Source organism: Lynx canadensis, chromosome A1, assembly GCF_007474595.2.
Source record: "Lynx canadensis isolate LIC74 chromosome A1, mLynCan4.pri.v2, whole genome shotgun sequence".
Classification (NCBI taxonomy): domain Eukaryota; kingdom Metazoa; phylum Chordata; class Mammalia; order Carnivora; family Felidae; genus Lynx; species Lynx canadensis.
The window spans coordinates 60230402-60302490 of record NC_044303.2 but is presented as its reverse complement, the minus strand read 5'-3'; the positions used below and the strand labels follow the sequence as shown (position 1 = coordinate 60302490).

Sequence of the window (72089 nt, the reverse complement as noted above, 5' to 3'; positions counted from 1 at the left end):
TGGTTAGACTTACTAGATTCAAACCAAAGGATCATCATTTATTACCTTACTGATTTTGAGGTAAGTTTCCTTATCTGTGAAAGAAATGTATTAATAGAATCAAATTAGAAATGAATATAAAGTACTTGATATGTATGCAATGCATAGGACTCCTAAGCGTAAAGCTAGTGCTCAGCTAAAGGGGCTAATACTAGTCAAGTTCTTATTATGAAAGAAATTTCCATTTGCTTAAGACTATTGAGACATATAATCCCTTTCTCAATGTTTCCTCTATTGGCTAAGAAACCACATTGTAGCACCAGAATATTGAAGTTCTCTTGCTCCAGTGCTAAGAATTTACCTTTGGAGAAATCTGGGGTTACCATCTCCACCAGCATCACCACCACCACTATTGTGCCTCAAACCCCTTATCTCTCCAGTAGCCCCTTATTACTTAAGGTGTTGTCTGCAGACTGTCAGCTTGAGTATCACCTGGAGTTAGTTAGAATTCAGAATGTAGGCCCTTTCCTGGATCTACTATTCAGAATCTGCATTTTAAGAAGACCTCAAGTTTATTCATATGCTTATCAATATGTAAGAACTGTTACACATTGATTGGAGGACTGCAACTCCCAGCAAAAGACTGGCCAAAGGAAAAGATGAGAGTATAAAATAGGATCTTCAGAATCTACTAGTAAATCCAGGTGTGCTGGTTGGAGTCAAAAGCAAGTGATACACTCTGGAATTTAAAGGTTTTCATCTATTTTTTTCTGTACACAGTTGGATATACACAAGGGAATGCAGAAGGGATTAATGGTCCAGTGTTTGGGCTAGAAACAGAATATATCAATTGACCTCCAGCTCCAGATACAGGAAGAGGATTTGAACTGAAACCAATTAGATGGGAAATAGAAAGAAAGGACATTGGAAAGTACTGTTTGTATTTTTTTTTAAATCCTTGGATACATTTCTCACAACAAATGAAACATTTAAAAAAAATAACTGGAAGGGAGCCTGAAACACAGGAGATAACAAATAAATATACGTTGAAATCAGCTAAAAAGTGAAAATAGAGTGGAAAATTACAAAGAACAAGATGGTCTTGCTGGCTTTAGGAGCTCTGTTTGGTGGCAATGACAATTACATCAGGATGCCATGAGCGCAGTGCCGTGAGTGTGGGACTAGAAGTTGCACAGGGCACAGGAGAACTCTTAGAGGCGCCTCATCCAACTTTCATGCATATGTGACAGGGATTTTTGTAAGCAGCAGCTCACCTGAATTTCAAAGGAACAATTGGTGTTTCTGGGGATGGAAGGGAAAGTAATGACATTCCAGAAAAATCAATGTAGCCTTTCCTGTGAGTCACATATGATCAGGAAGCTGCAGGAGATGCCCTTGTAGAAGTAGAGTCTACAGCACAGAGGTTCCTGCATGCTATCCTGAAGAGCGTTTGTATAATGCGGTGGGAGGAGAGGTAGTTTTAAATGAGGCTTTGAAAGGGAAACATGTGGATGCATTTTTGTTTTGGATAATAATGATAATAAGAACATCTAACAACTGTATTGTGTACTGCCAGTGTATCAAGTATGAGATATGTGTGTTTGTGTGTATTTTTGTATTGTCTTTTTTATTTTAATAAAATAAAACCCTATGTATTAGGAGTTATAATTATTCTCATTTCAGAGGTGAGAAAGTATGAGCTTAGGAAAGTTATATATATATATGTTGTTTTAAAAAAATGGGGCTTTAGCAGGGTCAGAACACTGGGAAAGACCACAGATCGGATCATTTTTTTCATCCTTTTCATGGTTGAAAAACACATCATCAATGAAAATGAATTTCTTTATAATTTTTGCCTCCGACTTCACCATGGCTTACCTTCAGTTCTCAGGAGAAGGAAAAAGCAAATAAAATAAGTGATAAAATAAGTGTGTGTGTGATCTTCTGTGTGATAAAATAAGTGACCTCCAGAAATGTAAGGCAGTAGGTGTAAAGAGAGAGATTGAGACTTTATTAATGCATAGTCAACACAAGCAAAGTGCAAAAACATATCCTGGCCTTGCTGAACAGAATATTTGGTCTTCAGGATATGATGTAATAGTAGTGAAGATCTTCAACAGTATTCAAACCAACCATTTCTGTGTCACAAAACTTGTCCAGTCTGAATTCTCCATTGTCCTCCATATCTGGGGCAAAGAATTCAGCCTGGGTTCTCAATTTACCATCCTCAGGGGAATTTTACCCACTTTTCTGTTATTCTTGATCTGTTTTCCTTATGCCAATTCTTTCTTGGTTTACTGTCTTACTTGAAGAACACATCTTCTGAAAATATTTAAAATTGCTCCTTGGGAGAAAAATTTACTGAGATCTTCCATGTCTGAAAATATTCTTATTCTATCCTCATATATCATTTTCTGGGTATAATATTTTGGAGTTGGAAATCACTTTCCATCAAAGTATTTTAGCTATCGCTCCACTGACTTCTTGCTTCCAGTTACTATTGAGAAATCTCAAGTCATTCTGAGCTGATCCTTCTATGTGACCTTTAGCACTTTTCTCAGGAAGCTTCTCAAATCTTCTCGTGCATAGTGCTCTGATATTCCACAGTCTTGTGCTTTCTGCAGTGAAATCTGTTGGTTTACTTTCATCAACTTTGGTTATCACTTAGGAATAGCTTTCAATCTGACAGTGTGTGCATTCTTTGGGGAAATTTGTTTACGAATTTCTCTATTCTATTTTCCATGTAATCCGTTTATGGAGGTGCTAAAACCTGGATGCAGGATTATCTGGTCGAATCCTCTAATATAATTTTTTAATCTCATACTCTTCATCTCTTTGTTCAATTTTCTTTAATATTTCAACTTTATTATTAACGCTGCTTTTTTTTTCATTTCTATTACTGTGTTTTAAATCCCAAAAGTTTGTTTTCTTATTTCTTGAAATATTTCTTATATTATGATATCTGGGTTGCACTCTCTTTTCTTACATTTCTGAAGATATTTACAACATATTTTAAATTCCTGCATAATTTCTGTGTCCCCCAATAGGCTTCCTTTCTGTTGATTTTCTCTTTTTCTGTCAGGTTAGAGGTTTTCCTCAGATATCCAATAGTTCTTAATTTCAGCTTTTATTTAGGAATAAAATTCTGAACACAGGTTGAAGTGTGATAAGCTTGGAATTTACTGTCGGCTGATCTGAGTGGAGTGTTTAATGGGTCATTTCTCATTCTAGCATATTTGAGTCTTTCTTCTCGACTGATCGATGTTTGCGTAAAAGAGTGTTCCCAACTCTTGTTCGGAGAGTGATGTATAGCTTCCAGTATTCTGAAAGAACAGAGACGTAGAAGAATCAGAAGTTTCAGCATTCAGCATTCAAGTTTTTTACTCTATAGTGGTACCCAATGTTCAGTTATTCCAGGAATCATCAGTTTCAGAACAATCTGTGTTACTCTTTGGAGGAGAATTGAGTGGTAAAGCAGTAGTGGAGGTCGGCTTTTAAATGCTTCTCACACTTTTTCCCCCACCCATTTCTTATTTTAGTCACATCCCTTCACCATGAGGTGAGGCTAGGATGTGCTATTTCACTTTCTAGAACAAGACCTCTCAACATCAAATCTGTTACTGTGCATAATAGAAGCTAATATGTTCTTTCGGGGTTGATGTTTACTAGAAAAATTGTTTGGTTGACAGGAATACATTCATAATTATGCATATGGATTTAAATCTGTAACAATTTCACATGTATACTACCTAACTTTCTCTTTTTTACTTTAGAGAAATCTAATAAAGTTTCTATTTTATAGAAAATGAATACACAAATGGCAGTATATTTGTAAAGCTATGGAAACGATAGCAATCTAGAGACATGCTGATTTTTTTATGAATTAGTGTAATTAGAACTATGAAAGACACTAAGAAGTATAATATTGACTAAAGTGTGAAAATGATACTTGGTTAATACCAAAGTCGTCTCTGTCATTAATATCGAGAATTGTGAAAGTGAAATTGTGGAGACGTTTAAAGTTCAAGTGTACTAACAAATAGTCAATATTACAACGGTGCAATTATAGAACCTAGCATGATTCAGAGTTTTTAATTTATAAAACAAACTATAAATAAAACAGGGTGTAAGGGAGTATTTAAAGAAACAAAGAAAATGCTGTTTTACACTAAATTTTAAGTGACACAGATTGCTGATTAAACAGAAGACCCTGAAAGTTATCATTAGAGGTGGCAGACAATGTTCTCCTATAAGCAATCGTTGTGACATTGTGCAACGGGGCAGATGAATAGGGAGTGAAATTAAATGAGATTGCACATCTCTCTGTATGTTTCAGAGAGATAGGCATTTTAAACTGGATCATGAAATGGATTGGGAGCTAAAAGGAAATCGGAGATAAATGAGAAGGCAAGCATGAGATTTAGTGTAATACGGATTCGAACAAAAGGCTCCTGCACAATTTAGAAAACGGGAAGTTGAGATCTGTCCATGTTACTTCAGAGCAAACAAAATGTGAATTTAAAAGGAGTCAAAGTTAAGGAAAAAAAGCATACTTTTCAGAGTACTGGGAAAAATGGCCACAGGCACATTTAGAGATATAAAATGCGTGGAGGTAAACTGAGCTTTCTAAATGAAAATGATCAGGAAAAGTTGATGGTGATCAAAGGGATGTAAATGAGATTAGAAGCCGGAGCTTGAAAATGTTACAGATCAAGAAGAAATTGTGATTTTGAAGTCTCTAAATTATTTTAATGAGCCTTTAGGTCATCCTAAAATGTGCAGGGAATATGGAATCAATCAGACATGATTTATCACAATCAATTTGTGCATTTTGGAACAATAAGCTAGACACATCATGACTGATGGCTGGAGCCACTGTGAAAAACATAACAACAAAGCCATAAAGCTTCCCTGCTCTCTACAGAATGAGTCAGAAATATTGGGGGGGTATGGTTGTCAGAAACACCAATTAAATTGTGGTGAGTAGAAAGTGGAGATTTAGGGGCACCTGGGTGGCTCAGTCAGTTAAGCGTCTTCACTCAGGTCATGATCTCGTGGTTCCTGAGTTCTAGCCCTGCGTCAAGCTCTGTGCTGACAGCTCAGAGCCTGGAGCCTGCTTTGGAATCTATGACTCCCACTCTCTCTGTCCTCTCCCCCACTCATGCTCTGATTCTTTCTCTCAAAAATAAATAAACATTAAAAAATATATGAACCCATCAAATGATTCTTTCCACATGTTCAGATATTCCAAAGTTTAATCAAATAATTTTAAAATTAAATGATATTTCAGGATGTCTGGGTGGCTCAGTCGGTTATGCTCTGACTTCAGCTCAGATCATGATCTCATGGTTCGTGAGTTCGAGCCCCAACATCAGGCTCTGTGCTGACAGTTCAGAGCCTGGAACCTGCTTCAGATTCTGCGTCTCCCTCTGTCTCTGCCCCTCCCCCCCATTCATGCTCTGTCTCTCTCTCTCTCTTTAAACTAAATAAACATTTAACAAATTAAAAAAAAGAAAGTGGGGATTTATGTTTCATATAAGTGATTTTGAAAAGAGGTTGAATTAGACTAGGGCAAGTTTTCACCCAGACATTACAAACATATTATTGGGGAACTGTACCTCTCTTTTCTTCTCTCAAAACCTCAGCTTGTTTCTGTCTTTGTGTTGCTTTCATTTCCTGTGAGGTTCTCTCCATACGGTGGGAATGTACACCTACCTTTACCATCAAGCCTTATCTTCCAACCAAGTGACAAATGCCACCATATGAATTATTAATTAAGGACGAGAAATTCCCTGTTCTATTTTCTTCAGCTAACTCAGTTCTGTCACTTTTACCACTGGAGAGTGGTGGGAGAAGTTGGTGGGATAAACCACTCTCCACAAATGGGATATACTGCTATCCACCATACCCTGCTATAAGTACATCAGTGCAAAAAGAAACAAAGATTTCTGTTCTCATGGAGCAAAAGAAATCAGAATATAAATAATATACATAAAAATGAGTACATTATGTAATGTTTTAGGAAGAGAGACGTACTTTGCAAAAATGATAGGGGTTAGAGTAGAAGAAAAGAGCTTGATGCTACTGGGATCTGGGATATAGCAAAGTTGGTACTTTAAATAAGGTGCCTAGGGCAGGATTCCCTGAGAAACTGAAGCTACAGCAAGCCTTGCATGGAGTGTGGAAGTTAGCAGTGAAGATATCTAGGAGAGTAGCTCTCCTTCCGGGTCTAAGACAGGGACCTCTCTGACATGTTAGATGAATAGCATGCAGGCTAGTGTGGTTATAACCAGAGAGTGAGAAGATGAGGTCAGAAATTGTACATCATTTTTGACCTTGACTTTTATTTTAAGTGAAATGTGCAGCCTTTGGGAGATTTTGAGCAGAGGAGTGACATAATCTAAATTATATTTTAAAAAGATCACTCTGACTACTCTGTGGAGACTAAACTGCAGATGGGCAGAGAAGCACAGAGATCAGTTAGTAGGACACTGAGTGATCCAGCAGAGAACTGATGGTGTCTTGGACCAAGATACTTCGTGAGCCTTCTGGTCCTTAAAGAGACACGGGGCAGGCAGAGAACACGTATCTACTGAAAGAATTTGGATTCCAATTTGTGTTTGATTTGGTGAAAGCTTAATGGAGAGAAAAATGCAGCATTTTATCCCAAACAATTACAAAATTTAATTATGATACCTAGTTATTAATAATGTAGATAATCACAGCTTTATAATAGCATTCTATACAATTATGCAGGTCTCTCCTGTCATTTATTTATTAAAATTTATCCTTCCATTATTCCGATCTTGGTCAGCATTCCCCCATTTCTTCTTTCTTTCTTTCCCCCTTCTGGAGTTTAGAACATAGGATAGGGGACTTTTGTTTTGTGTCCTCCAACTCTCTCGCCCTTTGCTTTTTGTCTTAGTTCTAACCATTTAACCTCGGGTATTAAGGAAAGTGAGTTCTATATTTTCCATTGAACACAGTGGATACGGGGGCCATGTTGTTTCACAAAGAGTGAAAACATTAAGAAACCAAGAGAACCGAAACCAAGAGCCTGGACCTTGGTGTGACTGTTAAAAAGACAAGTAACTTCTCCTGGGTACTTAATGGAACCAGAAAACATGGAATTCCCACCATTAGTAGGTTAGGATTTGAATCTGTCTCATGTGAATGTGAGAGGACAGGCTACCCCTTCAGATCACAGAACTGAGCTCTCTGTGGGAGCAGCCATTAGTCATTGTGCCATGGATCCAGCACAATCTAGCCTGTATCATGAGGGAACAGCACCCATTTTCTCACCTTATTACCATGAGGTAAGAAGAGCATCAGTCCAAAAAGCCTGAACTCCCAGAGAATTTCAGAGTTTTGTCACTGAAAGCAACCAGGGAGATTTAAAAACAAAAGCAAAGCAAACAAGCAACAGAAACACACTAGTTAAATCAGCATCTCTGAGGAAGGAGGTAAGCTTATATGATTTTTAAAGGCTTTTTAAGTGATTTCAATGTAGTTAAAGTTGAGAACCATTGTTTTGGATGGCATAAGGGACTTTGACGTATCCCCGTAACACTTTGTGTGTATTGTTTCCATAGCAGTCAATGACATGTATGAAATACATATTATTTTTCTCCTTATTTTAATAAATTGAAGGCACCATAAGAACAGGGACTTTTGTTTTTAGTATCTGTTATATCCTTAGTACCTAGCACGTTGCCTGGCATAAACTAGGTTCTTAGAAATACTTATTTTATGAATATTCATGGTTGAATACATGATTGTACAATTCTATAACTTGTTTTTTGTTCCCACTTGCATTAGCTCCAACATCTACTAGTAGGCTATGTTTTCTCATTTTTTGCCCAAGACTGGTTCCTTTCTCTGTTATACACAGGCTCTGTAAGTTGCTATAGTAACATTAATAAAACAGCTCTCTAGAGGGTCTCTTGTAAGGCTGCCCTTCAAAGCAACCCACACCAGGTGTATTAGTTTCCTAGGGCTGCTATAACAAAGGACAGCAAATTGGAAGACTTAAAACAACAGAAATTTGTGCTATTACAAGTCCAGAGGCAAGAAATTGGAAATCAAGTGTTACACCATACTCCTCTGAAGTCTCTAAGGAAGCATCCTTCCCAGCCCTGCCATGTTCTGTTGGCCCAGGCATCCCTTGGCTTGTGGCAGCATAACTTAATCCCTGCCCTCCATCGCTACCTAGCCTTCTCCCCCTCTGTGTAGCTCTGTGCCCTCCCCTTCTTTTTTTTTTTAATTTTTTTTTAACGTTTATTTATTTTTGAGGACAGAGAGAGACAGAGCATGAACAGGGGAGGGTCAGAGAGAGGGAGACAAAGAATCTGAAACAGGCTCCAGGCTCAGAGCCATCAGGACAGAGCCCCGACGCGGGGCTCGAACTCACGGACCGCGATGATCGTGACTGAGCCTAAGGTCGGGCGCTTAACCGAGCTGAGCCACCCAGGCCGCCCCTGTGCCCTCCCCTTCTTATAAGGATACGGGGCATGGGATTCGGGGCTCCCTCTAAATTCAAGACGATTGAATCTCGAGATTCTTAACTAATACATATGCAAGCCTCCAATTTCAAAAAAGATCACATTCTGAGGTCATGACCATGAATTCAGGGGTGATACTATTCAACTCACTATACTAGGGTAGTTTAAGAATTAATTAGAATTGTCCCTGTTGAAGTGTTAAGGTTGGGTTAGTCCTGTGAACAAATATCTAATAGGACAACTTTAAAAAACAATCAGGAATTCCACCTTGAGTCATAAACTGAATGTGCTGCATTGCAAGAGCCAATCAAGAATGGAAAAGTGTACCATTCTTTGTCTTGTTTCTGAAATTCTGTTTCCTTCAGGGGAAAATTAGAATTGTTTGTTAAAAAATTATCACTGGTAGTATTACATATGCAGATGTAAATGTTGTTTCTGTGTATAAGAACTTATTAGACAGATTCTAGATTCCTCCTAATGACTCATAATACAACTGTAGCTGTATAAAATCATTTTTACTATGTCAAGGCAAGCTTATTCTTATTATAGAGAAAATGCTTTTGAAACAGATTGGGAACTCAATATCAGGAACTTTCAGGTTTGTAGACTATGTTTTGTTTACTACTAAAGATGTATGCTTTACATGAATGATTCTGTAAGATTCTCCTAGATGTGGGGCGTCAAATTATAACTAGTATTATACAAAAACTCACTGTCTTTTATCTTGTAACTATATCTGTGAATGAAGAGTAACTGGAAAGCCAAGAAACAGATGCTTTGTTATTGATAGCATGTGTTTTGTGTTCCAATACAAAGTTTTGGGGACTTTTTAGGTCAAGAAATTTCCTCCATAATTTATTCTATAGTATCTGTAAAAAAAAAATGAGGATATTGACTCTGAATTGGGAAATACATTTCCTTTCACAGTTTTTTTTTCTTATGAAAATATTAGTAAAATCAATAGCTCTCTTAGCATGTATAAAAGTGGGTGCTTTGGCTAAACTATTACATGAATAGCTTTTAGATATTTCTATTATCATCAACAGCAATCATGCATAACAATAATAACAGTAAAGAATTAATATTATCATGGGTTTTTTGAAATTAATATTATACTAAAATCAAGCATATTTCAAATAGCTATGTTTCTTATGTGTAACCTTAAAATATAACATTTATGTTCAAGTTTCAATCCAAGTATATTACATTTATAGATATACATTGACAAGTTTAATATGTAGGTGATTTAACTAAATCAAATTGTTACGGCTGAGCAGAACTTCCCTCTGACACATGACTTTAGGTTAAGTTTACTCCTTGATGTCTAACAAGTGAAAAGAAATAATGGATGGATTGTAAAGCAAAAGCAATAAGCTTTAACATTTGCCTAAGAGCATTTTGATTAGGAAGAACAAGGAATCGTGTTTCTAACTCTCACAGCCTAAAGGTTGCTAGAAATACGCAGACAGACTTCATTTAGAGAAACTAACAAAATCAAATGGTGACTTTGTGGGGAATCAAACACATTGTGAGAATTGTATAGCTAGCAATTTATAAGATAATGTAGGACATACTTAACTTGCCCTGCAGCCTGAAATAATTCCTAGAAAGTGTTCAATAGTATCTTTATTAATGATCAGTCGGAAGAGATAAGTAGCACATGAAGCATAAGAATGCTACAATTTTTCAAAAACGAAACAAAACCAGGAAAGGCAGCATATTGAGCAAGTTGCATCCGAAAAAAATAAAGGTGTAGGAAAGTTTAAGTAAAGGATAATACTGAACTTTAAATTAAAAACTGGAGTGAAATGAACCTGCAAGATTGTTCATCACCAGTTTCAAGTCAACATGAAAATCAAATCTTATAACTTCATAAAGTTTATTTCTTTTTAAAAATTTTTTAGCATTTATTTATTTTTGAGCGAGAGAGAGAGAGAGAGAGAGAGAGACAGTGCAAGTCGGAGAGGGGCAGAGAGAGAGGGAGACCTAGAATCCCAAGCAGGCTCCAGGCCCTGAGTTGTCAGCACAGACCTGATGCGGGGCTCATACCCACCAACCGCAAGATCATGACGACATGAACCGAAGTTGGACAGATAGCCACATGAGCCACCCAGGTGCCCCCATAATGTTTATTTAATGACAAAGAAGAAACAATTGAGTAAGGACAGTTTCTGTCTTTTTAATTTAAAAATTTTAGCTAAAGCCATTTTCTGATTTCTTAGATTTATTTACTTTTCCTTCTCTTTCTCTGCTTCATCTATACACATTCCCATTTCAGTCTGCCTTTATGATTTGACTTTGATTCTAGATTCTTACTTCTGTTTTCCTACCCTGGTGGGATAAACCAAATAATTTTCATCCTCCTTTTTAGATCTGTTCCCAGAAATAAGAATTGCCTGATGAAATTATAAAGGAATATAATAGAAAGACTATCTATTGTCCTATAGCAAAAGTCAAGCAAAATCTGTATGAGTGCATGCTACACAGTGGGTGTTTGTTAAATGTAGATTATAGACTATTTCAAACTTACATATGGAAGAACTCTAAGTGTAGCTCTGTTATACATATGTCCATCTTTCTCTCTATTCTTAAGGTCTCAAAACCCAAATGTTAGGTTTACATGTAATTTTCTTTAGTTCAAAACATTTTAACTCACATCTAACTCACATATGAGTACATACATACACAAATATATATATGTAAATATATTTTAAAACCCATTGTGATTAAGAATTTCTGCTTCTCGGGGCGCCTGGGTGGCGCAGTCGGTTAAGCGTCCGACTTCAGCCAGGTCACGATCTCGCGGTCCGTGAGTTCGAGCCCCGCGTCAGGCTCTGGGCTGATGGCTCAGAGCCTGGAGCCTGTTTCCGATTCTGTGTCTCCCTCTCTCTGCCCCTCCCCCGTTCATGCTCTGTCTCTCTCTGTCCCAAAAAAAATAAATAAACGTTGAAAAAAAAATTAAAAAAAAAATAAAATAAAATAAAAAGAATTTCTGCTTCTCTACAGAATGAAATAGTTTGCATGTGCATTCCAGCCAAAGAAAATTTAAAAAGCTGGTTAAAATAGGGAATTATCTCTTTAAAAGTATCAGAAATTTTCAGTGTCAGTGAGATTTGGGCGGTGGGGGGGAGTGGTGGTGGCTAAAACCCTAAGGATGAAAGAACCTCTGAGAGATGAATTGACAGGTGCAGCCACTTTTATTCTAGAAGACTTCACTGTTTCTAAGCAGGAACAGATGTCCGAGAACTGAACCTTTGTGTTGGCAGAAAGCTATTGGGTGTGGACAGAGAGCTTTTGGTAGGAACTTGGGCTCCAGCATGCAGGGCGTGCCAGTCTGGGTTTTTACAGGGAAGGAACCTAAAAATCTAAACTGAGTTTTAAACTCAGGCAGCATTTTCTCAGTCTTGTGAGAAAATTCTAGAATCAGGTATCGATCAAGGGAGGGGCCCTCATAGACACTAGGCTCAGAGTTTAAAATCCTAGGTGATCGATCAAAGGGTGCCTAAGTGGCTCAGTCAGTTAAATGTCTGACTTCAGCTCAGGTCATGATCTCATGGTTCGTGAGTTCAAGCCCTGCATGGGCTTGGTGCTGACAGCTCAGAACTTGGAGCCTGCTTCCAATTCTCTTCTCTCTCTCTCTCCTCTCTCTGTCCCTCCCCCTCTCACTCTCTCTCTCTCAAAAATAAACATTAAAATAAATAAATAAAATGAAATCCTAGATGATCAACTATGCACCAAATGTAGACAACTGTCCTGGTTTCCAGTGCAGATTGAACACAATCCCTCTTTGGGTTAAGATGGTCAGCCTCTGCTCCATCTGCCCAGCAGAGGGAAGGCTTAATCATCTGTCAAGGAAGCTCATCATGTGGCGACTTTTAAAACACAACATTTATCTGACCCAACCGTATGACCAGAGTGAAAAACAAAAGCATAGTAAACTCTAATCTTCAGTGATCCATGTATTGGAATTACTGACAAAAACTTTAAAATAACTTTGATAAATATGTTAAAGAAAATAAAGGGAAAAAATAAGGAATTTCACCAGAACAGTGGCATCTATGAAAAAGAAACAATTAGAAAGAAACAGGTAAGCTAACAGAAAAATAGGCAAAAGTCTTGCACAGGCATTTCATAAAACAGGGTTTTGGAACGATCAATAAATATATGAAAACTTTCAACTTCATTCTCATCAAGGAAATGCAAATCATGAGATGCTATCACTAGACACCCACAATGATGACTATGAAGAAAAAGTCAAAAAATGGCAAGTTTTGTTAAACATGTGGAAAAACTGGCATAAATTGGTGTGATCACTTGCAATTATTAGGCAGCATCTTATAAAAATAGAATATACAGATTCAGTGTGATCCAGACATTCTACCCCTTCGTGTCTCTCTAACATATATTTAACAAAAGACATACAAGACATTCAGCACAGCTGTATACATAATACTCAAAAGTTGAAACAACACAAAATGCCTGTTTACCGTAGAAGTGGTTTCATGTATAACCTAGTGCACGAGCAATGAGAACAAAGACTACAGGAATTGACAGAGAAGAATGTCTCGAAGATAATTTGAACAAAGTAAGCCAGATACTACAGTGTGCATACTTCAGATTACATTCACATTAAGTTAAAATGAATGTAAAATTGATCTATAGTGTATGAATTCAAGATGGGTGTTTTAAGATTGAAATGGTGCACAAGAAACAACTTTGGGATATTAATAATGTTCTATTTCTCGATTTGGATGTTAGTTATACAATTGTGTAACTTTGACAATTCATTGGACAATGCACACTAATTCCTTTGTTATATTTCAATAAAGAGTTTACATTAAAATAAAACTGATTTTTATTTTAAAGTCATGAAAAATTTTGGGGCACCTGGTAGGTTCCGTCGGTTAAGTGTGACTTTGGCTCAGGTCATGATCTCGTGGTCTGTGGGTTCCAGCCCCGTATTGGGATCTGTGCTGACTGCTCAGAGCCTGGAGCCTGCTTCGGTTTTGTCTCTCTCTCTCTGTCTCCCTGACCCTCTCCCACTCATGCTCTACGTCTCTCTCTCTCTCTCAAAAATAAACAAACATTAATTTTTTTTAAAGTCATGAAAATGTTATGAATTTCAAGGGAACGTATATAACCAAGGTAATGTTTTTACCTTAAAAGTACTCATATTTGAACTTACATTGTATTTTATCTCTAGTGATGAAGCTAAGACTACATAATTTATTGCCTAAACTTTAGAATTGTGTTTAATACTTTGTGTAAATTATTTTTGAAAATTTGGATTATTACTGTATTTTAATCTTTTTGCCGATATTCAATTATTAAAAAATTAAAAAGTAATAAATGCTGAAAATTTCATATTATATTCCTATAACAGTAAGTAATAAGAGAAAACAATGTTCTAGAAAAGTAGAAACTTAGAAAAAGTGTTTAAAACACTGTGCTATTGACAATGACTAGTTTGTTTTCCAGAGAGCATTGGGATACTTATAAATCTAAAACAAAAGCAACGTGGGTTATTCTGATGACATTCCCAAGGAAAAGTAAGAATGAAATAAGTGATTTTACTTGTGTGGCTTGTCCAAGGGCCTTGCTATGACAATCCTGTTGATAAAAATTTAACCTAGTCAGCAAGATCCTTTATTTACTACAATAGTTGGTTTAGTCAGACATTACCCCCACAGGTATCATAATTATGACATTTTAAGAAGCTTTTTATAAATTAAGTCAACAGGCCAGTTTTTAGCCAAACATAAGTACAAAATCCACAGTGAATAGGCTCACTATTGAATTCTCTTATCTACTGAAAATTATATTTAAAGGAGAGCACATAGGAACTGATGGATGGTGAAGGCGCATGTTTTTGGTAGCATGCTGAAGGTAGGTATCTGATACCTTTGTTCAGGTCATGCGTTCAAAATTAAAGAACAAATATAAAGCCGTGAAATAGCTGATTACTTTTGTCTGTCATTGTTCTTGGAATCTCCACCACATGCATCATTGGGTGTTTTAAGTTTTACTTATTATTCAACTTGGGCAAGAGACCTGGATTTTTCATAAAAGGCATTTTCAACTTGCATTTCACCATATTCATCAGGCTGCTTTAGAATTATCCTCTTAGATATTAGGTTGAATTACAATTGGATGTGAATTTCCTCAAGGATCTAGTGGTCAGGAGTTTGATGGTTTCCCAGCAGGAAAACTCTTTTATATGCAGAGGTTTTTTTGTTGTTGTTGTTGTTTGTTTTGTTTCCCCCACCTTTGTTTTCGGTGAAGCTGCTGTCTTGGGGGCCAAGAGTTTATTTGGAAGGTCCTCCCTGTAAGACCTTATGGTTGAGTCTGGCCGACATTTGGGTACTGATGACCAAGGAATGAGGAAAGCCAGTTGTGCGGCTGGGATTGTGCTAGTTTTGATCCACAGCGACAAAGGGATTCTGTGTTGTGTGTTCACACATGGCCCCCTATTTTCAACATGCACACCAACAGTATTACTGGTGGGCAGTGGCCCTTGGACAATTTGTCCACTATGTATTTTCCCTGAGGCTGTTGAGATTTTCACACAAGAGGAGTGTTTGGTGGCCTTTGTGTACTTTCTTTCATTCTGGTGGGCTCAGTGTGTTGTGATGTTACTTGTTGTGCTGGCACCTGTTCGTGCTTTCCCAACTAAAGAAAAGTTCTATTTGTTATTTTCAGCAGATTTAGGGTCGTGGTAAATGGTATAAGTGCCTTGAGAGAAGTGAATTTAAAAAGGTCAATTTTCAATACTATAATCCAAAATTAGATAAATAATTGACTTTGAGACAAACAGAGGGTCTCAGTTCAAGTTCTTGCTTCGTCAATTTCTAACTGTAAAATTGAACAAGGTATCAGGCTCTGAAGTTCCATTCTTATCTGTAAAATGTAATAATCATACTATCAATTTCTTAGGTTTGTTGTGGAGATGGAAGTTGATTAATGCACAGCAGTAGAAGAGTGCTTGGCAGGTACTACACAAATAGTAGGTTAGTTATTATTATTAAAAAGTATTCTTAAACTACTTCTAATACATAACTTGCTACTTTAGAATTTAAAGGGTTAATACCTAATTTTACTGTACTTTCTGTGATTCAAAACTGGGTAACATAATTTGTTTTGTTTGTAATAAAAATAACGCAGGCAAAGGAAATAAATACTTTTGAATTCCGTAGCTAATAGTTCATTTCAACAAACATTCAGCTGTTAAATATTTACTTCAACACCAGAAGAGTTACAAAATGTAGGATATAATCCTGGTCTTCAATGGACTTAAAGTCCAATAGTGTTACATTCTAGTAAAGAAAAGTAGGAAGACTGAGAAAAGAGAAACAGAGAGAGAGAGAAAGGGAGGGTGGTAGGGAGAGAGATAGTGAAGGGGGGAGAGAGAGGGAGAGAACAAAGTGTACATTTAGTTGGTTAAGAACTGTAGCTGTGGCACATAACTCCAGTTAACCAAATTGATTTATGTATTTATTTACTTAGTGTTTTGATTATTCATTCATTATTTTATGCATTCTTTTAAATGGCATTAATTAATTTCCTTATTATTTATAATAGATAAATACTAATTTTCATAAAAGTAAATATAAATACACTATATGCCTTCGAGGATAGTACAATTTTTTGGTCTTAAGCCAAAAAAAAAAAAAACTAAATTAGAAAAAGAGAGATTCTAGGTATCCTGGGATATGGAAAAAAAGCACATTGTCTCAAACAAATGAGTTTCCTTAAATAATGTCAGTAGAGACTAAAGGTTATTTATATAGTCAAAGAAATTTGCACAGACGGAGTTAAACAGACAAGGAAGACTTTATTCAAGACTATTGTAATAGGGGTCAAGATTATTACAAATTGGGAAAGAAAATAAATGCAACTACACCAACACAGAGGGAGGAGAGTTTCTAAGAACTGGGGTGAGCTGGTGGAATAGTACTGGAGGAGGTGATCAATGTGATTGGGTCAACCGATGATCCCTGTAAGAGGTGATGGAAGTTGGGCTCCTAACCCCCCACAGAAACTGGGAGACATAGGTGCTATTATTCCTGAAGATTATGTTCAAAGACATAGTTCTCTGATCCATAGGACAGGTGTTCTAGGGTTGTAAAACTAGCAAGAAATTAGGAGAAGATTATATCTCATTCAAAAAATGAATTTATACTTGGACATTTTCTAAATTAAGTTTTCTAGAAAACCTTTTTCTAGAAGGGGCCTACAGTCAGGAAGAGTCTTGCTAAAGTATAATCAAACTGAGGGTTGCAGTAAGACGGTCTTGGTCAATGTCCAGCTTCAAAATACATATTTACAGTAATTTTTTAGACCAGCAAACAAAACAGAAAGTGAAAATAAAAAGCCATTAACAAAAACCAAAATGAAGAGTTCCATAATAAATACATACCCAAATATGTGAGAGGAAAGTTCCAATATGTGACCATGCTGCTAATTTAGTATTGCTATTTAATGTTTAACAAGACTCACAAATAGCGATACTGAGACATCACAAAAGACCAGATAGATAAGCATGTAACATAGACCAGCAGTTGTAAAGAAAATTGCCTATATGCCAGTTTTTGCATCTTCAACTTGAACTTAAACCTAGTGCTGTGTGAATGAACAGCATAATGATTCAAAGGCTGCCCCTATTTTCCAGATTATATTTCATTCAATATGAACAGATGGTCTCCCATTTAGACAAATTGTACCTCAAAACTTAAGATTCAATTCTCTGCTTATAGAAGATACATATTCTGCCAGGTATTTTTCTAAGTAAGCATGATATTAGATAAATAAGAAAAACAGTTGTAATTATAGTGAAGTTACCTGTCAGCACTGGTGATTTCCTGTGGAGCACATTTTTATTTCTAGTCTTGTAAGCAGAATATATTTTAAATTCTATCTCATGGATGAAACACATTTTTAATGCCAGTGACACTGACATTTCAAATTTTAAATGATTATTGCTGAATTACAGAGACTTGCAATTAAATTATAAAAGGGACCAGAGAACTATATAAAAGCTGTACTCATTAACTTCCTAAATAGCTCTAAAATATTTAAAAATACAATTCTCGTTAATTTTTAAACAGTTGCTGGTAATTACTTAGTGGAGGTGAAGGACGTGAAGGACAAGATTCCCTCAAGAGGTAGAAAATAAGGGTTTGACACAGATTATATGTTGTTTTTTAACTTAAATGAGAGAAACTACCATCTCAGTATGTGAACAATTACATAATCACAGTCATCACATTACCATCACCGTCACCACCATTATAATCATCATCACTATCCTATCTCCCTCATCACATACTAACCTGGGAGGGGAAAAAAACTAAAAACCACTTCCCTCAGCTCCAAATACTCCTCCAACTACTAAGCTGTTTGTTTCTCATGATCAGCTTAAGAGCTCCCTACCTCTGCTTCTCCTCTGTCCATCCACCTTTGCTGCAATCCTCCACAGAAACTGCTTTTGTTAACAGCCTGGAACAAACAGTGCGTTTCCAGAAGAGATGTTTGCTACTTTTCTCAACCATTCAACACGAGCGACTTTAATATCATCATTTGTCCCACCCTCTTTGTAAATGATACCACGATCCCAGCCAAAACACTGAGATTACGCTTGGTTCCATGCTCTCCATTTCTCTACGCACAATCCCTAGGGAAGTTGTGTAATGTGTGATGGTATCTATCCGCTTCTCCAAATGTCCACACCATTAAACTTGTATAAGTCAGTCAGTATTGTTTTGATTACTGCAGTCTCCCCTAATTTGTCATCCTTTTTCTCCTGTACTCTCCAATCCAATTGCTACATGATACTCAGAATTACCAAAAAAAAAAAAAAAAAAAAAAAAAAAAAAAAAAAAAAAAAGAACACTGCATCACTCCACTTAAAAGTTTTTAGTTACTTTTCAGTGTACGTTGATTAAAACTAAAACTTATTTAAATGACCCTTTCTGTAAGAGCCTACAATTTTATCATTCTTCTTGCCCATTTAGTTCTAGATGGCCTGGTCGCTTTCCATTTTCTCACACATAAACCTTGCTGTCTTAAGGCCTTCACACCTGAGATTGTTCCTTCCTGGCTGTTTTCTATCCTTGTGTTTGCTTATGTCCAAACTCATGACATGGAATACATTAGATATGCACAGTACATTTATGTCAATTATATGTTCCTAAAGATGTTAAAATTAAAGAATTGGTCTTAAAGTTATTTTTCCAGGATTACTTTATCTCATCTCTCAGTCTTAATTTTCTTCAATTGTTCCCCATCTCTTTACCCCATTCATTTACGTATATCCCATATTTTAATTTGCAATTGAATATTTGCTTTCTTACTTTTTTGTTGTAATCATAGTGACATTACCTATCAGGTCTGGTGATTTCCTAGGGGATACATGTCTATTTAAATGAGTGAGTCAGAAGATAGTTTTTTTAAAAAAATTTTTTTTAACGTTTATTTATTTTTGAGACAGAGAGAGACAGAGCATGAGCAGGGGAGGGGCAGAGAGAGAGGGAGACACAGAATCCGAAGCAGGCTCCAGGCTCTGAGCAGTCAGCACAGAGCCCGACGCGGGGCGCGAACTCACGGACCGCGAGATCATGACCTGAGCCGAAGTCAGACGCTTAACTGACCGAGCCACCCAGGCGCCCCAGAAGATAGTTTTTTAAATTCTATTTCATAAATGAGACTCAACTTATGCTCACTAGTGTAATGCTGACCAGAGAATGTGTCCTGGATGGCAGGAATCATGTATATACTGTTTATTGCTTTATATTCACTGGCCCATAAGGCTGTAAGTTATATATAAACACATAACTTTTAAATAAATTAATGAAGTAGGGTTACTCTTTCTCCACTAAGAAAATTTTCTAAATTCCCATTTTAACCACAGTCTAGACTTTCTTTTATGTTTTTATTACTACGAAAACAAGAAAATATTCTAAACCAGAGTCTGCATTTCATTAAGCCATGTATAATAGAAACCCAAATGTAGAAATCCATATTGGGGCACCATGGTGGCTCAATCAGTTAAGCCTCCAACTCTTGGTTTTGGCTCAGGTTATGATCTCACAGTTTGTGGGTTTGAGCCCAGCGTCAGTCTCTGAACTGACGGTGTGGAGCCTGCTTGGGATTCTCTGTCTCCTTCTTTTTCTGTCCCTTGCGTGTGCCCTCTTTCTTTCTCTCAAAAATAGACAAATAAGCATTTAAAAAAAGAAATCCATTATCAACTTTTATTATATAAAACACTATTTTCTGACGGTGACTTTTTTTTTTTTTTTTTTGACAAACCTGTTCCTTGGTGGAATAGGTATTTAGCCTAATCTACCAAGGAGAAAATTTAAATTACAAAAATCAAATGAAAAGCTCCTGTGCATTATATCTGAGGTTGCTGCTTTGATTTCATAGATGCTAAATTGTCCTCTAGGTTTGGAAGGAACATGATATAACTGAATACTATTGATGAAAATTTCTGAATATCATCAGTTAGATGTTATCAAGAGAAAAATACTTTATAGCAACTGCCCGTATCCTCTTTTCCTTTGAGGAAAGAAATAATAAATAAATAAAGAACTTTGAAAAGAGGTTTGTACTGGGAGTCCTCATCTGAAAGAGCAGGAACATCTACTGCACTATACTTGAGCACAGCTGGGGGCCTTAATGAATAAGAACATTGAGTTCTCCTTCAAGCAAGGTTAATTTAGAGCTTTTCTGCCTTCAGAATCATCCATAAATTAATTTCTACAACCTATAACATTTTTATTAGTTCTTTCAGGAGAAAATTTGAATGTAATGTGCATAAAAATCCTATAATCTCATATTTCCTGCCTAAGAATGAGAAGAAACACCAAATAGAAATGTTTAGTGCTGTACCTTACGCTCGTCAATTAGCAGTGTTATCAAAATACACGTATTTTAGGAATGTACAAAAAACTAAACTGTGTGCTGATTAGAAATTTCTTTTCTGCTCTGATAATTTTTCCAATGTATCTTCCGGTGCTTATTTTTAATATAAGGTTGTTTTCTTGCTTACCAATTTTGCTATAATCCATTGTTGAATTGCTACTTGTCAAGAAATTGATTTTTTTCACTCCCTGTTTTCTAGTGCCTGATTATATGAACTTTATCATTTATTTAACCACTTTTCCTAAATTAACCAGGTTTCCTAAGCAACAAAATGGGTTTTGGGCTAAAAATAATTGCTGACAGACCATCTATCATTAACAAATTAGGATTGGCCTACTTTATTATTAAATAACTTATGACTAGCCTTTTCTAACCTTATCCAATTACACAGTGGTATTTAGTCAAAAAGGCATTCCTTTTATGGAACTGGTTAATAATACACTCCAAGTTGCTTAAGTTGTTTGACTAGTGACAGTGTGGAATCCTGCAATTTCTAAATTGTTAAAGCTTGTGAAATTACTATACATCATAGTGCCTCTAAGTTGATAACTCTGAATGGTATACTTAATATTTACTAAGAAGGCAGATCTCAAATCAAGTATTCTTACCATACACATTCAAATAATAATAAAAGGGGTGAGGAGATACTTTGCAAGGTGATGGATGTGTTTATTACCTTGATAGTGGTGATGATTTCATGGGTGTGTACTGATCCCCAAACTCATTGAGTTGTATACATTAAATATGCACAGTTTTTTATACATCAATCATACTTCAATAAAATGGTTTAAAAATAAATTACTTCCAAAAAGAGTCAAATGTCATGCTATATCAACTCATACTCATACTATATTCAAGGAATTAAGATAGGAACTTAAACAATTGTGCTTTTAGGCGTGCCTGAGTGGCTCAGTTGGGTAAGTGCTTGACTTTGACTCAAGTCATGATCTCACGGTTGGTGAGTCTGAGCCCCCCATCTGGCTCTGTGCTGACAGGTCTGAGTCTGGATCCTGCTTTGGATTCTGTGTCTCCTTCTCTCACTGCCTCTCCCCTGCTCACGCTCTGTGTTTCTCTCTCTCAAAAATAAATAAACATTGAAAAAAACATAATTGTGCTTTTAAGTTTTCTTTTATGATATATTTAAATATAACACACACATAAAATTTGTATATACATATACACACACTATTCTATCATTATCTAATACATACATATATATACATGTATGAATGTTAGTAAAAAATATTGAACTGTTTATTGAATGACTAAAATATTGAATTAAGAAATAAAATATTAGAAGTAATTTAGAAACTTTCTTTCCAACAAGACCAACATTTCCCTCTGTCCTTTCCAGAATCAAACTTTCTCTTGAATTTTATGTGAAAAATTTTACTGCTTTTTCCTTCCTATATATATATATATATATATATATATATATATATATCTCCCTAAACAATATATCATCTTGTATTTAGCATTATGATGTAGAGAATCATTCATGGTGAAGCCTTTGCTTATAATATTCTTGATTTTTACCGCATAGTAATCTATTGCAGTATCACAACACAATATATTTATCCTTTGTGCTATGGATGTATCCAATACTTAAGTTACACAAATATAATGCTATGAATATTATTGTGCAAGTCTCCTGGATACATATAGAAGTGTTTTCAGGGGGTGTTACCTTGAACAGGCATCTCTGGGTCATAGAGTTTGTCCATCTTCAAATCTGCTATAGAAGACTAAACACTTTAAAAATGGCTCATGAATCAATGTACCCTTGTACAGAAAATGACAACATTTTAATTCAAAATTTGATATTGCACATGTATTTTTCCCAATAATATAGAATATTATTATTTTAATGTACATTTTTAAATTTGGCATTTTCCCCTATATTCACAAGACGCTTGTATTTTCTCTTCTGTAAGATGTTTGGCAGATTTTGATTATGTTTTTACTTGGCTGTTTCTCCTTTCTCTTAAATGATTGTTAGGAGCTCTTTATATATTTCAGGGTTTAATTCTTCAGCAAACAATTATGTTGAAATACTATTTCCTAATTTGTGCCCCTCCCTTTTTTTCCTCTCACACTTTTTCATGTGTGTTATTAGGAGCACACTTCCTAAATTTAATAATATAGCTCTATTTTTTATTTTAGTCAATTTTCTTTAAGTCTTATTAAATAATCATTTTCCTTACAGAGAAACAGGAATATCTAAAGGGTAATTTGTATTATCACCAATATTTATTCTAAAGGATACTTCAAATTCTATACGATACATATTATTTATCAAATCATATTCATTAATTTCTGTTAATCTATATTATTTCACTTGAGAGTTAAATCACTTTGACTATGATATGTGATAAGAATTCCATTTCCTTTCATTCTCATAGAAAAGGCTAGTCTTTCCAGAGTCATTTCTTAAATCGTCCATCCTCTCCCCACTGACCGTCAGTGTCCGCTCTGCTTTATATCACGTTTCAGTAGGTGTGAGTGCATTTCAGGCTTTATGTTCTGCCCCCTCACATGGACGCCTTCCTGCCCACGTTTGGACTCTGACACCCCATGCCCGAGGGGATGATATCCCATGCCTCACTCATGCCAGAGCATGCAGAAGTCCTTCTCACTTGGCCTGGCTCTGATAGGGCCCCACACAGCATCTGTCTCAGTACCTGGGCATCCTCTTTATTCTTTGGATCTGACAATGCAGACCTCTATGCATAACCTTCTCACACTGATTGGGCTCCCACATTTCACACCAGGCTCTCCTTCAGCCTGTTTGGGCTCTTCTACCTTGACCAGACCTTCTCCCAACTTGGAACCTTCCATACCCAATTAAGCCCTGACATCCACACTATGTTAGCCCCATGTGTGAATGCTCTCCTTATTTTGCTTATGGTCTGACCCCCAAGCTGGGACATTTGTCTCCATGACTGTGCTCAGCTATCTCTTCAGAATGAACACAACAGTAAAACTGCTGCTCAGCTAAAAGGGTGGGGTTCAAAGAACAGAGTAAAAACAGCAGGGCCCAAAAGTGTCCTTCTGTACTCCAGCAAATAGTTACTGCATTAAGGACTACTTCCCAACTTTTAAGCAGAGGAAAAACAAACAAACGAAAACTATACATATATTCCGGAATCTAGTGGATAAATTACTGTTAAGTAATTTTTGTGAATAACTGAGTGAATACTTTTTAATGAATGATTAAATGAATAAATGATTAAGTAAAATATTAAAAATATTAGAAAACATCATAAATTGTAGCTATAACACTGAGTGAAATTTAGTCTATTTCCATGATGGTAATTTAGTTTGTGTTTAATTTAATGATCTCACTTAGGATTTCTTACAGATGGATACATTCTTCAGATACATATTTACTTTTTTGGCATCTCTACTCTTCTGTTAGGGAATAGATAATCCTAAGAGAACAAGTCTTAATAGAAACTAGGAGCCTAAGACAGGTAGGAAAGTGGTTTGGCTAAGTACAAAAGAATATTTAAATAATGTGGGGGGGAAGAGTAGGAAAAAATTGTTAAAGATGGGCCTCAGTAAGAAAAATGGCCTCTTTGAATAGAGTTTTAGTTGGTAAGTAATAAAAGCACAAAGTGAGAATGGGTACAAGATTTGGAAGGTGGAAAACCTGAGGAGGAACGCAGATTTAATCTTCTATGAAGTAGGGAGTATTCACTTGAGCAAGAAGATGGTACACTAAGGAGTAACATGAAGGGCACACCAAACCAGAGTAAACATCACATAGACAAACTTTGGGAGAGAGTCAGATAACTAGGCACAAGATATTCGCAACATATTATGGTGGCAGAAGAATAGAACGAGGGTTGACAAATAGTTCTATGTAAATTTAAGATTCTAATTGTTTTACAAAGTCCTCAGATATTCAAGAGTATTACCAAATTACAATGTAGTAAAATTGGTTGTTTTTTTCTTCTTCTTCTTCTTTGGGATCTTCTCATTCTTCCAAAGTTACCCGCCGGGGGATAAGTAATGTATGCTGAGATGTCTGTTTAATGTGAATTTGAAGTTCAAAATGAGATTTCAGAAGCTCAAAAATAAAATTAGCAAGTAAAATAAGTGCATTTCTAATGGAACTCTGGAGACCTAATACTCCATAATGGAATATGATGATAATTGGTTTTTTGAATAATTTTATGCTTTTATGTCTATTTTGAGTGTTCTATTGGAATCATACAATTTTATTTTCATGTTATCAGGCTACTTCTGCTTAATAGTATAACAATATGAATACATTCTATTATTTTATTAGTCTGGTCAAAAAGTACAATTAGACCACTTTCTCGAATGTGCTGAACTGCTTTCATTACTTTATCTCTATATATCTTCTATCACTTATTTTTCAAAATAATATAAATTCTCAATCATTAGTTCATGCTTAAACAAGTTAGTGAAAAAGACTTATGCAAATTTGTAGATTTTATCTGTCACATTTCATCTAATTCTCAGTGCTGTTAAGATAAAAATAACACTAATAATGTTAAAAATAAAACCCATTGCTTATATATGATCTCAAAACCCTTATGTAAAAATCTCTCCTATCTACTGCACATTTATGATGACAACAGCATTTAAGTGACAACGGCAACATTTCATCTTCACATTTGGATTAAGAATGGACAACTCAGTGTATGCATGAACCTAAAAGATTTGAGAACACAAATGTGATAAAACACAGAAGTCTAGTTGATAAATGACTTTTCTTGATCACAGGATAGATATTTGTTACTTATTTGTAGCAGATCTTCCAGGTATCATGTTGATTTAACGTGTTACAATATCATAATAACTTGGCAGAATTATTAAAATTTTCAGTTATATATTAGAAATATTAATAATATACACTGTGATAGAGTGTATTTTACAATCTAAATACACAAAACATTAAACAAACATAAATATGTGTATGTATGTATATAAAAATAATTGTCAAAATTTTTTTCGATATTAATCAGGTCATGTTTGTCAATTTCGAGTAGCTATTTATACTCTACCACAATCCTGTAAGGTGGATATTTTAATATATAATTTGATTCAGGTTACATATCTTAGATATTCTAGCGCTATCAATTGGAGGAGGTGATATTCAAATGCAAATCTGGATGTTATAAATTTTGATGTGAAAATCATCATAAATAAATTTATTATTATATATTTATTATAATTAAATACTATTTTATTGTGTAAACAACTTGTCTAAAACACTTTTGTTCAATATTAATTTATTCATTTTAGCTATATCTCAATTCCAATAGAAATCTTAACGTGTTTTAATGAAGCTTCCTTAATAATCATTTTTTTAATGTTTATTTATTTTTGAGACAGAGAGAGACAGAACATGAACGGGGGGAGGGTCAGAGAGAGAGGGAGACACAGAATCCGAAGCAGGCTCCAGGCCCCCAGCTGTCAGTACAGAGCCCCACGCGGGGCTCGAACTCACGGACTGTGAGATCATGACCTGAGCCGAAGTCGGACGCTTAACCGACTGAGCCACCCAGGTGCCCCAACTTCCTTAATAATCAAACAATATTGAAAGTATCCTCCCCTCAGCATTCTTTATTCCCTACACTCCTTTTTTTCCACCCTAGCATTTGTTATTATCTGAAGTAGGATGCTGGTGTGAATGGTAACACTTAATGGCAACTGCTAGTAGTTTGACAGCTGCCATTTATGCAGGGCTTACCACATGCCAGGCACTGTTCTTAGTGTTTTCTGTATAATTAATTACTCATTTAATCTGCAAGACAATCCAGTGAGGTAAAAAGTAAAATTATTCCCAACTTACAGAGGGGGAAAGTGGAATGCAGAAAGGTGAAGCAAGATCTTGCCCAGATTCACACACTACTGAAAAAGCATAGCCTGAATTTAGCCCTTAACTAAGTCCTAGAATTCTATTCTATACTCACTATTCTATACTGACTCTCAAGATATTATTTTAAATTAAACAGCAGTGATGTGCTTCTACAAATATATATAATGTTTTAATTATGTATGTATATACTTATAGGTATATATAATGTTTTAATTATATATATGTATATGTATAAAAATCATTTAATTATCAGTTACTTTTTGTTCATTCACAGTTTAACATAAATGAAATTTCTGAAGTCATTTCTCCCTCTGAAATATTTAACATTCAGTGGAATGTAAAGAACAGATAGCACATTTCCCCCTTTCTCTTGAAAGTATTATTTGAAATAATGCATCCTTAACAAATGACTTGGCAACTTTTTAATAAGTCTTTTTATTTCCTACTGAAAAGGAATTTATTTCTTGATAGAAAATTTGAAAATTGCAGTTGGATCATCTATTGAAGTCATTTTATAGTTGAATGTAATTAGAAAAATATTTTTATTTTTTTTTTAATTTTTTTTTTCAACGTTTATTTATTTTTGGGACAGAGAGAGACAGAGCATGAACGGGGGAGGGGCAGAGAGAGAGGGAGACACAGAATCGGAAACAGGCTCCAGGCTCCGAGCCATCAGCCCAGAGCCTGACGCGGGGCTCGAACTCACGGACCGCGAGATCGTGACCTGGCTGAAGTCGGACGCTTAACCGACTGCGCCACCCAGGCGCCCCAGAAAAATATTTTTAAAGAGAACTTTTTGAAAGTAATTTTAATATATGTGTTGCATTCTCATTGTAATATCTAACATAGAAGATATTTAAAGTAACATATATTATTAAGGATGAATTTATAAAGAATTGGAAATAGACTTAGTTCATTGTTTCACTTTACACAATTTGATTTTGAGCCAAGAGGCATCTTGTCAGTTAAATATTTTTTGAGATGTAGGAAGTTGACCTTAAAAATAGAAATTTAACTAAAAAATGTATAATAGTGTATTATGTATCTCAGTGATATATATATATATGTGAATTCAATACTTTTTTGTAAGTTGTTATACCAGGAGATACAACTCCTTGTCTGTATGAGCCATGTTATAAATAATGTTAAGATTCTCAGAAAACACAAAAGAGTATTGTTTTCATGCATTAAACAATGTATTCATTCATTCAACTAGCATTTATTGAGAAGTTACTCTGTTCCAAGGAATTCCTCCAAAAGCTGTCAAAACAATGGGGAACGAAGCAAAGAAGATTTCTGTCCTGTGTTTATCTTTTCATTGTAGGAGACAGAGAAGAAATCTAATTAATGTATACATAGATTTAAAAGTCCAGAAAATGAAAATAGATACAATGACAGTTAAAATGATAACACTTTACTAAGAAGTGTTATTTGGGCTGAGGCCTGACTGATAAGAAAGAATCATACATGCACCCTATTTATCTGGGAAACAGAACATTATAGATAGAACAGATAATGAGGCACAGGACAGGGTGTGGAAAGGAAAGCCTTTAATGTAATCACAAGTGTTTTTACAAGAGGGAGGAAGAATGAGATTTGATTAGAGATGATGATAAGGCAGTATGACAATACAAAGATTGGAGTGATGTGGGAGGAGGAGGAGGAAGAAAAGGAGGAGGTGGAGGAGGGGGAGGTGGCCACAAACCAAGGAATACAGGCAGTCACGAGAAGCTAAAAAATGTAAGGAAATGGATTTTTCTCTCACTGCCTCTGCAAGGAAATGACCCTGCCAATAACTTGCTTTTGTCTTGGTGAAACTGATTTCAGATTTCTGACCTTTAGAACTCTAATACTTTAAAGTTGTGTTGTTCTAATTGAAAGAAAGAAAGAAAGAAAGAAAGAAAGAAAGAAAGAAAGAAAGGGAAAAAAATGCTGCGGCTAACTTAATGGGGTGTTGGAGAGTGCAAGTTCAAATCAAAAGATTTGTTTCTTGCATACTATGAGTACAAGTTTGAATTGTATTCTAATTACAATGACAAACTTTGGAGAATTTTAAAGTAGGGAAGGGATATAATGAGATTTATATTAAAAGGCGAGAGAGTGAGAAACACATCAACCAAGATGCAGTGAGACATATTATTCAAGTGCAATTCTATACTTTATTGCATTCAAACAAGCCAATGAAATAAGCCAACTAAATAGTGTAAGCCAATTGGAATAGTGTAAGCCAATTGGGTATTTGATGGCTTAATTAAAAGGAGGAACATTGGGGCGCCTGGGTGGCGCAGTCGGTTAAGCCTCCGACTTCAGCCAGGTCACGATCTCGCGGTCCGTGAGTTCGAGCCCCGCGTCAGGCTCTGGGCTGATGGCTCGGAGCCTGGAGCCTGTTTCCGATTCTGTGTCTCCCTCTCTCTCTGCCCCTCCCCCGTTCATGCTCTGTCTCTCTCTGTCCCAAAAATAAATAAACGTTGAAAAAAAAAATTTAAAAAAAAAAAGGAGGAACATTATTTTTTTTTTAACATGCTAGAGGTTTTGCAGTTTAATTTTCAATGAGTTGTTATTTTTAGTGATGTATGTTGAAATAAAATGGTGTAGTGACTGTTACTTTCATACTGTGGGAAGAAGCTAAGTGAAAACTAAATTTAATAAAATGTTCATAAATTTGTATGTTTGGAAGTTGGTTTATGAGTATGTGATGATTCAGCTCATCTAGGAAGGGTCATCTCTCTCTCGAGTATTAGTTACTCTAGTACTTTGCTACCACAGTTCTCCCAGGTCCTCAAAAGTATGAGGTACACAACTTACCTCTTTTTATTTTGGTACAAGGAGGATTGATGGCATAGTTTTACCTATTCTATCCTATGTGGATAAGGGCAAATCCTATGCAAAACTTTTCATTCTTCTTTTTTCTAATGTATAATTTCTAGGGATGTCAGAGACTCTGGATGACCTCACCTACATAGGGATATATTTTCAGGAGGTTTATAATTCCAGGAGATTTAGAAGTACTGTGCCATCTATTTGCTGCTGGAACACTGAGTGATATGGCATTTTTAGTGGAGAGATCATATGAAGCTAGCCCTCAAAAGAAGAATCCAAGACTGAGTTTTTTCATAGATTTAAGGAGTACAGATTTATAAATCCAAGATTTCATTGATCAACAAACACCCCCTCTTGTCTGAAGGTAGCTAGAAATGATCACTACTCATTGCCCTAACAATCAATTACCATATACATTTGTTCTCCTAATGCCTTTCATTGCCTCTTTGCTACTTCCTATGCCAAAGTAGTGATAATCTGACCTACTACGATACTACTAAATGCAATGGATCACCCATTTCTCATTTTTCTCTGTCAAGGAAGTTATCCCAGGGATCTTTAATATGCAAGCAGTCCAATGTCAGATTCCTACTTTGTGGGTCTATTTTCCATAAACTTTCCCAGTACCTATTAATACGTCAGCCAATGATTAATTAGAGAACAGATAGAACTCTCAAATTAGGGTAATTCCAGTAGAATTTAAAGGAGCACAGATCTTCAGTAGAGGGCAATGCCACAAGAAGGAAACCATAGGAATAAATATTTCAAATTTACATTTATCCCTTTCATCTGTTTTATGCTGGGGCTCCTCTTTGGAAACAAAAAGGGCCAGAGCATTCATTGATTTAGGACATAGTTGTCAGCCTTTTGGCTATCGGATTCATAAACCAATCACTAGTGATTATAATATAATGTATTCATTTTAAAGAAGCCTGGTCAACTTGAGGTACATGAATCATTTGCAGGCTTAAATAATGAGAAGTAGAGAACAAGATCTTTGATTGTAATAATTTCACTGAGAAATTATCTATCCATCCATCCATCCATCTCCCCTTGAAAATATCAATTCCTTTTTGCATCCCAATATACTAACTATACAGATTTTGTTTTATTAATTTTCTCCCCCAGCTTTTTAACAATAATCAGATGAACATTAGGATAATATGAAAGAGTAAACAGATTCTTTTTTTCATCTGTCCCCTATGCCAAATATGGAAGGAAGCTTCATGTGGCAAAAACCAAACAACCAAATCCAAATACAAGCAACAACCCAAACACTCAATATATAAAACAAAAATCTATGTAGCTTGTCATTTATTATTTGATGCATGTCTTCTGCTAGTAGTGAAATAAGCCTTCACATGGGTATAATTCAGGGGGGGCGGGGAATTACACTTCTTAACCATTCTTTTCTTCCACACATAGATGTTGGTCCTTGAAATGGATTTAGTTCAAGAGTATTAAAGTTAATCATATTGGAACATAACATTGATGTATCAAATTCTATTTAAACATAATTTTAAGGAAAATTTTTAAAGAAATCTAACCACTTAATTTGATGAAGATGTATAATTTGATTTGAAATCAAATTTGTAAAAGTTGTTTTAGTCTTTATGAATTTAAAGTAGTATTTAAGAAATCGGTGTATGAATACTTCATCTCATGAATTGTAATAAATTTCAGTAGGGTTTAAATTCACATTTACAGAATATGTGAATTAACTGAATGATTTTGGATACATGAAAACATCAATTAAATGCTTTTAATGACTACATAATTTCTAACAATGTAATTTATTTGTATTATAGATGTTTTAGTAATATACAAATAAAGCAATTGTTCAGCACCATTCTTTTGTGACTACATCCCAACCTCTTGTCTTATATGGATGAGGTAAGCTACCTGAGCATCTCAGTTTCATTCAAAATTATTTCTCCTCTTCTCCACTCTTGATGACAAGTTGTGTAGAATCAATCATCTGCATAATTCACATTACTCCTCTTTTGCACCACCAATTCCACTAAGCTTTCTTCAGTCCCTCCTATATAGTGATCAATTCCTACCTTGTTCCATTGCATCCAGTTTTTATCCACAAATGTATCACTTACTTTGTCACAAGATATAGTTCCCCAATTCACAATTCCGATGATTTTCTTCCCTTACAAAAGACTGAAATTTTCCCTCATGCCAATAGAACAATATTATTTACCATGGATCTTCAGGTGCTCCAAAACCTAGCTGCAAAAACATATTATTTAACTTCTTCTTATGTGCAATTTACCTCCAACCTTACTGGAATGTAATGTCAGCCACTATTTCTAATTCCTCTGCCTTTGAATCTCCAAGCTTTACACTAATTAGAGGCAACAGAATTTCCCTATCAGAAACATCAGAATTTCCCTATCAGAAATCCCTATCAGAATTTCCCTATCAGGTCTAAGATCTGGAAGTAAAGGGAATAGCATAGATTTAAAGTGGAGTTTTCAGGGATGTCTGGGTGACTCGGTTGAGCTTCAAGTCAGGTCAAGATCTCATAGTTCGTGAGTTTGAGCCCCCACATCGGGTTCGACGCTGCCGCAGAGTCTGCTTCCGATCGTCTGTTCCCCCTCTTTCTGCCCCTCCCCCTCTCAAAAATAAACAAATATTTAAAAAATAAATAAATAAAGTGGAGTTTTCAGCATTGGCACATGGCTTTTCAGATAAGCAAAATAACAATGTTTTAGAGCATACTTCTGTTCACAATGTATATAAGAAGGAGAAAATATCAGTGCTGTATATCAAAAAAAATATGGTAGGTGTTAGGAGGGGGGATGCTAATGCCCTCCAAATTACCAGTTGTGCTTACATGAGTACTTCCAATGCAGGGATGATCCGTCTCCCTGGAAGGTTTTTTTTCTGCTCAGGCTCCTCAGTCCATCCTAATTGAAACAGGAAGTCTCAACTCAGTGCTATCACCTAATGTGCCTTATTTCAACTTAGGCTTTAAGAAGAAAACTTATTTATTTAATATATCATTTGAATATATTTTAGGTATGAGATCTAAATGCAACCAGTGCAAAATTTAGATAGGGTATAAATGAGACTATTGTGTTGATGGACCCTTTCACATGAAGTAAGTTAGAACTTATTTCCATAAGAAATAAAACAATTTCTATTCAGATAAAAAATTTTTGCAGATGGAAGTTATAACAGTATCTAATATTTCCAAAAATGAACACTGTAAGCCAATTCTAAAAATAATTCTACCACAGTCTCCATCTGTTACAATGCTCTGTTAAATTGTAGGATCCATACTTCTGTATCATAAATAAGCTATGGTAAGTACATTTTTCCTATGTAATTTTACTGTGGTCCACAAACTTAAGCTAACAATTTTCATATAATCCTAATGATGCTATAACTTAAATAAATAACCATGATTTTAAATAACAAATAAATTAATTCATTAAAATGATAATAATGTATTTTCCATCACATTATATTCTTTAAAGGAAATATTATACCCCCACAAAAGAGATAAATAAAGATAGTGGAACATAACAAAATAAATAATTAAGAGTTTAATCCAGGAGTTCTTAGGCATTATCCTAGTTTCACAATTGACTATATTACACTTCATGGAGAAAAAAATCTTCTTTAGGTTAAATAATAATAATTCTGTGTAACAAACCACCCCAAACATCAGTGGTTTCTATTGCAAACATTTCCCCCCCTCCTTGTTCACTGTGTACAGCGGTTTCCTTGGAGAAGCTCTGCTCCAGACTGTGATCTAGTTGGTTTGGCTGGGCTGCTCAGGGTTTGGTGCCAGTTAACCTGACTTTGCATAGGAGTCAAGTCCTTTTCAAGTGTGCTTAGGCAGAAGGGGTCAAAGCCACATGGAACATGCAAGTTTTATGGTAGATCAGAGGAGCAAAAGATATCAGCCCAAACTGCAAACTTCATTTATAATTTCTGCTCATATCACTTCTATATGTACATGAATGTTCAAATCAAATTACCTGGCTAAATGGAAAATAATACTCTCGGGAAAACGGATTCTTCTGGAAGAGGGAGGGGAATGGACAATTGTAGAAAGGAAATTCACTCTGCTACAGTCTAACCTCTTGTTCATAACATCTGATTTCCTTGTGTATGCAAAATTTATAGGCATCTGCCCATGACACACTAAAAGGCTCATCTATTTACATCAGTGGGCTGGACTTCCAGGATCTGTGGTCATTAACAATGTTAATTTAGCTTTTTCTTTTCTTTTCTTTTCTTTTCTTTTCTTTTCTTTTCTTTTCTTTTTCTTTTCTTTTTTCTTTTCTCTTCTCTTCTTTTGTACAGACACCTATGAATTAAAAATACACTAAACAATAGAGACAAGAAGAGGGGTGGAATAAATGGAAGATTGTAACAGGTGAAAATAGAAAGAGCTGAGCCTCACAGAACTCAGTGGTCTCTAGCAACTATGAAACGTTGCTGGGTGGATGTTTCCAGTTCCTTCTACCCTGTGTTTAGAGACTGTACTAGCTTAGGTTTCTTTTTTCATGTTTAAAAGCAGTTGGCTAGTTCAATAATATTTAGTCTTTGGCTCCACTTTCTAGGAGCCACTTCCTTTTCCAAGATCTTCTTTAGCCATGACTGAGGAGGAAATTGGGGAACTGAGTAACTAATGAAGTGGGGATAATGAATTGATATGAATGTTGAAGTACTGGCTTTCTTTTCATGCATTGTGAGTCCAGTTAAATGATTGAGTGATAATAATCTTGTCCTTTTTTGTACTCTTGCATCTCATTCCAAGGGAAGTATATTCTCCTGATGTGTTTTTTTTTTATATTTGGGTAAGTGATTTGATGATTTCCTAACTAGATATTGGCCCAAATAATGCATGTTATTTAATTTAAGTGGTTGGTTGATACAACAAAAATATTTGAATATAATTTTTGTAAAATTATTTACTGGATTTTCATAAAGGAATTTTGAATATATATGAAACATTTCATGGTTTTCTTATTGTAAAATAACTTTTGTAAATACACCTTTTAATAGCAATACAACTTTGTAACGTTGTTATGTTTTATAAGTTTAATATGCAGTCATATAAAATGCATACATGTGATGTTGCATAGTAAATGACATCGTGTAATATTATTTTTCTAAATATCTCATTAAATTGGAAGGACCATTATACATTGCTAATGTTTCCTTTCTTATCCAATTCAAGAAAATGTTGAACATTTGCCAAATATATGCTTGCAATTATTATCAAGGACTCCTGCACCACAGTCAAATGTCCACAGTAGAAGCTTAAAATAATTTCACAAAAATTTGTTAATATGATTAATGTCATGTGATTAATATGCAAATAGAATAAAATTTATGATTACAAAAACTGACATAACGCTCTTGTTTTTATAATATGTACTTTTATTTATTGCTATTAACTATAGTAAAATTTTAAATTTTAGTTTGTTTTCTACTATTTCATATGTTCTCAGTTTATTATCTATTGGAATACAGACAACTTACTTCTATTAACCAGCCATAAGTCAATAAAGAGCTATTAACCAAATGTAGGAGTTAAAATAATCAATACATTTAATTCAAACAAATGTTTAGCCATTATTTATCAGTTATTAAAGATTGATTTAAATTTGCATAGAAGCATTATTTATCAATATTTGTAAAATAGGTTAGCCACCACACCAGGTTTTTTGTGTTGTATATATCAAATTGTTTTTTTAAAATGTTTTTAATGTTTATTTCTGAGACAGAGAGACACAGAGCATGAGTGGGGGAGGGACAGAGAGAGAGGGAGACACAGAATCAGAAGCAGGCTCCAGGCTCTGAGCTGTCAGCACAGAGCCTGATGCGGGGCTCAAACTCACAAACCGTGAGATCATGACCTGAGCTGAAGTCGGTCGCTCAAGCGACTGAGCCACTCAGGCGGCCCGCATATATTAAATTGTAATCACACACACACACACACACACACACACACACACGATAGTAATTTGTTGAACATCTCAAAGTATTGTCATTTTCTACATAAAAGCCAAGTGATGCTTTGGTATGAAATAGCTTATAAAATCTATTGCCTACAAAATGTATAAAGGGACTAAACAGGTGAAAATGTTTTGTTACCAAAAGATTTGTTACCAGGTAACAAGGTTAATCAACAAAATAAATGAAGTATTTATACATCATTTATTTTTCTACATGGTAATAACAGCAGATAAGTAATAGCTGATGCATACTTCAATTGCACTGATTCAGGAAATATTTTAAAATATTTTTTATGTATCAGAATGGATATCTATACTAGTATCTATCTATCAATCTATCAATTAAGATTACATTTTGCTTCATATAACAGAGAAACCTGACCAAAAGAAAAAGAATGGCTTAAATAAGCCTATAGGTCAGAGGTTTATTTATTTCATGCACCAAGATGTTTTGAGTCTGCAGCTCAGGTTTGGTGGAAAGAACATAAAGGTCATTCAGGACTTAGACTCCTCTCTCTCCTTTAGTTTGTGGCTTTTATCCTCATTGTAGCAGTAAGAGTAATGATAGATGATGTGTAACAAGTCTCTCTCTATATTAGCGTCTTTAATATGGTAAAATTTCATTTCCTACTCTTCTAAAGTCTCATGCCCTACCTTAAAATTTAACAAAACATGATTAAATTATTAGTATAACATTTGACTTTTTAAAGAAAAAGTATCATGCCTTACTTATCTTTATAGATCACCATTTATCACGGTGCTTAAGAAATTTTATATGCGCAAAAATGAGTGTTGGACTACTCTACTATGGTAACAGTAACTGTGTTGTGTTTCTTATGCTTCTTCTTATGCACCATTGCCTACACATAGCAGAAAAGCATGAGGGCCACAGCACTGAACGCAATCATTTTGTGATCTATTAATACTTCTGAATTCTTTAGAAACCTATTCCCTGTAACTTGTAATGAAAATGGGCTTAAAGTGACACAAAAAGGCAGAGGGACAGAAAAGGGAATTTTTTTCCTGTTTTGACAAATTTCAAATATACCTTTTAGGTGCTATGTTTTCCTCACAAGATTCAAGCTGGGGGAGAAAAAAGTAAAAGAACAATTTGAAAAAAGAACTTGTTACAATAAGGAAAAAAATACTAATTGAATGTTCTTTAACAGATTAATTTAATAATATACATTTATTTCTTATGTGCTCGCATGAGTCTGTGTGTGTGTGTGTGTGTGTGTGTGTATGTGTGTGTATAAGAGAGAGATATACAGTTCCCCGGTATGATTGGTAGTGAACAACGTCTGGGAACACTAATAAAAACACCTGGTTTTACCTTTGTATTTAAAGTAGAAAATTCTTGGAATTGCAGAAATTCATTGCTTTTCTGCTAAATCATTAGGTATCAAATGTGGTGGACATAAATGCATAAATAGTGGATTCTATTGTTCTAGGACGTTCAAACTATGTAACTGATTTTTTTTTTTCTTTCATTTCAGGCATATTGACATAGGCATCGAAAAAACCACAAACTAATTCTTTTCCAGTGTCCTCAACTACCTCCATCTTTACTTCATGAAATGATTAAATATTGTAAATAAATACCTTTCTTCTCTATCAAAATTAAAATTCTAGAGGATTTCCTCTAAGCCATTAATGTGAATAACACTAATAGAGTTATTTGTACATCATTTGTGTGTTATTAGAAATAATGTCAGGTTATGTACCTCAAATATTGATTTAGCTAAAATTTTCTTAGCCTTTATTCATTTTTGAGAGACAGAGAGAGGGCATGAGCCGGGGAGGGGCAGCAAGAGAGGAGACACAGAATCCGAAGCAGGCTCCAGGCTCCCAGCTTTAAGCACAGAGCCCGTCGCCGGGTTTGAACCCAAGAACTATGAGATCATGACCTGAACCAAAGTCAGACCCTTAACCGGCTGAGCCATCCAGAAGCCCCTTGAATGTTTATTTATATGAAGACATGATCTTTTGATTTTCACTTTGCTCACTAGTGTATAGTATACATTTGAATATGAAGGTGAAAAAGAATACATTTAATATATTTTTTAATTATGTTTTTTTACTACTAAACCTACACGTTGAATTCTTTATTTATATTGGAAAGAAATTGTGTGTGTGTACTCTTTTTAGTATTTAAATAGAAATCTAAGGCATACCATCTTGAAAATGTTTATTTTTGGAGGAATCCTTTGATAAGACTAATTTACCCTTAACACATATGGAAATAATTGCAAACTTTGAATATTTGCATATTTTTGATGATATTAAATTATAACTATATATATTACTCTATGTAGTTCTCCCAAGCAGATATGACTCATTATTCTTTCCTCCTGTTTTTAATACCAAACAATAAACAGAAAATATTTCAAGACTTTCAAAACCAGACATATTTAATAATTTGGACTGGAAACAAAACCATATCACAAAATCTACTGCAAAAAAAGAATCATCCTAGAGTAAATACATTTTAAAAGAAATGACAAATTTAAAACTTATTTAACCTAGATTGATAATTAATGAAATCCAGACATTGTCACCATTATGATGCTATTGGCCCTATTATATATATTTTTAAGTTTTATTTATTTATTTTGAGAGAGAGAGTGTACACATGTGGAAGGGAGGAGGGAAAGAGAGAGAGGGAGAGAGAATTGTAAGCAGACTCTACACTGTCAGCTCGTTATTGGCTCTATTTTAAAATAAATGAGTTATGGGGCGCCTGGGTGGCGCAGTCGGTTAAGCGTCCGACTTCAGCCAGGTCATGATCTCGCGGTCCGTGAGTTCGAGCCCTGCGTCAGGCTCTGGGCTGATGGCTCAGAGCCTGGAGCCTGTTTCCCATTCTGTGTCTCCCTCTCTCTCTGCCCCTCCCCCGTTCATGCTCTGTCTCTCTCTGTCCCAAAAATAAATAAACGTTGAAAAAAAATTTTTTAAAAAATAAAATAAAATAAATGAGTTAGTCACACAACTTTTAATCCAGCATATAGATTTTATGTGAGGTGAACTATTATAAAATAAATAAAAATTATACTTATATATGAATATATATACATGACATGTTTAATTAATATACATTAATATTAATAAACATATGAATGAATAACTCATAAGATTTTCTGGAATTGAATTGAAAAGATTGAGCATCTTCTAAACCATCTTTATTTAAACTGCAGGAATTCTGTACACCAGTTTTGGAAATCAGAGGAATATTTCCATTCAGGATCAGAACAGCTATTTTAATTTCATGTTCACAAGTTTGTTAAGTGTATCCATTCTTGATTAGACCATTTTCTCAAGTCAACATTCAGGTAATTCACAATTTGTTTCAAACTTATTTTAGAAACACATATTGCTTTGCATTAAATTGGTACACTGATCTCAGTTTTCACAAATTGAACTTTGATCATGAGGCTATGTGTTAGTATAAAGATTTTGCTACCCAAAATATGCATGTATTTGTGTATATGGGATGATATATGTACTTACTGAAAATACAAATATTGCAGATATTCATTTCTGTTAAACAGTCATTCTAATCTTCTAGGAAGTAGGGAGGAAATTTTTTTTGTTAGCCATCCTTTATTAGCACCCATGGATTGCAAAGTTCCAAATGAACTGCCTTGAGGATGTATAAATTGGAAAGCAACTATTCAAGATTAGCACTGCCTAAATGGGATAATAATAATGAGGAACTTGGTTTTTAGAGGCCATAGACCTGAATCGGAGTCTGAATGTGAAAAGTATGGTAGTTATGGACAAAGGAGGTTTTGGACAAAGGAGGTTACCTCTCTGAATCTCAGTGTCCTCATTTTTGAGTGGGTGGGGATCATAATAATGGCTAATATTATTTGTGTGTCAGATTGTTCTACATTAGCTACTTTATTCTTATAATAACTTAAGGGCTTTGAACTATTTTCCCCCATTTATAGAGATTTCTGAAGATAAAAGATGAAATATAAATAGTCCAGGCTTGGTGTTACCCAAGTTATAAACAGCAGAGCAGTAAAACAATCATGAACAATTCGTTCTAGAGCCCAAAATTGTAACCAGTACATTGTTTTTTTTATAAGTCTCTTACGAGGATTAAATTAGAGCATATGCATGTAAAATGCAGAATTAAATTCCTGATACATAGTAAAATCTCAAGAGTTATCCATTATTTTTGCTCTTAATATATTATTAATTTGCTTTCATTGACTACGAATAATTTTAGCATAAATCCACTTAGTCTATTTGATTGAGTAGAATAAACAAATGTCAGTTAAAACAAGGAAGCGTAAATCATCCCTTAAATATAAAATTGTAAATTAAAACATGTTATCACAAATTTATTAAAAACATGTTTATATAGAGTCATGAACTTTTCATTCAACTATTTATCTATTTTAATCATATTAATTATATTTTAGTATTACGTTTTTTATGTATTAGAGTCATGAAATCATAGTCAAAAAAAGATATTCTAGTCTTTCTCTTTTTTTCACCTTCTGGGTATTATTTTGCTCCTCTGGCTATTATTCTCTTGGCTGAAGCAACATTTATGTTTAACTTCAAATAAAAATGTAAACTATCATATTCACATGAGGACTTATGCAGATAAATGCAGATTATTGTTTAAAAACCTTCAGTTTAGCACAGTCCTACTGATGGTTTTGAAATGGTGTCCCTAGAAATAGTGAAGGTTGGTATTTTCTTAATATTTAATCAACTTTAAAAAATATTTCTACTTATTCATAAATGATATGTATATGGAATTCTTTCAAATGAGAGGCTATTTTGACTGCATAACTAATTAAGTAAATACTTTCAAAGTGATACTAAATAGTGACCGTTCCTTCTTTTCTAGATACAAAGGAGAGAAGTAACACCACGGACTACATGTTAATTACTCCAACAAACTCATTATATCCAGTGCTTGCACACAAGCAAAAATTATCTGCCATCCTCTCTCCTTGCATTCATCTGTCTTTCCTTATCTGTGTTCTTTTTTTTTTTTTGTCCTCTTGCCATTTGGTGGCATATTCATTTTTCAATCACTTTACCTTGGCATCACTGACAAACCTTACTCTTTTTATTTTCTCCCACATCCAGGCTGTTCATCCAACACATTTCAAAATTTTGTTATTTCTTCCTGTTCCTGTCTTTAAAAGCTGTCACTTCCTTTCTGTTCCTGAAGACAAAAATCCCCATCCTAGCATTTTTATGTACAACAGCGTGTCCTCTTCTCAAAATTTATTCCGTGGTTAAACCACATAAATTGGCAAATAATGTTCCTATTTTCCATTCAAGGTGATTACACATTTTACATTAAGCTGCTTGCAAGTTACTTCTGACATTACTGCAGTTGAACTCATTTTTTGACTTACCCTGGGACTTCCCATTCAGACTTTTCGAATAGAATCTCCTGCCCACTTTGCTTCTCCACATCGTTTTCTATGCCAGTCACAATTCATTTATAATTGTCATACTTGTGGGATAAAGAAGTCTCCGACTTTATAACTTTGTATAAATCAGCATAGAGTAGGACATGTGGTATGAAACAGCCTTTGAGTCTCAGTGGCTCACGACAAGACAGGACAATTTTCTCTCAGTGCCAATTGCAGGTTGACTACTGTCTGAGTAATAGTTGTACGATGTCTTCTCTTTGGGTTCAAGGCTAATGGAGTAGCCTCGGTTTAGAACATTGCAAGTTTGTGGGAGCAGGACATAGGAACCATGTCCTGGCTTTTTAAATATCTGCCTTAGCTGACAAAGACCACTTCTGTTTACACATTGCTGAAAATAAGTCACATGACAGCGCTCGAGTTCAGCGGCACAGACACCGTGCCTTTGAGGCAAGGGCCCCAACGTGTTTGGCCAATAGCAATGTGATTTGCCTCAACCTCACAATCACCACCACTGCTTCCGAACTTATATATACATTTGGATGAAGAAAATTCAGTTGATTTAGAAATAGGAAAAACATAGTTTATCATCATTCCTCTGAAATTAGGTTGTCAGCTTGAAACAAATCTCTGTTACATTGCAGAGGCAGAGGCAGAGGCAGGGCAAAATATACCTCGGAAATATGAGCTCCAGAAGGACTTATCAGAATGAGAAGAGGCTATAGCAGCTCCTTCTGTACAGTTGCACACACAAGCACTTTTGTCAATTATTTTTATTCAAATATAAGGGCCAGTGATGTAGTGTGTGAATGTCACAGTTTAAAAGAATAAGTGGATGAAAAGAACCAATTAGGAAATGCATTAGGCAGGGCGCCATTGTGGGAGAAAATGTTGACTAAGTTCAGGACCCTTGTCTGAGACATAAGAGAGAATGCACTCAAAAGATTTGTGACTCGCTAGTGAATTTGAATACCATCAAGGTGAAAGTCCTCCTTTTAACTAAACATGTAATTATAGTTGGATTTACTAATTGATTTTTATTGCTATGAAGTCTTTTTGACTCTATAATTATTTTAAGTAAATTATAAAAATACTTTTAATTTTAGTATACTCTCCAAAAATATTCAGTTCATTGAATACGTCAGTTAATTGTTTAAAAAGTTTGGTGAATTACATTAATTCCTTTTCTTGTTTGCAGCTAGATGATGGTATCAACCAGCCATAAGGTCTCCATGCTATGGATGATCTTAGAAATAATAAAATCCAGGTTCACAACTAATGCGGAAATTGTCTTCGCTGTGAACTAGTAGCTACTCTTTCTCTTTGTAAGTCTCTCTTAGGGAGCTTGATATACATCACTTGACAGCTTATTATATTGTAAACTCTCCTACTTTTTAGGCAAGTCTTCCGTCATGTTTACTTAAAGTTCATTTTAAAACTTCTAGTCTCTTATCACAGTTCTACCCACGGAGACTAAAACAGATCTATTTTGTCTTTTATGTTATATAACTTCAAACATTTACAAACTTCTATGGATTCTTTTGTACCTTTTCCTTACTTTTCCAGAATATATAACTCAATATCTCTGATATCTTCTGATATGGCAAAATTTATAGAACCCTTAGTAAGCTGATCAAATTCTTCAGGACTCTTATTCACTGAAGAAATATTTATTGTCTGTGTACCTTATACTATCAGAAATTGTGCTGATAAAATGTTGATCACTCTAAGACAGGTTTTACTCTTATGAAACTTACTGTTTAGTTGGTAGACAGATAATAAGATATAATCACAGAAGTTCACATACAGTTACAAGCATGATACATTATCTGAAGGGAGATTACTGTATGCTTTCTTAGTACCTTACGTGGCACAAACTCTCTTACATTAGATGTTATACTATGTCTTATCTGTTTGGCTTGCACATTATATTTTCTCTGTCACATCCTAAGCTGTATTAACTCTATTTGCAGTAGCATTAAGATAAGGGCAAGATACTGGTCAATAATATATGATTGCAGTTTTTAAATATGTTATGATATAGAGAACTTTTAATGAACTTTTTAATTCTACTTCCAATTCATATTTGCCATATTATTACCTATTTAAAAAAACTTTAAAGAAAAACCTACCTCGCAAGACACAAATTCCTGCCCCCCACCCCCGCTGGGGTTTCTTGTATTTAGTTGGAATTATTTAGATAGAATTTTAAGTTAAATTTTAAGCCTAGGTATAATGCACTGTGGGAAGGGAATAAGGTGTTGTTTTGGTTGACCTTAGAAATCTATGGAAGGTGTCAGGTTGGATCACAAGAGACAATTGCTATTTGTTCCTCCTTGCTAAGGGTTGACAATAAGCCAGAGTGCAATGACTTATTGTTTTCACCCAGCCAAGAAGTAAAAGTCTCATTTTATTCTTTTTACAACTTAGTAATCATAGGATGCTCAGGAAAAGCCTAAGGTAGAAAATGTATTGAACTAGATAGAACTTAGCAATTTAAGGAAAACTGCTGTTCTTGTCCTGTAAAAATGAAAGAGATGATTGAAATTTAAGACATTAGGAGGTAAAAGAAATTGAATTCTCAAGATTAATTTTTTAAAGGACCCAAGGAGTTAGTTCTGTTTTTTTTTCTTTTTTAAAGAAAAGTTGCAGTTGTAACTTGCTATGAGAAAATGAAGTCTTCAAATTCCATTACATAAGGAGAAAAACTCCAGTATTTTATCTAGATAATTTACATACAGGCAAGGTCCATTGGAGATAGTTTTCTAAAATTTGTCACTTATGGGGACAGCAAAGGAAATACAAATGTTTCTTAGATTAATACAATTTCAGAGTAAGGATATTAGGAGTCTAATTTAAAGGACATATTTTTGAATGAAATGCCATGATGTTAATTAATGTTTACTAATAGGATAGTAGTTTTATTTGATCAGTTTTCTAAAATCTGAAAGAAATACTTTATTTACATAAAATATTAAAATACAAAATACAAAATATCAAATAAAATAAAAAGTTGATGCATTTTCTTAGAACATTTAGAATAAATGTTGGAACAATGCAAATATGACAATGGCAAAAAAGATGGTCAGGAAAAACTGTGACTAGCTGTATAAAGTCTCCTTTTTTCATTCATACCCAAGCTTCATGCTAAAGCCACTGAACTGAAGTCAAATACGTTTCCCTGAGTGTGTCTGTTTCTCAGGTAAACAGAGGTGTTGGTTTATCATCAGTTTCTGTATGTGTTCCCCTAAAGTAGCCCACAGTTCGCTTACAAATCAATTTTTAAAATACCTGCGGCTTTGCCTTCCTTAACAGTCCTTTTGTTCATTTTTTCTCAGAATGCTATATGGGCCTGTCTTGCAATTGATCCTGGATTTGAAACTGACAGCTGTGAACTAGCAGGAAAATGATGTGGCAAGAGTTGCCATTCCTGAAGAGAATTCAAAGAAGTTCTATTTGGGCAAACTGTGCTCACTCATAGAACGCAAATTTTTGTCTTCTGAGTCCCTTTGGGCCATATGGACTTCAAAGTGCAATATATATACACACATACATCTGTATGTACATATATCCATGTACATATAGAAAAATACATATATAGTATTAGATTTATAAATATAATATAAAATAAATATAATTTACTTTTATGTAATTATATTATTTAGAAATTTATTTATGTTATTTACTTAAGGTACTTATCTATTTTTATATTTTTATATATAATGCAAAAAAGGTGTTGCAGTATACATTATACAAATATTATGTAACACTCTAAATTGCTTCTGGGCAGTACCCTCTAGTCAAATCCATGAATATTTCTTTACCCAAATTATATAGCAGTCACAGTAAGAGAGATACATAACAATTTTGAAGCATATTATGGCCATTCATGGTCTGTTTAGAGATGAGGTAAGTATTTTGAAAATATTGGGTTTTTCAGGCATTTTATATTTTATTTGTATGATAAGCCTGTGTTCACAAAATATTTATTATTTTTTAAAAATATTTATTCTGAATCTAATGTCTTCCAGGTAACCTGTTAGGCATGGAGGAAAAAAAAATGTCAGGGAGTAAGAAATATAAGGCTAAGTTTTTGGTTTCACACAAGTTTCAAGAAATCTGAGATTCCAAGTTACTTATGCCAGAAAGGATTGTCTTCAGGTGCTCCATGAGAGGAGGCCTTGAGGCCATCAGGTACAGGCATCTGCTCCATTGCCTCCCATGCCACCATAGAAACACTAATTGGCACTTACTTCACAGCACTGGAAATATTTTTATTCATGCTGTCTCGTTTTACTAGACTGTGAAGTCCCAAAAGCAGGAGTCCTATTTTACTCATATTTTTACTCCCTGTACCCAGCCCGTTGTCTGGAATATGAGAAGCACTAAATATATACTTAGTAATAAGTACAATGAAATGATTTTCACTCAAATGTTGGGAAAATAACCAAAACACTTAGTGATTCTCAATGTTATTGTCCAGATTATATTAAAGCTTCTCTTCAGTCCATCAGAGAATGTTTATCAAGAACATATAAATTCATTACATGCAAATGTGGGAAGCAAATCTGAGTCCTGATCTGGTTTCCAGTACTTGATATGTCTTTAGGTGGGAACATAATGTGAATGCAAAGTGAATGCAGGCACAAAAAAATTAAAGTACAAAGCACAACATACTTGTTACATAGATATTCATCAACAAAATATTGAAGATTTAATTTGAATGAATGAGTATTTGCTGAAGAAATGGCATTTATTATTCTCGGTTGCTACTTTCCTTATCCTTTTAAATGAAAACAAAATAATGGCAACCCTATACCATCACTCTGTACAATTATTTGAAAAGCAAAATCATTTATGTAATACAGTAGCTCAGGAAAGGAAGGAAACACATGTTGAAAAAAACTAAAGAAAAAAGGTGCATTGGCATATGTTGAGAGAATGGAAAGAGCATTTCAGGAAGAGGAATAGCCTTTTTAAGGATGCAAATTAATGTTGTCTACAAGAGGTACAGTGATAATTAAATATACATAGATGGGTTTGGGAAGGCTAAACCGTGAAAGCATAGTGCTAATGCCTAGGCATGAGTATTAAGGGAGGAGTACAGTTAAAAATTAGATCTACTTGTTGTGTTCCATTCTTATTTTATTGATTCAATTTGATGGGACCATTTTCTTCAACCCAGTAAAACGTGTTTTCAAAACTAATATCCATAATCATGTTGAAAATGTACCACATTTCACTGGGCAATAACCATGCTGATATGGATTACTACAAATTTACAGATTTTGAATCATAACATACAACTTATTTGCAAGAGTTTCAGCAAAATTAGCTTTCAGGAGAGGGGGGATTCAGAACCAGACAGGACTGGAAACATGATTAAGAATTCAGAAGTTGCCTGTGGGGAATTTAGGGAATTCAAAAGCTTGGTTATATCTGCTTAGGAGAAGAATGGTGATACTCATTCAGGCCTGTGTCCCCATCTTGGTTTCAGGAGATTTGCCTAATTACAAAGGCTCTCCAGGTAGAGTAGTACTGTAGACCACAGGCTTTGAGAGAAGGAGGCAAGCACTGATTAACAGAAGCCCAATGGTGTGCCTGGGTGGCTCAGTCGGTTGGGCATCCGACTTCAGCTCGGGTCATGATCTTGCAGTTTGTGAGTTTGAGCCCCATGTTGGGCTCTATGCTGACAGTTCAGAGTCTGGAGCCTGCTTCCGATTCTGTATCTCCCTCTCTTTCTTCCCCTTCCCTGCTTGCTCTCTGTCTCTCTCTCTCTCAAAAATAATAAACTTTTTTTTTAACGTTTATTTATTTTTGAGACAGAGAGAGACAGAGCATGAACGGGGGAGGGTCAGAGAGAGGGAGACACAGAATCTGAAACAGGCTCCAGGCTCTGAGCTGTCAGCACAGAGCCCGACGGCGCGGGGCTCGAACTCAAGGACCACGAGATCATGACCTGAGCCAAAGTCGGCCACTTAACCGACTGAGCCACCCAGGCGCCCCATAATAAACATTTTTAAAAAAGAAAAAAAAATACAGTTATTAGAACAGTAATAGCCCCGACATTGGGAAGAAAATTGTGCCTGTAGTATGACTGAAAAACTTCACTTGGAAAGTCTTAGATGTAAATTGAGGAGGTGGTGAAGAAGTATCAATTCAAATGCAAAGAAGATAACCCTTTGTGTGAAAACACAGAAGAGTAGCAACCCAAGGATTACATAAAGGTGAATCCCTGTGGTTTCAACATGAAAACCAAAAGAAAATTCTTTTTTCTTTGTAGTCATGCTCATATTTCCTTACTTTCTTTTAACTATGAAAAAGTCCTATACTGATGGTCATTTAATTGTTTAGGTGCCCAAACATCATAGCACTTGGTTTTACTTACGGTATTTTGTTTCCCTATCTGATCTCAGCATGCTGCACAGTAGGTTACACAAAAGACTGCAGCACCATGGGATAAGATAGCCTTGGGATGATGGGCTTCTGTTAATTTTTTTTTAACGTTTATTATTGACAGAGAGAGACAGAGCATGAGCATGGGAAGGGCCCAGAGACAGGGAGACTCAGAATCCGAAGCAGGCTCCAGGCTCCAAGCTGTCAGCACAGAACCCGATGCGGGGCTCGAAATCACAAACCACAAAATCATGACCTGAGCTGTAGTCGGCCGCCCAACCAACTGAGCCACCCAGGCGCCCCTGTATTTTTTTTCTTTAATCTAAGACTTTAAAATTTCTCACTTTCCCTTGGTTACTAAGAGAGAAAACTGATGTTTAAGCATGCAAATAATTTTGGGTCATCTAAAGAGTATGTGACATTATACATTGCCTAAGAAAAATTTTCTAATAGACATAAAAATATAAATTGTAGGGGTGCCTGGGTGGTTCAGTCAGTTAAGCATCTGACTTTTGGTTTTAGCTCAGGTCGGGATCTTATGGTCGTGAGATGGAGCCCTAAACTTGGGTCTTGCTCAGCATGGAGCCTGCTTGGGATACTCTCTCTGTCCCCCTCCCTTTGTCTCTCTATCTCTTTCTCTCTTTATGCCACTCCTCCGCTTATCCTGCTCTGTTTCTCTCAAAATAAATAAACATTAAAAAAATTATATATATATATATATATATATATATATATATAGTAGATAATCAACATGAAAAAAGAGAAGTCAGCAAAAAACATATTTGGGAAATCTTCAAGACCAGGAACACTTATTGGCCTTACTTCTATGTAAGCAAATTATTCGTCTTAATCATTTTCATGTAAAGAAACAGCTTGGGAGGAAAGTGAGTACTAAGAACAGCTGGGAATCAGTAATGAGGAAACAAATCTGGTCTTAGAATGCCTTGAAAGGTGGCTGAATTAGGCAACATAATTTTAACACTTGATATAAATATCCACATTATTTCACTAAATATATTTTTTTCTGGGATCATTTTTGTCCCTGCCCACCTCCATTAGTGGATATACCATCACCACTGGGCTTTTCAAACCACAAAATCAGTTTTTGATTCTTTTTTTAAATGTTCATTTATTTTTGAGAGAGAGAGTAAATGGGAGAGGGGCAGAGAGAGAGGGAGACAGAGGATCCAAAGCAGGCTCTGCACTGTCAGTGCACAGTTAAATGTGGGGCTTGAGCTCACAAACCATTAGACCATGACCTGAGCTGAAATCAGACCCTTAAATGAATGAGCCACCTGAACACCCCTGTTTATGATTCTTTCAAGTCTGTTTCCTTATTTATGTTTTGAGTAAGAAAGGAAGTAGTGCTAGGAGGACAGGATGAAAGCTGACCCTGATAGAAACAAAATGAAATTTGCTTCTCTTGTCACTCTGTCCCTTTATTCCTTTCTTTATTTATTATCAACCCTTTTGCCCTCATTAATTTACAGCCCGAACTCAAGGTGCCTTTTGGCTGATTGTAATCTCTTCACTCTGCTTCAAGTAGGGTTATTTGGCTTCACATGGACCCACATTATAAAATCTTTTTTCTGACAATACCTGTGTAGCTAACTTTAATAATTTCTTGAGAGGATATTAAGAAAAATGGAGTAGATTAGATAAATTTCTTTATTTTCTTATTTTGTGCTAGATGTCCTTGTAGTGAGAGCCACATTTTAATATGCCATAAATATTACTGAATACTTGATTCTTTCATGTTTGCAGTGTCATCTATTATACTCAATCTATATAATTTACTTGAGTTTTATCACATGTTTATCTATTTATCTTGTAGGTGTTCAAACTAAGAAAAAAAAGAAAGATAGGCAGAAAGAGTGGAATGAATATTCTTATTAGTAGTCGTTATTGGGACTTTTGGTCTCAGTAGAGATTTGTAAGTACTCAAACTAAATAAACTCAATACCTATTTAATACTTAATTTGTAGAAAACACTGCATAGTAAAGAATTTAAAAATGGAATAATTGCTTTTCTCAAAGGAGTTTAAATCTGTAGCAAGAAGGCAAGAGTGCCCAGCTCTGGGTCCCTAACAGACCACGTTCAGTCACTGATCATTGACAAAATCCAAAGGCAGAGAAAGGGGTGGTGGTGAAACCAAAAAGGAATTTATTTCAGTGAGGAACACTGGGAAGACAGCAGACTAGTGTCTCAAAGATTGTCTCCAAAGAACCAAAAAGACTTCCAGGTTCAGATAAGCAAACTGTGGGGCAAAGGTGGGTGAGTATGTGCAGATAGGCCCTGAAAGGCAAATGATCCCTGCCTTGGAGTCAACACAGGCAGGGTCTTGCTGGCTTAGGGCAGTTCTTATTGCTAGAGGGGGTGGTTTCAGTTTCTATCAGGGTCTTCCACCTGGAACAAGAGACAAGCTAGAAAGAAGAACCTATCTAGAAAGTCAAATGGAGGCAGCTGAAGTCTTTCAAATCTAGAAGAGGAAAATACAAATACACAATGACAATAATACCTGGCTTCAAAGCATAAAGAAATTAAATTCCTCCCCTACTAGTCAAACTTACCTCAATAATCATTGATGTTGGCCTAATTAAAAAACAAGAAGACAAGCAAAAAAACCCTTCTCTGAGGCTCTTGGGTGAAAGGAGGGTACTAGTTTTCCCAAAAATATTAAAATAATATTATTCAAAAAGTAGGGAAAAGGGTTATCAATTATGCTATGGTATAGGCATTGGAAAAGAAAACGAAGGATGACCTATGCTGTTAATAAGTACATATGGGATGGTGTATGAGAAGAATTCTTAAAGAAACAGATTTCACATAATTTTCTAAAATAATCCAGACAAGTTCTAGGTTTCAGCTAGAACAGGGAGCTAGAGAGAGTACTGTTGACACTCTGACAATTGACCAAGAGCTGAACAAACTGAAAATTAGATATTTTTTTTCTTGAAAATATTAGAAAACTGAAATTACAGTGTAATGGAGTAATCTGAAACCTGGAGAGAGAGAGAGAGAGAGAAGGCCAAGAGTTTGTTCACCTAGGACTGATCTTTCAAGACCATGTAAGCCATTAAGAAGACACAGTTTTTAAAAGTCAAATTGATAAAAGTTGGGCAGAAAACAAATGAGGAGCCACTTAGGGCCAGATAGACAGGAGGGCTGCTCTCTTTCCCTTGCTCAGGGCTCACAGGGAAGATCAGAGTCTATGGACTACAGGAAAGGAGGAGAAGCCACCCGTGAAACTCCACTCCATCATCTCTACTCCTCCCCCAGGGAGTCAACCCTAAATCTACAAAAGTAAGGACCAGGAACACTCTCCCCTCATAGTGCTAGTGGAAAACGATTGCAGTTGGTGGGAATGATTTAACCCTGACAGGGGCAGATATGCTTTATATAATTGAGAGTGGGGAGACTTGATGGCCATGTCCAAATGCAGAGATTACCAGATTGTAGGTCACAATGAAAGTGGAAATTAGAGTACTAAAAAATGTGAAATATGATAATGGTTAGGATTAATCAGATGAAATATGGGCAGGCAGGGATTTGAGTATTTGTAATAAAAGTAAATGGAGCAGAATGACCAAAAACATGGAAGCAGGCAAATGAGGCTTATGGTTCATTTATTATTTGTTAGAACTTTAATAAGGCTGTAGTAGTAAGCATTTGGTGGGAAACAGGGACCTTAAGAGGGACAACAGTGAGAATTCTGGCATACCAGAGTAAATAAGATCAGATTCTCTTTGAATAATGGCCACCGGACCTTCTGAGCAGTGCAAGGGCTGAAAAACATGGAGCTGACACTTATCTGCCAATTATGAGACTAAAACAAGTGGTGAGATTGAGTCTTTATTATCTCTAACAAAGACCAGAGGCAGAGGCACAGTAAAGAGAAACACAGCCTACTAAGGTAGGTTTCATTTTGGGCCGTGATGTAGTCTGTAGAACACATTTATCAAATGACATAAGGGGTCTGGACACTATGAAAATGTAAAAGGAGAAGTCAAAAGAAAAATTTGTTACACAAGTAGAAGGGTCATCTTTTTCTTCCTTGTTAGACGATTTGGGATACAAATGCTTCAGGTGAAGCAAAGTTCAGGGACAGACGAGCAATAGTGACAAGGCTATTGTGTTCCTTTCCTAGGAATTCCATGATAAAGTTCTACAAAGTGAGTGGATCGAGATCATAGAAATTTAGTCTCACATTTCTGGAGCCTTAGAAATCTGAAATCAAGTTGTTGGCAGGAAAGTGCTCCCTCCGAAACCTCTTAGGGGAAGGTATTTCCTTTCCTCTTCCAGCTTTCAGTAGCCCTAAGAATTTCATGGCTATGGCAGTGTAACTCCATTCTCTCCCTCATCTTCACATGGCTATTTTCCTTTTGTGTCTGTGTGTCTCTGTGTTTTACCATGGTATTCTCTCTGTGGAGTCTAAATTTCCCCTTTCTCATAAGGATACCAGTCATATTGGAATAAATGACTTTATTTTAACTTGATTAAATCTGCAATACCTTATTTCCAAATAAGGCCACATTCACAGGTATTGAGAGTTAGGAGTTGTACATATTTGGAAGGGGTCACAATTCAACTCATACCAACTCTAAGTGCCAAAGCAAATTTAAACTTTGCCAATATTATTAGGAAATGCAAAAATAATAACAAATAAAAGGCAAAAAATGATACCAGTAAATTTTAATTTTTCATTAGTCTTTTGAGTGTTCAACTGTCCTAAGCAATCTAGACAAGTATTAAATTGCTACCTCAAGAAATCTTTTGAAGTAAGTACTATTTTTCTGGTCAAGACCATATAGCTGACAGGTGATAAGCCCATATTATACCTAGGTCATCTTATTATGTTCTTATGGTCATGAGTTATTTAGTCATATGAATATAGAAAACAAAGTCCATAAGTAGACCTTTGGTATTAGCATGATCAAAAATAATTAGAAACTAAGATCAAACAGAGCAATGTCAATGTGACACCTTTTGCTTAGAGTGAAAAATTCAGAATGCATGTTATTTATATTTGGGAGAAGAACTCAGACTTATAGGGAGTCAGGGAAATTAAAGAGAGAGAAGAAACTCATTCTTCTAAGATCCTAAATGAGAATTTATAGTTGAGAACTTAATGTTTCAGAGATCTCACACTTGTTAGATTAGCCTCAAAACTATTTGGAAGACTTTTTTTTTTTATTGTTACCTGTATTTTTATACCAGCTTGATATGGACAGAAAAAATATCATTACAAATCATTATACTATTTATTCACAAAGAAATGGAAAAGAAATAAAGAAAAAAAAACTTGTAAAGGACATAGAGAAATAGAATTCAGAACAGTAGACTATTCTTACAAAATAAAACAGACCCTTAACCTACCCATCTAGAAATCACTCCTTGATGTTTACCCAAAGTAGTTGAAAGCTGATGTTCAGACAATAACCTGAACATGGATGTTTTTAGCAGCTTTATTCATAGTTATTAAAAATGGAAGCAAGCAAAATGTCCTTCATGTGGTGAAGGGATCAATGATCTGCTAATTTGGACAATGAAATATTATTTAGTCCTAAAAAACAATGTTATATCAAGCCATGCAAAGACTTGGAGAAGCCTTAAATGCTTATCGCTAAGTGAAGGAAGCCAATCTGGAAAGGGTATATACATTATGATTCCGATAACATGACATTCTGGGGAAGACAAAGCTATGGAGACAGTACAAAGATGAGTGGTTGCTAGGGGCTGGGGAAGGAAGGAATGTATAGACAGAGAACAGAGGATTTTTAAGGCAGTGAAGATACTCTAGGGGCACCTGGGTGACTCAGTGGGTTAAGCATCTGACTTCAGCTCAGGTCTTGATCTCACAATTCGTGGGTTCATGCCCCGTGTCAGGCTCTGTGCTGATGGCTCAGAACCTGGGGCAAGCTTCAGATTCTGTGTCCCCTTCTCTCTGCCCCTCCCTCACTCATACTCTGTCTCTCTCTCCTTCAAAAATAAACATTTAAAAAAAATTTTAAAAAGATACTCTGTATGCTACTCTAATGGTAGATACATGCCATTATACATTTGTCTAAACCCATAGAATGTACAACACCAAGAGTGAGCCCATTTTGCTTTCCTGAGTATTGATGAACAATCTGAGTGAAAGTTACTTGGTTTTAAACACTAATGTACATTAAAAACTAAGAGGGGCACCAGGGTGGCTCAGTCAGTTGAACTTCCGACTCTTGATATTGGTTCAGGTCATGATCCCAGGGTTGTAGGATAGAGCCCCTCGTCTGGGTCTGAGCTGAGCGTGGAGCTGACTTGGGATTCTCTCTCTCTTTCTCTCTCTTTCTCTATCTCTCTATCTCTCTCCCTCTGTCCCTCCCCTGTCCTCTCTCTCTCTCTCTCAGATAAAAAAAAAATTAAAAAATTAAAAAGCCACAAATAAGCAAAGGAAACTAACAATTTGATTCAATTTAACTATAAGCTATGTTTAAAACAAGCAAGAATTTGAAAACTACTTCTTTGCTAAATTAATTTAGTTGTCAAACCAATTACTTATGTGACACAAAATAAATTTATGTTATATTTAAGTTTATGCTTTTGTACTGTAAATTACAGTAAATTATTGAAGGCTAAGAGGCAACCCAACCCACTTCTTTTTAGCCATGCATAATTAAATTTCAGTAGAATTAAAGAGAAGGCCAGACATACCTTAACTCACCATGGCTCCATCACTCTTGTGCTGTCCACGGTCCTAGGAGAAAAACTATTCATCTTGGGAGTTTTAAAAGAATGTAAACAGGGGCGCCTGGGTGGCGCAGTCGGTTAAGCGTCCGACTTCAGCCAGGTCACGATCTCACGGTCCGTGGGTTCGAGCCCCGCGTCGGGCTCTGGGCTGATGGCCCAGAGCCTGGAGCCTGTTTCTGATTCTGTGTCTCCCTCTCTCTCTGCCCCTCCCCCGTTCATGCTCTGTCTCGCTCTGTCCCCCCCAAAAAAAAAAAAAAAAAAAAAATTAAAAAAAAAAATAAAAGAATGTAAACATATTTGGCTATTCAGAGTTCCACCTTTGGTTGGAACTCTACAAAATGATGTAGCCTCACATGGCTGAGGGTCCTTTTGACTAGTAATTCATTAAATATCATACTTTCAAATAGTCTTTCTTTTGTCGTCATTCTTAGAACAGTTACTTTTCAGACCATTTTTCAGAATGTTCTCTTATTTTCTAATTGCAGCTGAAATAACATTTTCAAGCATCGACAGTTGTGTTGTTCCTTACACATTACACTATATTCTTCCTGGAATTAGATTTTATTCCTGAACATTACAAAAGAGAGAGAGAGAGAAAACAATTTTATCTTTTTTTTCTCTCCCACATGTATCTTTACTCAAGAAATGAATTTCAATATATTTCTGTGGAAGCATGGGTTTTAATTATTTTCTCAGGGACTGACAATTCCAATTTCCCAGATGATAAGTTCAATGTGTAATGCTCGATTATATATCACATTTCATTATATGCAACTGGATAATGCCCATGTGAAAGTTATTCCCTGGAAACAGACCACTAAAATACCATTTAGTAAACTGTTGATTTAGGACACAAAATGATACTTCAGTATCCAGAAATAGTTAACAAAACATCAAAAATTATGTAATTTACTTTCTTAAAATATTTTAATAATGCCGAATTCTTTTTAGTTTGCAAAGCAATTGTAAAAGTGCTATCATTTTGTACTCATAGTAAACCCAAGAGATAACTATCGCTGTCTCCATTCTATAAATGAAGATATTACAGCTCTAAAAAATTTTCTGTTCCTAAAGTATCCTTGGCAGTTAAGGGCAGGGTTGCATATTTTACACAGAGTTTCTGACAGTAAGTCTTTGCTGGTTCCTATTATACAACTTCCTCTAGTTTTGGATATATGAGAATATTTAAATCCTCTTCTGAGAGAAGGAAATATTCTCAATATCAAATATTAAGCCACCAGCTTTTAGTGCATCATCTGGGGCATACAAAGCACGATATCGGGAAGAGCCCCCAAATTCACATTTTAAAATGAGTCAGGGATTGAATGAAATAAAATACATGTGCTCAAATAGGGTATAAATTCTATTTTTCTTTGTTCTAGGGCTTCTGAAAAAATGTGATTGTTGGTTAGCCGAACAAGTATTTCTCTAGCAGTGCAGCAGACGCTTTCCTTCTGGTGACATGTGAGAGTGGGTGGTGAGTATTTCAGATCAGAACACTGAGTTCTTGTGAACAAAGAATGTATAATGGCTAGATTTACTTTTTTTCCCTTTTTCCCCTTTGGATTGGCCATCATACAGCCTTTTAGAATTAAATGCCAGCCCCTCTTCAAAAAAGAAAACAGAAAGCAATACTAGATACCTTGGCTACAGATAATCTCTGTAAAAGATCATTCCTTTATGTTTTATTTTCTCTGGAGAAAAATTCCAAAATGTTTAATCAGACGATCATGAAATTATAATTTCCCCTTTCTGAATATAAGATAAAATTCAATTATAATTGGTTATCATTAAATACACTTATTTCTTCTCTTAGATTCTACTTAGAGGAAAAAACAAATAAGAGTATGGTAAAGGACTTTTCTAAAGTCAGAAACAGTTGCACATTTTCAAAGAAGACTAGATTTAATATATAAGTAAAAAAAGGAATAATTGGTTCAATTTTTTTGTTTGTAAAGAGTAATATGAATAGCAAAATAAGAATTCATTTTGAGACCACATGATTTTTAAGGAAACAAAGCATATTCTTGAACATAGGTCTTCATATTTCAGTGATATTACATTAGTATTTGAAACCAAGTTTGTAGAATTCTGAGTTATCTTCTTGTCAGAAAGGCTGAATAGTCTGATTTTATCCTTGCTTTTACTACATGTTAGGTATGTAAACATGCATAAGTGACTCACATTTCCTGTGTACCATTTTCCCCTTCTGAAAAATAGAAAAAAATAAGCTTAAATTATAGAGTTAATTTGAGGATTAAATGATAATACGAAGTAGCTTTTCAGCTATTCCTGATAATTTTATTGCTTCTCTAAACTGAGAAGATAAGTGCTAAAGGATGGACATTGTTTTTAAAAAAAGAAAAGCAGAAAGATGTTAGAAGAAGTGCATATTCAGTATTTGCTAAAAGGTGTTCACTACCCAGCTCTGCGTCCTGACCTCCTCACATACATCTAGGTTTCTGTAGAGAAAACTAAGGATCCAGTGGATTGAGAGAGAAGGATGACTTGGACTTGAAAAAGATCATCAGTCTTAGGTTTTTTAGCTTCCTTTGTTTTCTGCAAAGGTGGAGGCTTTTCCTTATTTCAAGACTAGCTCAGGGAATTCCAAGAGATTTGACGAGGTCAGAAGGGGTGGAGGGATATAAGGACTCAAGGCTGCCGCTCCTGCCAGATGCTTTCTGAGCCCAACATTTTTGGCTTGTCTAGATTGCTGTCAAACAGAAGTATGCTGAGAGGGGTTTTATGAGCATATGGCAAGTTTGATCATGGCAAAAACACACGTGCCTCTTTTGTCTGGAAAAGTTTCAAGGTGCTAGACTGGTTTGGCTGGATTCACCTGTGGGCAGAGCAGAGCGACCTGATGCAGGTGGGAGGCTATGTTCCATTTCTGTGATCAAGGGAAGAAACAAAATCTGTGTCTTCAGTGGTTAACTGGAAAGGCCAATATCTCTGCAAAGAAATGGCAGTGTTGGAGGTCTGCATGACACAGGAAGCTTGCATCCAAAAAGCCCCAATGTACCCCATGTAAAAACGAAAATAATGATTTGAGTAGATTTGCCATGCAGAAGACAACAGCGGTGGATTACAAACACACCAGTTCAGCTGTACCTTCCCCACCCCCACTGTCTCATCTCCTGCCCCATTCTCCAGCTGGGGCAGCCAGAGGCAGCATGGTCAAGGGAGAAAAGCAGTGACAGGAAATGATAGTGCACCATTTGGCTGATGCCCTGCAACATTCTCAGGCAAGACTCAAGCCAAAGAAGGTGATGTGCTTACATTGGATAATTGGTCATATTTTTGACACTAATCTTAGCTAGGCTTTTTTCAATATCTAAAAATGGGTTTTCTAATACCCAAAGTAACCAAGAATGGTTTTGCATCTGAATATACTATCCAGGGGCAAGAAGGCAAGATCTGACAGAATATTTAAAGTGAAAGATGAGAAAGGAAAAAGTTTTGTAGACACTGCACACCCCTGAGTTCAGCTTTGTAGAAATATGAGTACTGTCTCATCAATAATATTTTCAAAATATTACTCAAATCTGCCACTATAACCTTATTCCTATTGATATCACTTTAGTTCAATCCACCATCCGTCTCACCTAAATAATGACACCAGCTTCCTGTTTGTGTTTCCACTCCTATGGTTTCTCTTCCCTTGTTTATTCTCTGCAAAAGAGGAAACATGGTTTTCTCAGAACATAAGGTAGCTTATGTTTAGCTTCCTTGCTTAAACAATTCAATGACTTTGTATTGCTTTATTACAAAATCTAAACTCCCTGCCTTGTTCTAGAAAATCTGTCTTCTATTTCTCCATCTTTTTTGGGGGCCACTTTCTCCTATGTTAACTCTGCTGTAAACTCAAATCTCTTGTGGTCATCTTCTGGCTCACCATGGCTCTACTGTTCCCAGTGCCTATGGGACCTACCTCTTCTTTCCAACCCTTCTGAGAGCCAGCGAACTAACTACATCTCTTCAAAGAACTCCTTTACCTTCCTGCCTAAACAAAGTGTCCTATGCATCTCTCCATATCCACTAATTATTTTCTCCTTTACAGCATTGATTTATAATTCACTACAACACTGACTAAAATAGCCCTCGTACATTTAATGTTTTAGTGCTCTTTTCTTTTTTCAAAACACTGTATCACCACATGTCAAACAAAGTCTTCACTTGGTGAGTGCTCAAATATTCATGAAAGGAATTATTATGTTCTTATTGTTAGTACTAATATATTATTTTCAACTCAAAATATAGGAAAAATGTACAGAATAAAAAGAAAAGTAGGAGAAAGAAAATAATAGAATCAGACATTATTAAACAGAAATGTTACATCTTGTGGGGAGGGGACTATAGAGATAATAAACAATGCCCAAAGTTGATTCTTTAGAAGTGTAAAAATACAGGATGATCTACCAAGGCAAACTAGGGGAAAAGAAAAGCACAAAGAAGGAAAATTAACTTTAGAAAATGGAACAAATAGATTAGTAGAAGACATCTAAAACTTTTAGGACAATGAAAACATTAATGGCATTATATTTGAAAAGGAGTAATATGGATATTTTAGGAAACATATCCTCAACTAATATAAATGAAATTGTAGCTGTTCATATAAAATATGAATCAATGGCCAAAAATTCTTCCTACAAAAAGTTTTAGGGAAAAAACAAATGATCGCCAATAGTTTTGGAGATGTTTTAAGAAGACTTTGAGGAAACAAACAATCCTCATCTTACAAAAGCTGCTCAGAGAATAGAAAAAGAGGAAGGATTCCCCAGCACATTTTATTAGACCCGTAAAACCTCAATTATAAAACTGGACAAGAATAGTACAAAAAAATAAAATTGTAGAGCAAACTCATTTAAGAACATTGATGCAGAAAGCATGAATACACTCTTACCAAATGGAAACCTGCAACGTATATATATAAAATATATCACATTTACATTTGTTTCGTTCCAGCAATAGAAAAGAACTTTGTATCATAAAGTGTCACAGTGTGTTTGCATACTTTAACAAATAGAAAGTTAATCTATTATTGTATTGAAACATATTAACAAATAATAAATTAATCTCAATAAAATAAATAATTTATTAATAATAAATTAATCAAATATTGCATTGAAATATTTGATAAAAATTCAGCACCTGTTCGTGAATAAAAATAAACACAGAAACAAAGCATTTCTCAAATCATTAGCTAAATGTTCCTTCACCTGATGAAAGGGTATCTGTTAAAACCTGTATCAAACAATACCTTTATTGATGTAACTTTAAAAATATTATAAAGATCTGTAGTAGACCTCAACCAAACTCAAAGTGATCTAGGCTAGTACTTTGTGATGTCTCTGAGAATAACATAGACGTGGTCAGAGAGTACACAAAGATCATTCACAAGGCAGGCTGCTAGGCTACATAACATTTATTGGATATGCAATGTTTCTAGGATAGTCTTAATATCTCTAGGATAGCCTCTCCATAAATGTACTGTAGTGCATACTGTGAGAGAAGGAACATGTGTGCAGTTCAAAAATTAATTGGAACGGGAATGTGTAAGGAAATAACTAAACGTCTTTTGTTGCATTCAATTGAGCCCAAGAAAAATGAGTCTAATTCCTGAAGGCTATTGCTCCCCCAGCATGTGTGCTTGTTCTATTTCATCTCTACAGGCATGCCTCATTTTATAGCACTTCGCAGATACTGCCTGTTTTACAAGTTGAAGGTCTGTGGAAATTCTGCATGAAGCTAGTCTATCAGCATCAGTTTTCTACTAGCATTTGCTCACTTCGCATCATTGTGTCACATTTTGGTAATTCTCGTAATATTTCAAACGTTTTCATTATTGTTATATTTGTTATGGTGATCTGTGATCAGTGATTAGAACTCACTAAAAGTTTGGATGATGGTTAGCGTTTTTTAGCAATAAAGTATTTTTTAATAAAGGGGTGCACATTTTTAGACATAACACTATTGCACATATAATAGACTACAGTATAGTGTAAACATAACTTTCATTTGCACTGAGAAACCAAAAAATTTCTTTGACTTGCGTTATTGGAGTGGTCTGGAAATGAACCCGCAGTATCTCTGAGGTATTGCCTCTGTGTCAGAAAGCAATTGTTCAGGTTCAATAAATTATATTTGATATTACTTTTTCATTTCAATACAGCTGAAGGATTTACTTCATTCCATTACAGGAAGTTCCACCAATTACTATTTCAATAGTCTTCCAAATTATTATTTAAAAAAGTATACACTCATGCTCATGACTTCCTAGGTATTTGCAAATTTATATTTGCCCTAATGTAAAATTTCATGGAATTTCCATGGCAGTTCAAACTTTCTGATTTAGAAATATTCCAATAGCTGCAAGATATTCTTGGCATAAACAGATCTCATATGGGAGGAACATGGTAAAATGATGGACTAAGTATACTTACTAGGACATAACACTTTTGCAAACAAATCAAAATTCCTTTTACATCACTTAACATATTATAATTATGTTACAGTGCATTTAATCACATAGCACATAATTGACTTCATATTAAAAAATATTAAAAGGGGGACAGCATCTTATTTATATAAGAATACTTACTAAAAATTTAGAAGTAATAGAAAAGTCACCATTTAATGATCATTATGGTAATAACTGACTCAGGCAAAATCCATAAGTTAATGAGAAATCACTAGACTGTAAGTGCTGGGGTATTCAAAAAGTCTGAAATTATCATGTTACAGATTAATATTAACAAAACGAACAAAAGATTAAATTTCATAATGGAAATATTTGGCACATACTATCTTAATCAATCAAACTTAATATTACCAATTTGGGACTTTAGAGATTACTAATGTTAAGTATTTATGTTTTTCTCCAAGGTTTTATTGAGATACACCTGACAAATAATATTGTATTAATCCAATGTGTACAAACATAGTAATCTGATATATGTATATAATGTGAAATAATTACCATAATAGGTTGAATTAACCTCATATAGTTATTTTTCTTCTTGTTATGAGAAGTTTTAAGATCTAATCTTTTAACAACTTTGAAATATTCAATACAATATTAACTGCAGTCACCATGTGTACATTACTTTCCCAGAATTTATTTATCTTATAACTGCAAGTTTTTATCTCTTGAACACCTTCACCAATTTCCCTCAACCCCCACCCAATATACCTGTCAGATATTTGTATGTCTTCTTTGTAAAAATATCAGTAGAGTTTCTCTGCCTATTAGCTATTTATTCCATTTAGGTATTATATTTTTACTGAGGTAAACAATGATGACTATTTCTCCTTGTATGATTGATTTTCATGGATTTATACCAAAATGAATGCAAGGCATAATAATTTCAAAAGATTTTTTTTGAGCCAATGGAATTTTTTTCTTCAACAATATGCATAGGTTCTTAAAAAGAATGTCTGACAAATATTTTTTATGTAATTATTTTGTTTATCTCCCAGTAAAGAAAGATTGCAAATATAATATTATGTACTACTACTAATGTTTTAGACTTTGGTGGGGGAAAGTAATTATTCTTAGATCAACTATGTAACATATAGATAGGCACTGAGAATATATCTGGTTTCCTAATGAAAAGTCTCTGAACTTTTCACACCAAAAGACACTCTGTGGGCTTGAATTCTCAGCCTGGTGGAGTTAATGTGGCTCTAAACTAACATTACTATAATTAAATTTTAATTAACTGATTAAAAAAATTTTAAACTAACATCCAGAAAACACAGTGTCAGAAAACCCCCCTTTATATTTTTAAAAACTTACAATGTAGTAGCTTGGTTAAGACAAAATCCCCAACTTTACACACAAGATCAGAATTAATAAAAATGATGATTTCTACCCTCCAGCTCCACTGACTCATAGTATCTGCTTTTATTACTCTATCTAAATCTTTGTATGGGAAAATGGGTGCTTAATCTCAGATTTTGGTTTGATCCAGAATGACATAAGTGGTTAACTTGAAAATACCAACTTTTTGGTAACCAATTGGTGGGTTAAAAAATAAAATTCAGGACACCTATCCAGAGAGACATAGCATGAAAACATTAATAAACAAAGAAGTGGGGCACTGGGTGGCTCAGTTGGTTGAGCGTCTGACTTCAGCTCAGGTCATGATCTTACAGTTTGTGAGTTTGAGCCCTGTGTCAGGCTCTGTGCTGACAGCTCAGAGCCTGGAGCCTGCTTCAGATTCTGTGTCTCCCTCCCTCTCTGCCCCTCCCCAACTCATGCTCTATCTCTCTTTCTCTCAAAAATAAATAAACATTAAAAAATTTTTTAAAAAATAAACAAAGAAGTGATCTTTGTCATTTTTCTGATAATAAATTTCCATCATACCCCCATAGCAGGAACTTTGGACAGATAGGAAAATATTTCTGTCATTGTGATTTTATATGGCAGTGCATCAGAGACTGAGTATTTGTGCTCCAATATTTGTGTATATGGCTATTGGATTAATTGTTATCTCATCTGGAAAAATGTCAGGAAGCACTTGAGCTATCATGCTGACAGAGAAATCTTTCAAGAGATGGCACTTACAATGCCCTCCTAAATTGTTCCATGTATCTTAAAGTACCAAGTCCAGCCTAGTGCTATGAGATCTCATAAGATGTTATTCTTGAGTGTATATTTCAGATTTGCTGAAATGTGCTAATGAGGGCAAGGACCTAGAGCCTGAGGTAAAATAAAGCTATGTGGTAAGGGTTACATTTTTTCTTAAAGAATCAAGATTAATGTCTGTATGTTTGAAAAATAATGCACTCAGATGGGAAGGAGGGGATTCTTGTGAGCACAGTGGACTGAACTAATGAGAATAGGTCCTCGTATTAAAACATATAAATATTCAGGGAGCCTGGGTACCTCAGTAGATTAAGCATCTAACTCTTGGTTTTGGCGCAGGTCATGGTCTCGTGATTCATGAGTTCAAGCCCCATGTCTGGCTCTGCACTGTCAACGCAAAATCTGCTTGGGATTCTCTCTCTCTCTCTTTCTCTGCCACTCCCTCTCTCTCTCTTTTTCTCTCTCTTAAAATAAATAAGTAAACATTTTTTTTTAAATTCTCGTTAATGTTTTAAGAATATGTACTTAATCAAAAGAAAGAAAGAAACTAATTCCAAGTTACAAGGAGAAAGAAGATGAAGAAGAACCGTGAGTGGGAACTAGAGCCAAACATTTCAGTGGGTATCAGAAGGTGATATGTGCATAAGTTCCAGTCAGAAAACTGGCCATGCCATAGACCTTCACAGTCAGCACATCTCACAGGGAGATGAAACTGAGCATCTTGCATTAGATCAGCATTGAGGAAATGTTGGCTTATCTTTGATGTGAGACTATAAATGTTTATCTCAGTGGCTCAGCTATGAAGCATGGAAACAGGATGCTTATTAATCACAAATGAATTTACAATTATAGATAAAAATATTAATTTTGTTCTTTAAATTTTTTGAAGTTTATTTTTGAGACAGAGAGAGAGCAGGGGAGGGGCAGAGAGAGGGAGAGAGAGAATCTAAAGCAGGCTCTGAACTGCCACCACAGAGCCTGAATGGGGTTTGAACACACAGACTGTGAGATCATGGCCTGAGCTGAAATCAAGAGTTGGTTGCTTAATCGACTGAGCTACCCAGGCACCCCAACATCAAAAATTAATTTTAAAAAGTGATCAGAATGAAGACAGATACCATATGTTTTCACTCTTATGTGGATTCTGAGAAACTTAACAGAAGACCATGGGGGAGGGGAAGGGGGGAAAACGTTAGAGAGGGAGGGAGGCAAACCATAAGAGACTCTTAAAAACTGAGAATAAACTGAGGGTTAATGGGGGGTGGGGGGAGGGGAAAGTGGGTGATGGGCATTGAGGAGGGCACCTGTTGGGATGAGCACTGGGTGTTGTATGGAAACCAATTTGACAATAAATTTCATATTAAAAAAAAAAGAATGTAGACAAATCATATGGATTGCAAGGTATAAATAAAATATTTTATAGGAAGACTTTTCCATTCCAGGGCTCTCAGATACCACAGAAAACAATGATAAACAATAAATAATTTACGAAGAACTAGAGATATAATAAAGAATATGAACGATGACATTTAAAATAAGCATGTTTAAAATGTTTAAAGTGAGGGGTGCCTGGGTGAGTTGGTTGAGCATCCCACTCTTGATTTCAGCTCAGGTCATGATTCCAGGGTTGTGGGATCTAGCCCTGTGTTGGGCTCCATGCTGGGCATGGAGCCTGCTTAGGATTCTCTCTCTCTCTCTCTCTCTCTCTCTCTCTCTCTCTCTCTCTCCTTCTCCCTCTGTGCCTCTTCCCCACTCACTCTCTCCATAAAAAAAATAAATCAATAGATAAATAAAATAAAATGTTTAAAATGAAAAGTGGGCTACAAACTGTGACAAAAAATCACATAAAAAGAGCACAAATAATAAAAACTCTGTAAAATGAAAAAAATCTATAAACAAAAATGTAGTCATTGAATTAAACAAAAATAGCTAACAAACAGACAAAATCAAACCAATGATGACTCATCACCTAAGAGAGAATATATACATTGGACATAAGATAAGGAACCCAAGGAAAGGAACACAAGTCTTGAAACTGGCGTTTGACAGCATCAGCAATCGTATTTAATGTTTTAATCTACTTGTATGCATTTTTATGATCTATGAATGTAAAACTTCTAAATTTTTTTCTCTTTTTTCTCTTATAATTTAATTTTCCCAAATTATGCAACCACTGCAAAATTTGGACATATGACAAACTTACACATTGCTGTTGTGCACATTAGACAGGAAAGTGAACTGACCACCTCACCGTCTCCACTAGCATCTTCTCAGAGATAACTTGCATCACTTTGAGAAGACTCGGAAAGCATTTGCTCTGAAAGGACTTGCTCAACTTTGGATAGAAACAGGGAAGAGGAGCATGAGTTGCAAAATAGTGGGTACCTGGAATGATGTCAGACAAATCCTAGTATTCCACAGTACATCTTTTGGGAAGATGACGTTTGAAGAGGAGAGTAAGGACAAGAACTTTGGTTAATGTATGAGTCCTATAAGAAGATATAGCCTTTCTATGGGCATTTAATTTGGGCATTTGACATAAACATGGAATAATATGTTGATGTTGACAAAAAGAAATAGTAACACAAAGATTTTATGCAAAACGAAGAATGAGATACCATGAGGAACGGTACAGAATCAGGATGAGAAAGAGTAGACAGTGTTCTTTAATTGATACTGGAGGAAAAGTGGAAGACTGAATTGAAAAAAAATGGGGATCTTATGTAGAGATATCTTGCAGACAATCTGAATTAGGGAGTGGAGAATTTAAAAGAAATCTAGGAAGTAAAGATAAATATTAAAGATTGACCATAGAACATAGAATAAGAAAAGTAGACAACCAAGGAGATCTTGAGCTTGCAAAAAAGAGGGCAAAAACTGTGAAAAAGAGGAAACTTAAAGGAGTTGAATCTATGATGAACTAAAAGAGAACAGATGCTCAAGATATGAGGGTTATTGTCCAATGCATTACTGTTGTAAGAAAGAGGAATTAAAGAGTAGGAAATTAGTTCGGGGAAAGGAGATATGGGCAAAAGGAAATTATTGATTTTAATCATTAAGTGACCAACCATTATTGATCTTGGTAGAGTACTTTTTGCAGTGATAATGGCATTTCAGTTTTTAGAGTTGAATTTCGATGGCATTTGTTACCCCAAAAGACACTCCCCCAGTCTTCCTGGGCACATGGTTGCACGTGGCTGCTGGCGAGACTAGAAATTATAGTTCTTTCATTTATGTTCTTATATTTGGGGACTTCGATTGTTTAGACAATATATAAACTTTAGTCAAAATAAAACAGACTTTAAACTTCCAAGTAAGCTGCTGTGTAACAGAAACCTAAAGTACATGGCATTGGATTGGTGGTTAGGCCACCTGGACCCATAAGGATTGACTCGTTATGCTATCATAACTGGTAAACCCATTGTCTTTGATGACTTACAAAGCAGAATACGTGGCTATTGAACCTCTTTGATCGCCAACCTCTAGGGGAGTGGTTGTAAAAAGCTATAATGTGAGTGTATATTGCCTGATTCTTGCTGCTTTATGCAAATTATTACAATAAAAAATCACCTCTAGCAAGATTTTACTTACTTTCAAAACAAGAAGAAAGGAAAAGGCCAGAAATACGAGGTTTTGCAGAGTTGAAAAATCTCATTTTGTATTCCTCAAGACCAGGAAAATAAAAATGTTATTCATAACATTTATCAAGGCATCTCTTTATGATTTTTCAGCCAAGAAAGGTTACCTAAGCTTGGGGTGATTCTAAAAGAATGAGTGCTGCCTTTTGCTCCAGCCTATTGTATCAAGAGCTCTTCAAGTTACCTTCATTTCTCAAAGTTAGGGAGAAATGGTCACACAAAATAAAATATTACATCAGGCGTTGTTTCTCAAATACTGCGCTGAGGGAAAGTAAATAGATGAGAAGTCCAATAACTTTTGAGAAAGTAATTACAAAGAAATTATGGCCTATAAAAATCTGATTGTTTTTCTCCAGAACAGTTTTCAGCCTCCTAGAATTACAAGGCTAGAAATGGTTTATAAAAGTGCATCTCTAAGGAGAATATCAACTTTCTTCAGATCTGGCCACAGAAGTTTATGGACGCAATGAAGAAACTCCCAGAAATCAGAGTCAAGTGCCAAGGAAAACTGAAGAAAAGATGGTTTTTCTCACAGATCAGAATGACTCTCACCAATGAACTTATGCAACATTCAGCAAAACCAGCCTTTATCATTTCTGCCCAGAATTTCAGCATCATCATGGACTGATGGACATGTTTCTCATCCTATGTTCTACATGGACTCTTTTTTTCAGTAGCATTTGTTTGTTCCTGTTTCACCTAATACGTTATTCTCCTTATCAACTTTGGACGCAGGCAAAGGGAGCTCTGCCTTGGGCTCCCCTCATTGGCAGGCCTGACTCTTTCATTATTCAGCTTTGCCCCCATCATCAAGGTGAAGATTCTACAGGCCAAGTGGCAGTGATGCCCAGCTGGAGCCCACATTCCACTTCTGTGCCGTGTTCCAGACACCTGGGACTTCAGGACACCCTGTCTAAACAGTTCCACATTGACCTCCAGGTTTTTCACAGGCTCTTCATTCACAATATCTCTTGAGAGTTGCCTGCTCCACTGTTGGCCTTAGCTTATGCCCAAGAGCTCGCTAATGGGCAGCTATTCAGAGGAGCTTTGAGGGTACTTTGGACTTGTAGGCTGAGGTGTCACACAATTGACCATTAAGGAAAGGTGTGAAAAGAAAGAAGGGAAAAAAGGTTACGAGGTGGGGCATTTATAATGTGTTGCCACATTCATAGATGGAAAAATGAGTCTGAGAATTCTGAATTTCTCAAAGGGGTAGATGAAAGGTATTTAGTTAACAGTCTATTTGCTTGAATTATAATTTTTTAATATTTAGGTACATGTTAGGTAAGCCTCCATTTGTAATCACGGTTCTGTCCCCAGAAATATTGGGGCAAATGTGTGTGTGGACAGTGAGGATGATTATGGAGGGCAGATCATTTTTCTCTTAGTTTGTAAGTTGCCAGGTAATAGAATCCACAACTGGACATAATGGATAGGATTGTCCTTTTGGCACAGATTACGGGCTTTGAGCTGAGTGTGGCTGTAGGACTCTGGCCATCTGCTAGCTGCCCCCCCCCACCTCCAATCTATTTCCTTCTTTTTGGGCACATGGCTGCACAGCTGTGAACTACCTTTCTCATCCCCAGACTTACATCTATATTTGCTTCTGTACTCAAGTTCTCATCAATAAAATATGAACTGAAATGAGAGGTATTTAAAAGGTCTTACCCTGTTCCTTCTCTCTTTTTTCCTGCCTAGGGACTGATATGTTGATGTGGCAGAAGTACATCGTGAACCACGCTGAGGAAGGCAACATCTGTGAGGATGGTGGAGAATTACACGGGAAGGAGACAAATCCATAGAAGAAGATCACAGAGCAAAGCCTCACTTGCATAGGCTCTTTGGACTTTTAAATTGTTCCATGTGCACGAGTCAAACTTAAGTCATTGTCTTTCATTTGCTTGTTTGTTTTCCAGCAGTTTAGTCTTTATCCTAATAAAACTGCTTAGGAAAATATGAGCTGATTGCTATTCTTTTAAAGGGAATGGCTAAACACAATTGTAATGGTAAAAAAAAAAAATCTGCACATTTTTCTTTACTTAGATTGGATAAGAGACAGATGGATTGTATGGAAATAAGTAACTTATAACATGGTCTTTTTGTTATGTAATTTCTCCCATGCTTAAGAAGTATTATATTAATCACAGTTCTAAGAAGAGTCAGGTTTACATTGTCATATGAAGTCTTTTCATGGATATCTCCTCCAACTGTCAGAGAAGTATTATATACATGTAATAGTGTCATAGAGCATAGAGTATAGATAAAATATATAGTTTATAGAGTAAATTGATTATACGGTAAAGAGTATATAAAGTACACAGCATGTAGGGTAGATAGAGTAATACTATACATTACTCTCCATGTGTTCACAAATAGATATATTCACATATTACTTTCTACACAGAGAGAATTTGTTTTCTGAAACCATTAGAAGATTTGAATTTTCACAAGTCACAAATAACAGAACTTTCAAGGTGTTCTAAAATTAGATAGAAAATAGTTACTTATAAGAAACCATCCAGAAATGCATCATTAACTCTCAGAATGTGTAAATAAATCTGACATTTGCCAGAAGCTAATGAGATACATGCTTGCTGTCTAACTTGTCAAACATTCTTTTTGGGAAATCTTAAAAAGAGAAGCCTTCTAAATCTGAGTCATTTACATGAGACCAAGTCAAAACATACCAAACATCAAAATCAGGTTCCTGTTCTCTAAAGGTATTTCATATGAAGAAGCAAGGTCTCCATTGTTGGATAGATTTGCTTTAGAATCCTCATCCTGTGAATTACTGGTTGTCATCTTAGGCAATTTACTCCATTTCTTGAAGCCTTGTGAACGCTAAAAACTTAGGAGTCAGAACCAACTCTACTGTGGTTTCAGCTACTGGCAATGCTATAAATGTTCTTGCCCTTTCTTTTTCCCCTGCATTTTCGCCAGTTTATTTTGTAACTGCTGCCTCCTTGTAGAATGTAAAATCCAGTATCTCAATTATCAGCTTAGATTTAGATCACTTATGTCTAAATGCCTGATAAAGTAGTTTGGTATATACCCTTCGCAACAAAAGTGGATGCTTTCTGCATTCGACTCCATCTCAGATCTCTTCCTTCAAGGAAATATACTTGAATTTTGGTAGGTGTGCAGAAAATAATGCTGTTTGCATTACTTCAATCCAGAAGGTCAAAGAGTATTACAAATGATGGACTACATCACTATGACAGCATGGTGATGGAGGAACATGAAATGTTATTGGCACATCTGAGTCCCAAAGAATATCAGCAAAAAAAATAGTTTGACAATGACATCATAAAATTACTGTTTATAATCACTGGTGGCTCATTTTATTTCAAAGTCTTTGGTTTTGTTGATCATCTCCATTATGTATCTGTATTCTATTTCAGCTCTTTTCAATAATTTATTTACAATTTCCTTCTTTTTTTGGTTTAGTCAATCGTTTTCTTGCTACTTAAATCAGATTTCTATTTCATTAATATTTTAGACTATTTGTTTTTCAAATGTAATCACTTAAGTGCAATACATTTTTCTTTTTTATAGAAACTTTTAGAAGTATAAATATTCTTCTAAGTACCATTTGGGTGGCATCCCATAGTCTACATCAGTAGTATTTGCATTATTATTCAGTATTAAGTAATTTTGCATTTTCAAATATGGAAATATTACATACTAGGATTTATTCCTCCCATATTATTTTTCATTTCCATGTTATTTTATTATTTTCTTTCCTATTATGCAGATTTCATATTCATTACATGTTTTTCTTAACATTTTGGAAATGATATCCTCTATTTTTTACCTTTTAAGTGGCTATTATTGGAATTATCATATTTATTTCACTTAAAGTTTAAAGTGAATAAATTTTTCCAACCCCTTTTCAAAAAATTAAATGTCCTCACAATACTGTATCTAAGAATTTCCCTCTCCTGTCTCTCACTAACATATATTACTGTCCACTCTTCTGATTTCATCTTATAGTTACTAATGGAGACATTCCACGTTTGCAATATCAACATGTATTTTGATTTACCCACGCACTCACAGATTGTTTTGGGGCATGCACCACACACTTTTAATCCTTTTTGTGGGATAACTTTCTTTCTTTCTGAATTACATATAAAAATATATTAGAAAGAATTAATGGATGGCACAGTCACTGTGTTTTTATGTATTTTTTTAAATGCTCTTATTTTAGTATCATTATGGAGTGAGAATAAAGATAATTAACTCATCTGTGTCCAATCTAGATTTAATTCAGTTCCTGCAATACTTTAAATTTGCATAAAGCTAATTGGGCATCATAAATTTATATACCTCCTTACATCTACTTTTAATATAATTTACAACCTGAAGCTACTTTTAACCAAGTTTTTTTAAAAAAAGAAGAGCTGCACACTTTAGTGGCTTACTTCATGGCTCTTGAGCTGTAGGAAATTGTCTGATGAACTGACAAAATGTGGAAGACAGTGAATACATGGTTTGCAGTAGTTGTAGAACTTACATTTAAACAATTGTCAATGGCAATGGAGGGCATTCAGCATTAAGAATGCAAACGAGACACATAGATTTGGGGGAGGTGTAAAGGATAAACGTAACTTCTGACCTTATAGACTTAGACTTAGTATCAACTTCTATTTTGCCAATTACTTGAGTTTTAGAAGTTGCAGGAATAATGATCCTACTACAGAAGTTGTTGTAAATGACCAGCTACATTGATGTTAAAGTATTAATAAATTAAGAATACAAATACATGTTTTCAAAAATGTGTCTAAAGAAATATAAAAAGAGCTCCATCAGAGAATGGAATTATGAAGTCCCAGGTTATTCACTCAGCATTCATAAACTATTTCATTGAGCACTTGGGGTCAATTGACATAACCTAAAAGAAGCAAAGTGTTTATTGCTTTGTTTATAGAGGAGATGGCACTTTGACTTTTGTTCATTTTTTTAATAATCGTCCAGATAATGGCCCTACTTCAATACTTTTGCCAATAAAATATTTACAATTAACCCACAATTTTTACAATTTAATACACATGTTTAACAATGTTGAACTCCTGTTTCATTAATCATAAGAATTTTCCTTAAAGATACTTAATTGCTCAATATATGTTTTGACTAGTGAATTTATTCTCTAACTTTATTTCCAATGATGACTATATATACTTGGAGGCAATTACAGGCTTAAAATGCAATTTTAACTCTAACTCTCTGTGAGTCAATTCACACAGTCAATTCATCCATTACTAATAATAAAATGACGACTTGGTAAAGCTAAATTGCTTCAGTGATCCTACATATACATACCTATGATAAAGTTTAATTTATAAACTAAGCACAGAGAACTATTAGGAACAATAAGTAATGAAGTTGAACAATTATAATAATATAACTGTAATAAAAATTATGTGAATGTGGTCTCTCTATTGTACTTTATTCACCCTTCTTCTTGTAAAGATGCAAGATGATGAAATGCCTACATAATGAGATGATGTGAGGTGGATGACATAGGCATTGTGACCCTGCATTAAGTTACTATTGACCTTCTGATGATTCATCAGAAGGAGGATTATCTGTTTCTGGATTGCAGTTGCCTGCAGGTAGCTGAAACAGTGGAAAAGCAAAACCATGGATAAGAAGGTACTACTGTATGTAAGATTTGTTCACACCCCCCTGCCTTTGTAGTCACTAATTTACCGAGACCTGATTTACTATTCGTAGGCCTAAATTCGTGGGGTCCCAACAAACCTCTAAGATGTCTTGTGAAGGGTGGGTTTCCTCCTAGGATAATATTTGTGAAAAGAGGGGTGCCTGGCTGGCTCAGTTTTGATGCTTTTATCTTGGGTTTATGAGGCTGAGCTCCACACTGGGGACAGAATTTACTTAAAAACTGCTGATAAAAGCTCAAAAGAGTTTTTATTATTTAATCAAACCACAAATGTTGACCCTCTTTGAGGTAAAAGACTCACTGATCTCAAGGAACACACAACACAGTGAAGACTGGGGATGAATGCTCCACACATTATATGATCCAGAGTAACAAAATATGGTAAAGACCAAGGTGGGCCTAATCACCAGGCTCTAGGAAAATTGTGAGTGCTTTCAGGAAGGCTCTTCAGATAGAAGAAGAAATCATAGGAAATCATTATATTAAATGGTATAATTGCTTCTGTGGCTAGAAACTGGTAAGGGAGATTCAGCAGTTCTGTTGTACAGCTTTTTCCATTCCTTGCTTGTTCCAAGAAATGAGCATCTAAT

At 35.3% G+C, this 72089-nt stretch overlaps 1 long non-coding RNA gene across 1 annotated transcript; it reads left to right on the top strand.

Annotated features, from left to right (window-relative positions):
- Positions 1-36562: 36562 nt before the first annotated feature.
- On the top strand, positions 36563-69207 carry LOC115528286. Its single transcript, XR_003973205.1, has 3 exons — positions 36563-36650; positions 54971-55065; positions 67515-69207. It is a non-coding gene; the product is annotated as an uncharacterized LOC115528286 (long non-coding RNA).
- Positions 69208-72089: the final 2882 nt, after the last annotated feature.